Source organism: Rutidosis leptorrhynchoides, chromosome 5 (assembly GCF_046630445.1).
Source record: "Rutidosis leptorrhynchoides isolate AG116_Rl617_1_P2 chromosome 5, CSIRO_AGI_Rlap_v1, whole genome shotgun sequence".
Lineage (NCBI taxonomy): Eukaryota > Viridiplantae > Streptophyta > Magnoliopsida > Asterales > Asteraceae > Rutidosis > Rutidosis leptorrhynchoides.
The window spans coordinates 462535297-462607385 of NC_092337.1; the positions used below are offsets into that span (position 1 = coordinate 462535297).

Consider the following 72089-nt stretch of genomic DNA (forward strand, 5'->3'; position numbering starts at 1 on the left):
GCTCGAAGTTCTTGAAGCAGAATCATGACACGAAAACAAGTTCAAGTAAGATCATCACTTGAAATAAGATTGTTATAGTTATAGAAATTGAACCAAAGTTTGAATATGATTATTACCTTGTATTAGAATGATAACCTACTGTAAGAAACAAAGATTTCTTGAGGTTGGATGATCACCTTACAAGATTGGAAATGAGCTAGCAAACTTGAAAGTATTCTTGATTTTATGAAACTAGAACTTTTGGAATTTATGAAGAACACTTAGAACTTGAAGATAGAACTTGAGAGAGATCAATTAGATGAAGAAAATTGAAGAATGAAAGTGTTTGTAGGTGTTTTTGGTCGTTGGTGTATGGATTAGATATAAAGGATATGTAATTTTGTTTTCATGTAAATAAGTCATGAATGATTACTCATATTTTTGTAATTTTATGAGATATTTCATGCTAGTTGCCAAATGATGGTTCCCACATGTGTTAGGTGACTAACATGGGCTGCTAAGAGCTGATCATTGGAGTGTATATACCAATAGTACATACATCTAAAAGCTGTGTATTGTACGAGTACGAGTACGAATACGAGTGCATACGAGTAGAATTGTTGATGAAACTGAACGAGGATGTAATTGTAAGCATTTTTGTTAAGTAGAAGTATTTTGATAAGTGTATTGAAGTCTTTCAAAAGTGTATAAATACATATTAAAACACTACATGTATATACATTTTAACTGAGTCGTTAAGTCATCGTTAGTCGTTACATGTAAATGTTGTTTTGAAACCTTTAGGTTAACGATCTTGTTAAATGTTGTTAACCCAATGTTTATAATTTCAAATGAGATTTTAAATTATTATATTATCATGATATTATCATGTATGAATATCTCTTAATATGATATATATACAATCGTTACATATATGTCTCGTTTAAAAATCATTAAGTTAGTACTCTTGTTTTTACATATGTAGTTCATTGTTAATATACTTAATGATATGTTTACTTATCATAGTATCATGTTAACTATATATATATATATCCATATATATGTCATCATATAGTTTTTACAAGTTTTAACGTTCGTGAATCACCGGTCAACTTGGGTGGTCAATTGTCTATATGAAACATATTTCAATTAATCAAGTCTTAACAAGTTTGATTGCTTAACATGTTGGAAACATTTAATCATGTAAATATCAATCTCAATTAATATATATAAACATGGAAAAGTTCGGGTCACTACAGTACCTACCCGTTAAATAAATTTCGTCCTGAAATTTTAAGCTGTTGAAGGTGTTGACGAATCTTCTGGAAATAGATGCGGGTATTTCTTCTTCATCTGATCTTCACGCTCCCAGGTGAACTCGGGTCCTCTACGAGCATTCCATCGAACCTTAACAATTGGTATCTTGTTTTGCTTAAGTCTTTTAACCTCACGATCCATTATTTCGACGGGTTCTTCGATGAATTGAAGTTTTTCGTTGATTTGGATTTCATCTAACGGAATAGTGAGATCTTCTTTAGCAAAACATTTCTTCAAATTAGAGACGTGGAAAGTGTTATGTACAGCCGCGAGTTGTTGAGGTAACTCAAGTCGGTAAGCTACTGGTCCGACACGATCAATAATCTTGAATGGTCCAATATACCTTGGATTTAATTTCCCTCGTTTACCAAATCGAACAACGCCTTTCCAAGGTGCAACTTTAAGCATGACCATCTCTCTAATTTCAAATTCTATATCTTTTCTTTTAATGTCAGCGTAGCTCTTTTGTCGACTTTGGGCGGTTTTCAACCGTTGTTGAATTTGGATGATCTTCTCGGTAGTTTCTTGTATAATCTCCGGACCCGTAATCTGTCTATCCCCCACTTCACTCCAACAAATCGGAGACCTGCACTTTCTACCATAAAGTGCTTCAAACGGCGCCATCTCAATGCTTGAATGGTAGCTGTTGTTGTAGGAAAATTCTGCTAATGGTAGATGTCGATCCCAACTATTTCCGAAATCAATAACACATGCTCGTAGCATGTCTTCAAGCGTTTGTATTGTCCTTTCGCTCTGCCCATCAGTTTGTGGATGATAGGCAGTACTCATGTCTAGACGAGTTCCTAATGCTTGCTGTAATGTCTGCCAGAATCTTGAAATAAATCTGCCATCCCTATCAGAGATAATAGAGATTGGTATTCCATGTCTGGAGATGACTTCCTTCAAATACAGTCGTGCTAACTTCTCCATCTTGTCATCTTCTCTTATTGGCAAGAAGTGTGCTGATTTGGTGAGACGATCAACTATTACCCAAATAGTATCAAAACCACTTGCAGTCCTTGGAAATTTAGTGATGAAATCCATGGTAATGTTTTCCCATTTCCATTCCGGGATTTCGGGTTGTTGAAGTAGACATGATGGTTTCTGATGCTCAGCTTTGACCTTAGAACACGTCAAACATTCTCCTACGTATTTAGCAACATCAGCTTTCATACCCGGACACCAAAAATGTTTCTTGAGATCCTTGTACATCTTCCCCGTTCCAGGATGTATTGAGTATCTGGTTTTATGAGCTTCTCTAAGTACCATTTCTCTCATATCTCCAAATTTTGGTACCCAAATCCTTTCAGCCCTATACCGGGTTCCGTCTTCCCGAATATTAAGATGCTTCTCCGATCCTTTGGGTATTTCATCCTTTAAATTTCCCTCTTTTAAAACTCCTTGTTGCGCCTCCTTTATTTGAGTAGTAATGTTATTATGAATCATTATATTCATAGATTTTACTCGAATGGGTTCCCTGTCCTTCCTGCTCAAGGCATCGGCTACCACATTTGCCTTCCCCGGGTGGTAACGAATCTCAAAGTCGTAATCATTCAATAATTCAATCCACCTACGCTGCCTCATATTCAGTTGTTTCTGATTAAATATGTGTTGAAGACTTTTGTGGTCGGTATATATAATACTTTTGACCCCATATAAGTAGTGCCTCCAAGTCTTTAATGCAAAAACAACCGCGCCTAATTCCAAATCATGCGTCGTATAATTTTGTTCGTGAATCTTCAATTGTCTAGACGCATAAGCAATCACCTTCGTTCGTTGCATTAATACACAACCGAGACCTTGCTTTGATGCGTCACAATAAATCACAAAATCATCATTCCCTTCAGGCAATGACAATATAGGTGCCGTAGTTAGCTTTTTCTTCAATAACTGAAACGCTTTCTCTTGTTCATCATTCCATTCAAATTTCTTCCCTTTATGCATTAATGCAGTCAAGGGTTTTGCTATTCTGGAAAAGTCTTGGATGAACCTTTTGTAGTAACCAGCTAGTCCTAAAAACTGGCGTATGTGTTTCGGAGTTTCGGGGTTTCCCACTTTTCAACAGTTTCTATCTTTGCCGGATCCACCTTAATACCTTCTTTGTTCACTATGTGACCGAGGAATTGAAATTCTTCCAACCAAAATGCACACTTTGAAAACTTAGCGTACAATTCTTCCTTCTTCAATACTTCTAACACCTTTCTCAAATGTTCACCGTGTTCTTGGTCATTCTTTGAGTAAATAAGTATGTCATCAATGAAAACAATGACAAACTTGTCAAGGTATGGTCCACACACTCGGTTCATAAGGTCCATGAACACAGCTGGTGCATTAGTTAAACCAAACGGCATGACCATAAACTCCTAATGACCGTAACATGTTCTGAAAGCAGTCTTTGGAATATCTTCTTCTTTCACCCGCATTTGATGATACCCGGAACGTAAGTCAATCTTTGAATAAACAGACGAGCCTTGTAGTTGATCAAATAAGTCATTGATTCTCGGTAGTGGGTAGCGGTTCTTGATGGTAAGTTTGTTCAACTCTCGGTAGTCGATACACAACCTGAATGTACCATCTTTCTTCTTGACAAACAAAACAGGAGCTCCCCACGGTGATGTGCTTGGTCGAATGAAACCACGCTCTAAAAGTTCTTGTAATTGGCTTTGTAGTTCTTTCATCTCGCTGGGTGCGAGTCTGTAAGGAGCACGAGCTATTGGTGCAGCTCCTGGTACAAGATCTATTTGAAATTCAACGGATCGATGTGGGGGTAATCCCGGTAATTCTTTCGAAAATACATCAGGAAATTCTTTTGCGACGGGAACATCATTGATGCTCTTTTCTTCAGTTTGTACTTTCTCGACATGTGCTAGAACAGCATAGCAACCTTTTCTTATTAGTTTTTGTGCCTTCAAATTACTAATAAGATGTAGCTTCGTGTTGCCCTTTTCTCCGTACACCATTAAGGGTTTTCCTTTTTCTCGTATAATGCGAATTGCATTTTTGTAACAAACGATCTCCGCTTTCACTTCTTTCAACCAGTCCATACCGATTATCACATCAAAACTCCCTAACTCTACTGGTATCAAATCAATCTTAAATGTTTCGCTAACCAGTTTAATTTCTCGATTTCGACATATATTATCTGCTGAAATTAATTTACCATTTGCTAATTCGAGTAAAAATTTACTATCCAAAGGCGTCAATGGACAACTTAATTTAGCACAAAAATCTCTACTCATATAGCTTCTATCAGCACCCGAATCAAATAAAACGTAAGCAGATTTATTGTCAATAAGAAACGTACCCGTAACAAGCTCCGGGTCTTCCTGTGCCTCTGCCGCATTAATATTGAAAACTCTTCCATGGCCTTGTCCATTCGTGTTCTCCTGGTTCGGGCAATTTCTAATAATGTGGCCCGGTTTTCCACATTTATAACAAACTACATTGGCATAACTTGCTCCGACACTGCTTGCTCCGCCATTACTCGTTCCGACACCATTTGTTCCTTTCGTTCTATTAACCCCTGGACCGTGGACCTCACACTTCGCCGCGCTATGACCATTTCTTTTACACTTGTTGCAAAATTTGGTGCAGAACCCCGAGTGATTCTTTTCACACCTTTGGCATAGCTGCTTCTGATTGTTGTTGTTGTTACGGTTATTATTGTTGTTGGGATGATTGTTGTAGTTGCTGTTATTGTTGTTGTTGTTGTTGTTGTTGTTGTTGTTGTTGTTGGGCCGTTTGTTGTAGTTGCGATTGATGTTGCGATTGTTGGGATAATTGTTGCGATTATTGTTGTAATTGCTGTTGTTGTTGTATTGGTGATTCTTATCACCGTTTTCCTCCCACTTTCTTTTGACTTGCTTCACATTGGCCTCTTCAGCAGTCTGTTCTTTAATTCTTTCTTCAATCTGGTTCACGAGTTTGTGAGCCATTCTACATGCCTGTTGTATGGATATGGGCTCGTGTGAACTTATATCTTCTTGGATTCTTTCCGGTAATCCTTTCACAAACGCGTCGATCTTCTCTTCCTCATCTTCGAATGCTCCCGGACACAATAGGCACAATTCTGTGAATCGTCTTTCGTACGTGGTAATATCAAATCCTTGGGTTTGTAACCCTCTAAGTTCTGTCTTGAGCTTATTGACCTCGGTTCTGGGACGGTACTTCTCGTTCATCAAGTGCTTGAATGCTGACCACGGTAGTGCGTACGCATCATCTTGTCCCACTTGCTCTAGATAGGTATTCCACCATGTTAACGCAGAACCTGTAAAGGTATGCGTAGCGTACTTTACTTTGTCCTCTTCAGTACACTTACTTATGGCAAACACCGATTCGACCTTCTCGGTCCACCGTTTCAATCCGATCGGTCCTTCGGTTCCATCAAATTCCAAAGGTTTGCAGGCAGTGAATTCTTTGTAGGTGCATCCTACACGATTTCCTGTACTGCTAGATCCAAGGTTATTGTTGGTATGTAGCGCAGCCTGTACTGCGGCTATGTTTGAAGCTAGAAAAGTACGGAATTCCTCTTCATTCATATTCACGGTGTGTCGAGTAGTCGGTGCCATTTCCTTCAAAATAGTCAAATGGAACAAGTTAATCATACAGAATATTAAGAGTAGTTAATAGTATTTCGTAGCATAATATGAACTCATTTATAAAAGCTTTTTCTTCATATTAGCGTTTTATAAGTTTAAATTCGGGTAGTACCTACCCGTTAAGTTCATACTTAGTAGCTAATATACAATTCAACTACTACAATTCTATATGAAAAACTGATTATAATAATATTTCGCGTTCAAACTTTTACACAATATTTTACAAACTTACAATACCGCTTATTTTACATATAGCATGAAATATAGCACACAATAAATTTGATACAAGATGGTTGTGAAGATAATTCTAGCTAGTACACAAGTCGTTCAGCAAAGGCAATAAAGACACGTAATTCATACGTCCAGAAACAAGTCATGCATTCTGGTTTTACTAGGATTACTTCCCATCCTTGGTCTTGTGGAACATAACCGTTATGGCCGTTGATAAGACAGCGTGTTGTAACGTCGTCAAAGGGACGAGGGTTACGTAATGTCCAACAGTCCCGTAACAATCTAAAAACCTCATTTCTTACCCCAATTACCGACTCCGTCACTTGTGGGAACGTTTTGTTTAATAGTTGTAGCCCGATGTTCTTGTTCTCACTTTGGTGAGAAGCGAACATTACTAATCCATAAGCATAACATGCTTCTTTATGTTGCATGTTAGCCGCTTTTTCTAAATCACGAAGTCCAATATTCGGATATATTGAGTCAAAATAATTTCTTAACCCATTGCGTAAAATAGCATTTGGGTTCCCCGCAATATATGCGTCAAAGTTAACACATCGTAACTTATGGATTTCCCAATGTGATATCCCCCATCTTTCGAACGAAAGCCTTTTATAAACCAAGGCATTCTTGGAACGTTCTTCGAATGTCTTACAAACTGATCTCGCCTTAAATAGTTGTGCCGAAGAATTCTGACCGACTCTAGACAAGATTTCATCAATCATGTCTCCGGGTAGGTCTCTTAAAATATTGGGTTGTCTATCCATTTTGTGTTTTTATACTGTAAAATAGACAAGAGTTAGATTAAAAAAAATACTTATTAATACAAGCAATTTTTACATATATCATAAAGCATAAGCACACTATATTACATATATTACACCACACGAATACAACTATCTTATTCCGACTCGCTTGTTTCTTCTTCTTCGGTTTTGGTTCGTTTTGCCAAGTTTCTAGGGATATATGATGTTCCCCTAATATGAGCCGTCGTGATCCACATTGGTTTAGAAAAACCTGGTGGTTTAGAGGTTCCCGGGTCATTGTTACAACTTAAGGACTTCGGGGGTTGACGATACATATAAAGTTCATCGGGGTTGGAATTAGATTTCTCTATTTTTATGCCCTTTCCCTTATTATTTTCTTTTGCCTTTTTAAATTCAGTTGGGGTAATTTCTATAACATCATCGGAATTCTCGTCGGAATCCGATTCATCGGAGAATTGGTAATCCTCCCAATATTTTGCTTCCTTGGCGGAAACACCATTGACCATAATTAACCTTGGTCGGTTGGTTGAGGATTTTCTTTTACTTAACCGTTTTATTATTTCCCCCACCGGTTCTATTTCTTCATCCGGTTCCGATTCTTCTTCCGGTTCCGATTCTTCTTCCGGTTCCGACTCTTCTTCCGGTTCCTCTTTGGGAACTTGTGAATCAGTCCACGAATCATTCCAATTTACATTTGACTCTTCATTATTATTAGGTGAGTCAATGGGACTTGTTCTAGAGGTAGACATCTATCACATAATATCAAACACGTTAAGAGATTAATATATCACATAATATTCACATGTTAAAAATATATAGTTTCCAACAAAAATTTTTTAAGCAATCATTTTTCAAGTAAACACGGTCGAAGTCCAGACTCACTAATGCATCCTAACATATTTGATAAGACACACTAATGCAAAATTCTGGTTCTCTAAGACCAACGCTCGGATACCAACTGAAATGTCCCGTTCTTATTGATTAAAAACGTTCCATATTAATTGATTTCGTTGCGAGGTTTTGACCTCTATATGAGACGTTTTTCAAAGACTGCATTCATTTTTAAAACAAACCATAACCTTTATTTCATAGATAAAGGTTTTAAAAAGCTTTACGTAGATTATCAAATAATGATAATCTAAAATATCCTGTTTACACACGACCATTACATAATTGTTTACAATACAAATATGTTACAACAAAATAAGTTTCTTGAATGCAGTTTTTCCACAATATCATACAAGCATGGACTCCAAATTTCGTCCTTATTTAAGTATGCGACAGCGGAAGCTCTTAATAATCACCTGAGAATAAACATGCTTAAAACGTCAACAAAAATGTTGGTGAGTTATAGGTTTAACCTATATATATCAAATCATAATAATAGACCACAAGATTTCATATTTCAATTCACATCCCATACATAGAGATAAAAATCATTCATATGGTGAACACCTGGTAACCGACATTAACAAGATGCATATATAAGAATATCCCCATCATTCCGGGACACCCTTCGGATATGATATAAATTTCGAAGTACTAAAGCATCCGGTACTTTGGATGGGGTTTGTTAGGCCCAATAGATCTATCTTTAGGATTCGCGTCAATTAGGGTGTCTGTTCCCTAATTCTTAGATTACCAGACTTAATAAAAAGGGGCATATTCGATTTCGATAATTCAACCATAGAATGTAGTTTCACGTACTTGTGTCTATTTTGTAAATCATTTATAAAACCTGCATGTATTCTCATCCCAAAAATATTAGATTTTAAAAGTGGGACTATAACTCACTTTCACAGATTTTTACTTCGTCGGGAAGTAAGACTTGGCCACTGGTTGATTCACGAATCTATAACAATATATACATATATATCAAAGTATGTTCAAAATATATTTACAACACTTTTAATATATTTTGATGTTTTAAGTTTATTAAGTCAGCTGTCCTCGTTAGTAACCTACAACTAGTTGTCCACAGTTAGATGTACAGAAATAAATCGATAAATATTATCTTGAATCAATCCACGACCCAGTGTATACGTATCTCAGTATTGATCACAACTCAAACTATATATATTTTAGAATCAACCTCAACCCTGTATAGCTAACTCCAACATTCACATATAGAGTGTCTATGGTTGTTCCGAAATATATATAGATGTGTCGATATGATAGGTCGAAACATTGTATACGTGTCTATGGTATCTCAAGATTACATAATATACAATACAAGTTGATTAAGTTATGGTTGGAATAGATTTGTTACCAATTTTCACGTAGCTAAAATGAGAAAAATTATCCAATCTTGTTTTACCCATAACTTCTTCATTTTAAATCCGTTTTGAGTGAATCAAATTGCTATGGTTTCATATTGAACTTTATTTTATGAATCTAAACAGAAAAAGTATAGGTTTATAGTCGGAAAAATAAGTTACAAGTCGTTTTTGTAAAGGTAGTCATTTCAGTAGAAAGAACGACGTCTAGATGACCATTTTAGAAAACATACTTTCACTTTGAGTTTAACCATAATTTTTGGATATAGTTTCATGTCCATAATAAAAATCATTTTCTCAGAATAACAACTTTTAAATCAAAGTTTATCATAGTTTTTAATTAACTAACCTAAAACAGCCCGCGGTGTTACTACGACGGCGTAAATCCGGTTTTACGGTGTTTTTCGTGTTTCCAGGTTTTAATTCATTAAGTTAGCATATCATATAGATATAGAACATGTATTTAGTTGATTTTAAAAGTCAAATTAGAAGGATTAACTTTTGTTTGCGAACAAGTTTAGAATTAACTAAACTATGTTCTAGTGATTACAAGTTTAAACCTTCGAATAAGATAGCTTTATATGTATGAATCGAATGATGTTATGAACATCATTACTACCTTAAGTTCCTTGGATAAACCTACTGGAAAAGAGAAAAATGGATCTAGCTTCAATGGATCCTTGGATGGCTCGAAGTTCTTGAAGCAGAATCATGACACGAAAACAAGTTCAAGTAAGATCATCACTTGAAATAAGATTGTTATAGTTATAGAAATTGAACCAAAGTTTGAATATGATTATTACCTTGTATTAGAATGATAACCTACTGTAAGAAACAAAGATTTCTTGAGGTTGGATGATCACCTTACAAGATTGGAAGTGAGCTAGCAAACTTGAAAGTATTCTTGATTTTATGAAACTAGAACTTTTGGAATTTATGAAGAACACTTAGAACTTGAAGATAGAACTTGAGAGAGATCAATTAGATGAAGAAAATTGAAGAATGAAAGTGTTTGTAGGTGTTTTTGGTCGTTGGTGTATGGATTAGATATAAAGGATATGTAATTTTGTTTTCATGTAAATAAGTCATGAATGATTACTCATATTTTTGTAATTTTATGAGATATTTCATGCTAGTTGCCAAATGATGGTTCCCACATGTGTTAGGTGACTCACATGGGCTGCTAAGAGCTGATCATTGGAGTGTATATACCAATAGTACATACATCTAAAAGCTGTGTATTGTACGAGTACGAATACGAGTGCATACGAGTAGAATTGTTGATGAAACTGAACGAGGATGTAATTGTAAGCATTTTTGTTAAGTAGAAGTATTTTGATAAGTGTATTGAAGTCTTTCAAAAGTGTATAAATACATATTAAAACACTACATGTATATACATTTTAACTGAGTCGTTAAGTCATCGTTAGTCGTTACATGTAAATGTTGTTTTGAAACCTTTAGGTTAACGATCTTGTTAAATGTTGTTAACCCAATGTTTATAATATCAAATGAGATTTTAAATTATTATATTATCATGATATTATCATGTATGAATATCTCTTAATATGATATATATACATTAAATGTCTTTACAACGATAATCGTTACATATATGTCTCGTTTAAAAATCATTAAGTTAGTAGTCTTGTTTTTACATATGTAGTTCATTGTTAATATACTTAATGATATGTTTACTTATCATAGTATCATGTTAACTATATATATCCATATATATGTCATCATATAGTTTTTACAAGTTTTAACGTTCGTGAATCACCGGTCAACTTGGGTGGTCAATTGTCTATATGAAACATATTTCAATTAATCAAGTCTTAACAAGTTTGATTGCTTAACATGTTGGAAACATTTAATCATGTAAATATCAATCTCAATTAATATATATAAACATGGAAAAGTTCGGGTCACTACACTTTCACTCTGCCCATCAGTTTATGGATGATAGGCAGTACTCATGTCTAGACGAGTTCCTAATGCTTGCTGTAATGTCTGTCAGAATCTTGAAATAAATCTGCCATCCCTATCAGAGATAATAGAGATTGGTATTCCATGTCTGGAGATGACTTCCTTCAAATACAGTCGTGCTAACTTCTCCATCTTGTCATCTTCTCTTATTGGCAGGAAGTGTGCTGATTTGGTGAGACGATCAACTATTACCCAAATAGTATCAAAACCACTTGCAGTCCTTGGCAATTTTGTGATGAAATTCATGGTAATGTTTTCCTATTTCCATTCCGGGATTTCGGGTTGTTGAAGTAGACCTGATCGTTTCTGATGCTCAGCTTTGACCTTAGAACACGTCAAACATTCTCCTACGTATTTAGCAACATCAGCTTTCATACCCGGCCACCAAAAAAGTTTCTTGATATCCTTGTACATCTTCCCCGTTCCAGGATGTATTGAGTATCTGGTTTTATGAGCTTCTCTAAGTACCATTTCTCTCATATTTCGAAATTTTGGTACCCAAATCCTTTCAGCCCTATACCGGGTTCCGTCTTCCCGAATATTAAGATGCTTCTCTGATCCTTTGGGTATTTCATCCTTTAAATTTCCCTCTTTTAAAACTCCTTGTTGCGCCTCCTTTATTTGAGTAGTAAGGTTATTATGAATCATTATATTCATAGATTTTACTCGAATGGGTTCCCTGTCCTTCCTGCTCAAGGCATCGGCTACCACATTTGCCTTCCCCGGGTGGTAACGAATCTCAAAGTCGTAATCATTCAATAATTCAATCCACCTATGCTGCCTCATATTCAGTTGTTTCTGATTAAATATGTGTTGAAGACTTTTGTGGTCGGTATATATAATACTTTTGACCCCATATAAGTAGTGCCTCCAAGTCTTTAATGCAAAAACAACCGCGCCTAATTCCAAATCATGCGTCGTATAATTTTGTTCGTGAATCTTCAATTGTCTAGACGCATAAGCAATCACCTTCGTTCGTTGCATTAATACACAACCGAGACCTTGCTTTGATGCGTCACAATAAATCACAAAATCATCATTCCCTTCAGGCAATGACAATATAGGTGCCGTAGTTAGCTTTTTCTTCAATAACTGAAACGCTTTCTCTTGTTCATCATTCCATTCAAATTTCTTCCCTTTATGCATTAATGCAGTCAAGGGTTTTGCTATTCTGGAAAAGTCTTGGATGAACCTTCTGTAGTAACCTGCTAGTCCTAAAAACTGGCGTATGTGTTTCGGAGTTTTCGGGGTTTCCCACTTTTCAACAGTTTCTATCTTTGCCGGATCCACCTTAATACCTTCTTTGTTCACTATGTGACCGAGGAATTGAACTTCTTCTAACCAAAATGCACACTTTGAAAACTTAGCGTACAATTCTTCCTTCCTCAATACTTCTAACACCTTTCTCAAATGTTCACCGTGTTCTTGGTCATTCTTTGAGTAAATAAGTATGTCATCAATGAAAACAATGACAAACTTGTCAAGGTATGGTCCACACACTCGGTTCATAAGGTCCATGAACACAGCTGGTGCATTAGTTAAACCAAACGGCATGACCATAAACTCGTAATGACCATAACGTGTTCTGAAAGCAGTCTTTGGAATATCATCTTCTTTTACCCGTATTTGATGATACCCGGAACGTAAGTCAATCTTTGAATAAACAGACGAGCCTTGTAGTTGATCAAATAAGTCGTCGATTCTCGGTAGTGGGTAGCGGTTCTTGATGGTAAGTTTGTTCAACTCTCGGTAGTCGATACACAACCTGAATGTACCATCTTTCTTCTTGACAAACAAAACAGGAGCTCCCCACCGTGATGTGCTTGGTCGAATGAAACCACGCTCTAAAAGTTCTTGTAATTGGCTTTGCAGTTCTTTCATCTCGCTGGGTGCGAGTCTGTAAGGAGCACGAGCTATTGGTGCAGCTCCTGGTACAAGATCTATTTGAAATTCAACGGATCGATGTGGGGGTAATCCCGGTAATTCTTTCGGAAATACATCGGGAAATTCTTTTGCAATGGGAACATCATTGATGCTCTTTTCTTCAGTTTGTACTTTCTCGACGTGTGCTAGAACAGCATAGCAACCTTTTCTTATTAGTTTTTGTGCCTTCAAATTACTAATAAGATGTAGCTTCGTGTTGCCCTTTTCTCCGTACACCATTAAGGGTTTTCCTTTTTCTCGTATAATGCGAATTGCATTTTTGTAACAAACAATCTCTGCTTTCACTTCTTTCAACCAGTCCATACCGATTATCACATCAAAACTCCCTAACTCTACTGGTATCAAATCAATCTTAAATGTTTCGCTAACCAGTTTAATTTCTCGATTCCGACATATATTATCTGCTGAAATTAATTTACCATTTGCTAATTCGAGTAAAAATTTACTATCCAAAGGCGTCAATGGACAACTTAATTTAGCACAAAAATCTCTACTCATATAGCTTCTATCCGCACCCGAATCAAATAAAACGTAAGCAGATTTATTGTCAATAAGAAACGTAGCCGTAACAAGCTCCGGGTCTTCCTGTGCCTCTGCCGCATTAATATTGAAAACTCTTCCGCGGCCTTGTCCATTCGTGTTCTCCTGGTTCGGGCAATTTCTAATAATGTGGCCTGGTTTTCTACATTTATAACAAACTACATTGTCATAACTTGCTCTGACACTACTTGCTCTACCATTACTCGTTCCGACACCATTTGTTCCTTTCGTTCTATTAACCCCTGGTCCGTTGACCTCACACTTCGCCGCGCTATGACCATTTCTTTTACACTTGTTGCAAAATTTGGTGCAGAACCCCGAGTGATACTTTTCACACCTTTGGCATAGCTGCTTCTGATTGTTGTTGTTGTTGCGGTTATTATTGTTGTTGGGATGATTGTTGTAGTTGCTGTTGTTGTTGTTGTTGTTGTTGTTGTTGTTGTTGTTGTTGTTGTTGGGCCGTTTGTTGTAGTTGCGATTGATGTTGCGATTGTTGGGATAATTGTTGCGATTATTGTTGTAATTGCTGTTGTTTTTGTATTGGTGATTCTTATCACCGTTTTCCTCCCACTTTCTTTTGACTTGCTTCACATTAGCCTCTTCAGCAGTCTGTTCTTTAATTCTTTCTTCAATCTGGTTCACTAGTTTGTGAGCCATTCTACATGCCTGTTGTATGGAGGCGGGCTCGTGTGAACTTATATCTTCTTGGATTCTTTTCGGTAATCCTTTCACGAACGCGTCGATCTTCTCTTCCTCATCTTCGAATGCTCCCGGACACAATAGGCACAATTATGTGAATCATCTTTCGTACGTGGTAATATCAAATCCTTGGGTTCGTAACCCTCTAAGTTCTGTCTTGAGCTTATTGACCTCGATTCTGGGACGGTACTTCTCGTTCATCAAGTGCTTGAATGCTGATCATGGTAGTGCGTACGCATCGTCTTGTCCCACTTGCTCTAGATAGGTATTCCACCATGTTAACGCAGAACCTGTGAAGGTATGCATAGCATACTTCACTTTGTCCTCTTCAGTACACTTACTTATGGCAAACACCGATTCAACCTTCTCGGTCCACCGTTTCAATCCCATCGGTCCTTCGGTTCCATCAAATTCCAAAGGTTTGCAGGCAGTGAATTCTTTGTAGGTGCATCCTACACGATTTCCTGTACTGCTAGATCCAAGGTTATTGTTGGTATGTAGCGCAGCCTGTACTGCGGCTATGTTTGAAGCTAGAAAAGTACGGAATTCCTCTTCATTCATATTCACGGTGTGTCGAGTAGTCGGTGCCATTTCCTTCAAAATAGTCAAATGGAACAAGTTAATCATACAGAATATTAAGAGTAGTTAATAGTATTTCGTAGCATAATATGAACTCATTTATAAAAGCTTTTTCTTCATATTAGCGTTTTATAAGTTTAAATTCGGGTAGTACCTACCCGTTAAGTTCATACTTAGTAGCTAATATACAATTCAACTACTACAATTCTATATGAAAAACTGATTATAATAATATTTCGCGTTCAAACTTTTACACAATATTTTACAAACTTACAATACCGCTTATTTTACATATAGCATGAAATATAGCACACAATAAATTTGATACAAGATGGTTGTGAAGATAATTCTAGCTAGTACACAAGTCGTTCAGCAAAGGCAATAAAGACACGTAATTCATACGTCCAGAAACAAGTCATGCATTCTGGTTTTACTAGGATTACTTCCCATCCTTGGTCTTGTGGAACATAACCGTTATGGCCGTTGATAAGACATCGTGTTGTAACGTCGTCAAAGGGACGAGGGTTACGTAATGTCCAACAGTCCCGTAACAATCTAAAAACCTCATTTCTTACCCCAATTACCGACTCCGTCACTTGTGGGAACGTTTTGTTTAATAGTTGTAGCCCGATATTCTTGTTCTCACTTTGGTGAGAAGCGAACATTACTAATCTGTAAGCATAACATGCTTCTTTATGTTGCATGTTAGCCGCTTTTTCTAAATCACGAAGTCCAATATTCGGATATATTGAGTCAAAATAATTTCTTAGCCCATTGCGTAAAATAGCATTTGGGTTCCCCGCAATATATGCGTCAAAGTAAACACATCGTAACTTATGGATTTTCCAATGTGATATCCCCCATCTTTCGAACAAAAGCCTTTTATAAACCAAGGCATTCTTGGAACGTTCTTCGAATGTCTTACAAACTGATCTCGCCTTAAATAGTTGTGCCAAAGAATTCTGACCGACTCTAGACAAGATTTCATCAATCATGTCTCCGGGTAGGTCTCTTAAAATATTGGGTTGTCTATCCATTTTGTTTTTTTATACTGTAAAATAGACAAGAGTTAGATTCATAAAAAAAAATACTTATTAATACAAGCAATTTTTACATATATCATAAAGCATAAGCACACTATATTACATATATTACACCACACGAATACAACTATCTTATTCCGACTCGCTTGTTTCTTCTTCTTCTTCTTCTTCAGTTTTGGTTCGTTTTGCCAAGTTTCTAGGGATATATGATGTTCCCCTAATACGAGCCGTCGTTTTCCACATTGGTTTAGAAAAACCTGGTGGTTTAGAGGTTCCCGGGTCATTGTTACAACTTAAGGACTTCGGGGGTTGACGATACATATAAAGTTCATCGGGGTTGGAATTAGATTTCTTTATTTTTATGCCCTTTCCCTTATTATTTTCTTTTGCCTTTTTAAATTCAGTTGGGGTAATTTCTATAACATCATCGGAATTCTCTTCAGAATCCGATTCATCGGAGAATTGGTAATCCTCCCAATATTTTGCTTCCTTAGCGGAAACACCATTGACCATAATTAACCTTGGTCGGTTGGTTGAGGATTTTCTTTTACTTAACCGTTTTATTATTTCCCCCACCGGTTCTATTTCTTCATCCGGTTCCGATTCTTCTTCCGGTTCCGACTCTTCTTCCGGTTCCTCTTCGGGAACTTGTGAATCAGTCCACGAATCATTCCAATTTACATTTGACTCTTCATTATTATTAGGTGAGTCAATGGGACTTGTTCTAGAGGTAGACATCTATCACATAATATCAAACGCGTTAAGAGATTAATATATCACATAATATTCACATGTTAAAAATATATAGTTTCCAACAAAATTTGTTAAGCAATCATTTTTCAAGTAAACACGGTCGAAGTTCAGACTCACTAATGCATCCTAACAAACTCGATAAGACACACTAATGCAAAATTCTGGTTCTCTAAGACCAACGCTCGGATACCAACTGAAATGTCCCGTTCTTATTGATTAAAAACGTTCCGTATTAATTGATTTCGTTGCGAGGTTTTGACCTCTATATGAGACGTTTTTCAAAGACTGCATTCATTTTAAAACAAACCATAACCTTTATTTCATCAATAAAGGTTTAAAAAGCTTTACGTAGATTATCAAATAATGATAATCTAAAATATCCTGTTTACACACGACCATTACATAATGGTTTACAATACAAATATGTTACAACAAAATAAGTTTCTTGAATGCAGTTTTTACACAATATCATACAAGCATGGACTCCAAATCTCGTCCTTATTTAAGTATGCGACAGCGGAAGCTCTTAATAATCACCTGAGAATAAACATGCTTAAAACGTCAACAAAAATGTTGGTGAGTTATAGGTTTAACCTATATATATCAAATCATAATAATAGACCACAAGATTTCATATTTCAATACACATCCCATACATAGAGATAAAAATCATTCATATGGTGAACACCTGGTAACCGACATTAACAAGATGCATATATAAGAATATCCCCATCATTCCGGGACACCCTTCGGATATGATATAAATTTCGAAGTACTAAAGCATCCGGTACTTTGGATGGGGTTTGTTAGGCCCAATATATCTATCTTTAGGATTCGCGTCAATTAGGGTGTCTGTTCCCTAATTCTTAGATTACCAGACTTAATAAAAAGGGGCATATTCAATTTCAATAATTCAAACATAGAATGTAGTTTCACGTACTTGTGTCTATTTTGTAAATCATTTATAAAACCTGCATGTATTCTCATCCCAAAAATATTAGATTTTAAAAGTGGGACTATAACTCACTTTCACAGATTTTTACTTCGTCGGGAAGTAAGACTTGGTCACTGGTTGATTCACGAACCTATAACAATATATACATATATATCAAAGTATGTTCAAAATATATTTACAACACTTTTAATATATTTTGATGTTTTAAGTTTATTAAGTCAGCTGTCCTCGTTAGTAACCTACAACTAGTTATCCACAGTTAGATTTACAGAAATAAATCGATAAATATTATCTTGAATCAATCCACGACCCAATGTATACGTATCTCAGTATTGATCACAACTCAAACTATATATATTTTGGAATCAACCTCAACCCTGTATAGCTAACTCCAACATTCACATATAGAGTGTCTATGGTTGTTCCGAAATATATATAGATGTGTCGACATGATAGGTCGAAACATTGTATACGTGTCTATGGTATCTCAAGATTACATAATATACAATACAAGTTGATTAAGTTATGGTTGGAATAGATTTGTTACCAATTTTCACGTAGCTAAAATGAGAAAAATTATCCAATCTTGTTTTACCCATAACTTCTTCATTTTAAATCCGTTTTGAGTGAATCAAATTGCTATGGTTTCATATTGAACTCTATTTTATGAATCTAAACAGAAAAAGTATAGGTTTATAGTCAGAAAAATAAGTTACAAGTCATTTTTGTAAAGGTAGTCATTTCAGTCGAAAGAACGACGTCTAGATGACCATTTTAGAAAACATACTTCCACTTTGAGTTTAACCATAATTTTTGGATATAGTTTCATGTTCATAATAAAAATCATTTTCTCAGAATAACAACTTTTAAATCAAAGTTTATCATAGTTTTTAATTAACTAACCCAAAACAGCCCGCGGTGTTACTACGATGGCGTAAATCCGGTTTTACGGTGTTTTTCGTGTTTCCAGGTTTTAAATCATTAAGTTAGCATATCATATAGATATAGAACATGTGTTTAGTTGATTTTAAAAGTCAAGTTATAAGGATTAACTTTTGTTTGTGAACAAGTTTAGAATTAACTAAACTATGTTCTAGTGATTACAAGTTTAAACCTTCGAATAAGATAGCTTTATATGTATGAATCGAATGATGTTATGAACATCATTACTACCTTAAGTTCCTTGGATAAACCTACTGGAAAAGAGAAAAATGGATCTAGCTTCAACGGATCCTTGGATGGCTCGAAGTTCTTGAAGCAGAATCATGACACGAAAACAAGTTCAAGTAAGATCATCACTTGAAATAAGATTGTTATAGTTATAGAAATTTAACCAAAGTTTGAATATGATTATTACCTTGTATTAGAATGATAACCTACTGTAAGAAACAAAGATTTCTTGAGGTTGGATGATCACCTTACAAGATTGGAAGTGAGCTAGCAAACTTGAAAGTATTCTTGATTTTATGTAACTAGAACTTGTAGAATATATGAAGAACACTTAGAACTTGAAGATAGAACTTGAGAGAGATCAATTAGATGAAGAAAATTGAAGAATGAAAGTGTTTGTAGGTGTTTTTGGTCGTTGGTGTATGGATTAGATATAAAGGATATGTAATTTTGTTTTCATGTAAATAAGTCATGAATGATCACTCATATTTTTGTAATTTTATGAGATATTTCATGCTAGTTGCCAAATGATGGTTCCCACATGTGTTAGGTGACTCACATGGGCTGCTAAGAGCTGATCATTGGAGTGTATATACCAATAGTACATACATCTAAAAGCTGTGTATTGTACGAGTACGAATACGGGTGCATACGAGTAGAATTGTTGATGAAACTGAACGAGGATGTAATTGTAAGCATTTTTGTTAAGTAGAAGTATTTTGATATGTGTATTGAAGTCTTTCAAAAGTGTATAAATACATATTAAAACACTACATATATATACATTTTAACTGAGTCGTTAAGTTATCGTTAATCGTTACATGTAAGTGTTGTTTTGAAACCTTTAGGTTAACGATCTTGTTAAATGTTGTTAACCCAATGTTTATAATATAAAATGAGATTTTAAATTATTATATTATCATGATATTATCATGTATGAATATCTCTTAATATGATATATATACATTAAATGTCTTTACAACGATAATCGTTACATATATGTCTCGTTTAAAAATCATTAAGTTAGTAGTCTTGTTTTTACATATGTAGTTCATTGTTAATATACTTAATGATATGTTTACTTATCATAGTATCATGTTAACTATATATATATCCATATATATGTCATCATATAGTTTTTACAAGTTTTAACGTTCGTGAATCACCGGTCAACTTGGGTGGTCAATTGTCTATATGAAACAAATTTCAATTAATCAAGCCTTAACAAGTTTGACTGCTTAACATGTTGGAGACATTTAATCATGTAAATATCAATCTCAATTAATATATATAAACATGTAAAAATTCGGGTCACTACATGGACGCCGTCCCAGATTTCAAAGTTGGACGCCGTCCAGATATTTGGACGCCGTCCCAGCCTTCAAAGCTGGAAACCGTCCAGACAATCTGGACGCTGTCCAGATACACTGGCAGGCTTCTGTCTTCGTTGGTCATTTTACGGAAAATGTTTGCTATGCTATGGACCTCCAATTCACATGTAACTTGTTCTAACATGCTCATATATGATTAAAAACCTCAGAAAAATAGTTCAGGACCCGACCCGAACGTGTTGACTTTTTCATTGACTTTGACCCGACCTAAGTTGACTTTTAATCAAACTTAACCAAATGTTTATGCAATCGTTCTAACATGCTTTTATACTTGTACCTTGCATGAAACATGACAATTTGATTCACATGCTATTATGATCGAGTCTTAACGAGCCATAGGACTAATTAAACACTTTGACCTATCGTGTTTACTGATATTGATATAAACCTATTTGTTTAGGTCAAGATTAGCCTTGTTCTTTGCACACATTACTTGTTGAAGTACTTATTAATCGTGCACACAAGGTGATATCATAGTCCCACTTTTACTCTTTTACACTTACATTTGGGATGAGAAAACATAAACGTTTCTTTTTACTAAGTGAACACAAGTACAGGAAAACAAACATTCTACATACGAGTTTGAACAAAAATCCTCAATTCGATTATCATTAGTTACACTTGCCGGGTGTAAGCGAGAAATTATGTTATATGGCCATATGGGTTTGACAAACCCTCATTCAAACGGTTCGCTACCGTTTACGAATGAAATATATTTTCGAGAAACAGTGTATGTTCTAACACTATTGTGATGGGATATTATGGAAGGAATGTTAAGCATTGATAATTGGGTGCTCGTGAAATAAACTTTTGGAATGTATTACTATTATATCATTGTTGCAAATCTTGTGGTTCACTTGTACTTACTTACTTAAACCTATGATTTCACCAACGTTTTCGTTGACAGATTTCTATGTTTTTCTCAGGTCCTTGAATGTTTTGTGATACATGCTTCCGATCATTACTTTTGATACTTGCTTGGATGTCGAGTAAACATGCATACGTGGAGCGCCTTTTGGCTACTTTCATTTGTGTCGCATATGTTTAAATTGTACTTTAAACTTTGTTATGTAACTAGTTGTCGAACTACCTTGTAAACCTTGAAACATCTTTACTTTTGAAATGAATGCGACATACTTTTGGTCAAATGTTGTTTTAAAGACTTATGACCACGTAACGGGACCTAAGTAGACGGCGCCATCAATGACGATTTTGTCGGGTCGCTACAGATGGTATCAGAGTGTTGGTTGTAGGGATTTAGAGTTCATTGGTGTCAACCCCGAGTCATAGGGTACATTAGTGAGTCTAGACTACAACCGGCATATAGACTTGAAGTAGGAATTACTTGACTACTTGTGCATTATACTCGAACGTTTCTACTCATATCTACTCTTGTTTCATTTTAACCTCACGTTGTTTAATTTGATTGATGCGCCACCTTGACTATATGAAATGATGTCGAATGCACATATGAATCAGGGTAATATAATTTCCGGGATTATATTACGGTGACTCATATGAACGTTCCGATATTGTGGCATAAAGAATTTAAGGCGAGTCAAAGAAAATTTTTTTTTCTCTCTATCCTATTTCCATATCATGATTAGTATTATTGAAAATACTAATCAACGGTATTCTTGTGTTTTGAAGGAACAATGCCTCCTTGTCGTGTGCCACGCCATGAGACTCCCGAACAAGCTCTACAACGAATGATAGCCACCGCCGTGGAAGCAGCCATGGCCGATCACTCCTCTAACAATAACAACAACCACAACAACAACAATCAAGGAGCCGGTAACTCAAGCGAGGGATGCTCCTATAAAGCCTTCATGGGGTGCAAACCTCACACTTTTGATGGAACCGGGGGACCGGTTGTACTCACTCGATGGTTCGAACAAACGGAAGCCGTTTTTAGTATAAGCGGTTGCCGAGACCAAGATAAAGTCAAATATTCCACCCACACCTTTGCTGGTATCGCCCTCACGTAGTGGAACACCTATGTACAATCGGTGGGTACCGATGAAACTCACGCCCTCTCTTGGGCCGACTTGAGGGAAAAGATGATTGTCGAATATTTCCCTCGTGAAGAAACCCGAAGGCTCGAACAAGAGCTTAGAACTTTAATGGCGGTCGGAAATGATCTCAAGGCTTATAATCAACGATTTTCTGAACTAGCCTTGATGTGCCCAAATCTTGTGAACCCCGAAGCTTTAAGGGTTGAACTTTACATGGATGGTCTTCCAAAGAGCATCAAACACATAGTAATGTCATCCAAACCCACTAATCATCAAGAAGCTTTGAACATGGCCAGCAAATTGATAGAAACGATGGACGAAATTGTAGTGCCGGCACCTAAAGCCGAGGATAAGTCGGGTAACAATAAAAGAAAGTGGGAAGCCCCCCAATCAAGCAACAACAACTTTGCTAAGAAGCCTTACACCTCCGACGGCAAGAAGGGTTATGCCGGGAACCTACCTCTTTGCAACAAATGCAACAAACATCACTTTGGTGAATGTGGCAAGTTAATTTGCCACCGGTGCCAAGGAGTTGGTCATAAGGCCAATGAGTGTAAAAGTGTTGCCCCCATCGCTCGAAAGGGGCCCAATGCACCAAAAACGGGCACTTGTTATGAATGTGGCCAAACGGGCCATTATAAAAATGCATGCCCGAAGAGGAAAGATAACCCCAATACGCGCGGCTGAGCTTTCAACATCAACACCGAGGAAGCCCGAGATGACAATGAATTAGTCACGGGTACGTTTCTTCTCAACAACACTTATGTTACTTGTTTATTCGATTCGGGTGCCGATAAATGCTTTGTATCCGAGACTTTGATTCATTCTTTTAGCACTCCACCACTCCCACTAGATACCACTTATAGCATTGAAGTGGCCAACGGGAAACTATTGAGTGCCGACACATATTACCGGGGGTGCACATTAAACATTTTGGGTAATGAATTTGAAATTGACTTGATACCCATGGAACTAGGAAGCTTCGACGTAATAACCGGTATGAATTGGCTAGCTAAAATGAAATCTCACATCCTTTGTGATCTTAACGTAATCCGAATTCCTATCGAGAATGGTGAACCTTTGATTGTTTATGGCGATAAGAGTTGCACCGGACTCAACCTCGTTTCGTGCCTTAAAGTTAGAAAACTACTCCGTAAGGGTTGTTTTGCGATCCTTGCTCACGTTAAGAAAGTCGAGTCCGATGAGAAGCACATCGATGATGTGCCAATTGTTAGTGACTATTCCGATGTATTTCCCGACGAATTGCCGGGTCTTCCACCTCATCGACTGGTAGAATTCCAAATCGATCTTATTCCGGGAGCCGCACCCGTAGCTCGTGCACCATATAGACTCGCTCCATCCGAAATGCAAGAATTGCAAAGTCAAATCCAAGAACTACTCGATCGTGGTTTTATCCAACCTAGCCATTCACCGTGGGGCGCTCCGATTTTATTCGTTAAGAAGAAAGATGGTTCCCTACGAATGTGCATTGATTATCATGAACTAAATAAATTGACGGTTAAGAACCGATATCCCCTTCCTCGCATCGATGACCTCTTTGATCAATTACAAGGGTCTTGTGTATATTCAAAAATCGATCTCCGTTCGGGTTATCATCAACTAAGAGTTAAGGAGGAGGACGTCTCCAAAACCGCTTTCCGGACTCGTTATGGTAGTTATGAATTCCTTGTCATGCCATTTGGTCTCACTAATGCACCGGCAGTGTTCATGGATCTTATGAACCGCATGTACAAACCGTACCTTGACAAATTCGTTATTGTGTTCATCGATGACATCTTGGTCTATTCTAAAAGTGAAGAAGAACACGAGGAACACCTCCAACTTGTGCTTGAACTTTTAAGACAAGAACGACTCTATGCAAAATTCTCCAAGTGTGAATTTTGGTTAAAGGAAGTTTAATTTCTTGGTCATGTTGTAAGTGACCAAGGTATTAAAGTCGATCCAACTAAAATCGAAGCCATTAGTAAATGGGAGACTCCTACTACTCCTACTCACATTCGTCAATTCTTGGGTCTCGCCGGATACTACCGTAGATTCATCAAGGATTTCTCTTTGGTTGCTCGTCCTCTAACCGCTTTAACTCACAAGGGAAAGAAATTCAATTGGGCGACCGAACAAGAATCCGCATTTCAAATCTTGAAACCAAAGCTAACCACCGCTCCTATCTTGTCACTTCCCGAAGGCAATGACGATTTTGTTGTGTATTGCGACGCCTCGAAACATGGTTTTGGGTGTGTGTTGATGCAACGAACTAAAGTCATTTCTTTTGCTTCTCGACAACTCAAAATTCATGAACGAAACTACACGACACATGATCTCGAACTCGGAGCCGTTGTCTTTGCACTTAAAATTTGGAGACACTATCTTTATGGAACCAAGAGTACTATCTTTACCGATCACAAAAGTCTCCAACACATCTTCGACCAAAAGCAACTAAACATGAGACAACGAAGGTGGATTGAAACCTTAAACGATTACGATTGCAAGCTTCGTTACCATCCCGGGAAGGCAAATGTAGTAGCCGATGCCTTAAGTAGAAAAGAAAGAGCGGTGCCTCTTCGTGTCCGAGCTTTAAACATCACCATTCACACCAACCTTAATAGCCAAATTCGGGTTTCCCAAGATGAGGCTCTCAAGGATGAAAACATTTCACACGAGCTCTTGAATATTCTCGTCTCTCGATTCGAAACCAAGGAAACCGGACTCCGATATTTCGCCGGGAGGATTTGGGTGCCTAGTTATGGGGACCTATGAAGCCTTATTTTAGATGAAGCCCGTAAGTCACGATACTCGATTCACCCCGGTGCCAATAAGATGTACCACGACTTTAAACAACAATATTGGTGGCCGAACATCAAAAGGGACGTAGCTACTTATGTTTCCAAGTGTTTGACATGTTCCAAGGTCAAAGCCGAACACCAAAGACCGTCCGGACTACTTCAACAACCCGAGATCCCGCAATGGAAGTGGGAAAGGATAACGATGGATTTTATCACCAAACTACCAAAAACGACGGGCGGTTATGATACCATTTGGGTTATTGTTGACCGTCTCACCAAATCCGCACATTTTCTTGCCATGAAAGAAATGGACAAAATGGAGAAACTTGCACAACTTTACATCAAGGAGATCGTAGCCCGACACAGTGTACCTTTATCGATTATATCCGACCGAGATGGCCGCTTTGTTTCTAGATTTTGGCGTACCTTGCAAGAAGCGTTGGGAACGCGTTTAAACATGAGCACCGCATATCATCCTCAAACTGATGGACAAAGCGAACGCACAATTCAAACCTTGGAGGACATGTTACGAGCTTGCGTGGTTGATTTTGGAAAAGCTTGGGACAAGCACTTGCCTCTCGCCGAATTCTCCTACAACAATAGTTATCACGCGAGTATTAACGCTGCACCATTCGAAGCTTTATATGGCCGAAAATGTCGTTCACCTCTTTGTTGGGCCGAAGTAGGTGACACACAAATCACCAGACCCGAACTCATTCATGAAACAACCGAGAAGATCGTTCAAATTCGAGATAGGCTTAGGACAGCCCGAAGTCGTCAAAAGAGCTATACCGACAAACGACGCAACGACCTCGAATTTCAAGTCGGTGACTGGGTAATGTTAAAAGTCGCACCTTGGAAAGCTGTAATCCGTTTTGGGAAAGGCGGGAAGCTAAATCTGCGGTATATTGGTCCTTTCGAAATCTTGGAGCGTATTGGAACCGTTGCTTACCGTTTAGATCTTCTGCCTCAATTGAACTCCGTTCATCCTACCTTCCATGTATCTAACTTGAAAAAGTGTCTTGCCGAACCTGATATCGTCATCCCTCTCGAGGAACTTACTATTGATGACAAACTTCATTTTGTAGAGGAACCGGTTGAAATTGTGGACACCTCCGTCAAGACATTGAAACAAAGCCGAATTCCGATTGTTAAAGTCTGTTGGAACGCCAAAAGGGGACCCGAGTTTACTTGGGAAAGGCAAGATCAAATGCAAAGGAAATACCCTCACTTATTCCCGGTTCCGGAAACGCAAGATTTCGAGGACTACTACGCCTACTTAAATTTCGGGACGAAATTTCTTTTAAGGAGTAGGTAATGTAACATCCCGCCTTTTTCCGTTTACTTTTCCGTTTAATTATTTAAAGTCCGTTATATGACTATAACATCTCCCGTTAATACGCGTTTTAAATTATCTCGTTTAGGTAATTCACGCACCCGAACGAAAGTTGAGGGACTAAACTTGACAAGGGATCAAACCCTTGACTAGGTCAAAGGGTCAAACCCCTTTCATCCATTCATTTTCATCCTCATCTTTTACTACTTCATTTTTTCTCTCAAAGAACACCAACAAGAATCATCATCCAAATCCGAGCTAGCGGGTGTTTTGCAAAACAAATTACATTTTTGGAATCCTTGCAACTTCCTCTTCGATTCCATACCAATATCATTACATTTGGGTAACTTTCTAAAATCACTAGATTTTGTGTTCTTGATGTTTTTAACTTATAAAGTTGTTAGTTAGTGTCTATGGCTCAAGTCTAACATGAATATATGATTTATATGCTCGATCTCGTTGTTTTAGTGTAACTAGCATGAACATGAATAGTATGTGCTTGATTTTGAGTTTTGGATGATTTAATATTGTTGTTATGATAAAGTGCAAGTATTAAATGTGTTCCTAGTATCAGTAGCTTCAATTTGATGTGTAGGTTGCTTTAGAAAACTTCATGAACTTGATTAGTGATTTTGGTGAATTGGGTTAGGGTTTGATGAACGTGAAATGGACTTTTGATTCTTGGAATGACATGAAATGTTATTAGTAAGTATTAGGTTGTATTGTATGCTTGATTACCTTCAAGACGGCATATCATTCATGTAAATTGGTTGCCGAATCATTGATTTGCATTTATGAACTTGAATGTATTAAAGGATTGAGCATTCAATGTGATTTTGGTTGTTGTAAAGGTAAATGTGATTGATGAAATGTGTTTAGATGTTTTCCTCATCAAAATACCTTTCCGATGATATAAGATACATGTTTTGATTGTTTGCGGATCATAAAATGTGTTAGTTTGGTTTTTGGTTCGTGCACTTAGAAGTTTTCTGCATCAGACTTGAATACCAATCTGGATGCCGTCTAGACCCTTAGATGCCGACCCAGATTTCAAAGCTGGACGTCGTCCAGATATTTGGACGCCGTCCCAGCCTTCAAAGCTGGACGCCGTCCAGACAATCTGGACGCCATCCAGATACACTGGCAGGCTTCTGTCTTCGTTGGTCATTTTACGGAAAATGTTTGCTATGCTATGGACCTCCGATTCACAAGTAACTTGTTCTAACATGCTCATATATGATTAAAAACCTCAGAAAAATAGTTCGGGACCCGACCCGAACGTGTTGGCTTTTTCGTTGACTTTGACCCGACCTAAGTTGACTTTTAATCAAACTTAACCAAATGATTGTGCAATCGTTCTAACATGCTTTTATACTTGTACCTTGCATGAAACATGACAATTTGATTCACATGCTATTATGATCGAGTCTTAACGAGCCATAGGACTAATTGAATACTTTGACCTATCGTGTTTACTGATATTGATATAAACCTATTTGTTTAGGTCAAGACTAGCCTTGTTCTTTGCACACATTACTTGTTGAAGTACTTATTACTCGTGCACACAAGGTGAGATCATAGTCCCACTTTTACTCTTTTACACTTACATTTGGGATGAGAAAACATAAACGTTTCTTTTTACTAAGTGAACACAAGTACAGGAAAACAAACATTCTACATACGAGTTTGAACAAAAATCCTCAATTCGATTATCATTAGTTACACTTGCCGGGTGTAAGCGAGAACTTATGTTATATGGCCATATGGGTTTGACAAACCCTCATTCAAACAGTTCGCTACCTTTTACGAATGAAATATATTTTCGAGAAACAGTGTATGTTCTAACACTATTGTGATGGGGTTCTATGGAAGGAATATTAAGCATTGATAATTGGGTGCTCGTGAAACAAACTTTTGGAATGCATTACTATTATATCATTGTTGCAAATCTTGTGGTTCACTTGTACTTACTTACTTAAACCTATGATTTCACCAACGTTTTCGTTGACAGATTTCTATGTTTTTCTCAGGTCGTTGAATGTTTTGTGATACATGCTTCCGCTCATTACTTTTGATACTTGCTTGGATGTCGAGTAAACATGCATACGTGGAGTGCCTTTTGGCTACTTTCATTTGTGTCGCATATGTTTAAATTGTACTTTAAACTTTGTTATGTAACTAGTTGTCGAACTACCTTGTAAACCTTGAAACATCTTTACTTTTGAAATGAATGCGACATACTTTTGGTCAAACGTTGTTTTAAAGACTTATGGCCACGTAACGGGACCTAAGTAGACGGCGCCGTCAATGACGATTTTGTCGGGTCGCTACAGAGAAGTTAGCTCGACTGTATTTAAAGGAAGTCGTCTCCAGACATGGAATACCAATCTCTATTATCTATGATAGGGATGGCAGATTTATTTCAAGATTCTGGCAGACATTACAGCAAGCATTAGGAACTCGTCTAGACATGAGTACTGCCTATCATCCACAAACTAATTGGCAGAGCAAAAGGACGATAAAAAAGCTTGAATACATGCTACGTGCATGTGTTATTGATTTCGGAAATAGTTGGGATCGACATCTACCGTTAGCAGAATTTTCCAACAATAACAGCTACCATTCAAGCATTGAGATGGTGCCGTTTGAAGCACTTTATGGTAGAAAGTGCAGGTCTCCGATTTGTTGGAGTGAAGTGGGGGATAAACAGATTACGGGTCCGGAGATAATACAAGAAACTACCGAGAAGATCATCCAAATTCAACAACGGTTGAAAACCGCCTAAAGTCGACAAAAGAGCTACGCTGACATTAAAAGAAAAGATATAGAATTTGAAATTGGAGAGATGGTCATGCTTAAAGTTGCACCTTGGAAAGGTGTTCTTTGATTTGGTAAACGAGGGAAATTAAATCCAAGGTATATTGGACCATTCAAGATTATTGATCGTGTCGGACCAGTAGCTTACCGACTTGAGTTACCTCAATAACTCACGGCTGTACATAATACTTTCCACGTCTCGAATTTGAAGAAATGTTTTGCTAAAGAAGATCTCACTATTCCGTTAGATGAAATCCAAATCAACGAAAAACTTCAATTCATCGAAGAACCCGTCGTAATAATGGATCGTGAGGTTAAAAGACTTAAGCAAAATAAGATATCAATTGTTAAGGTTCGGTGGAATGCTCTTAGAGGACCGAGTTCACCTGGGAACGAGAAGATCAGATGAAGAAGAAATACCCGCATTTATTTCCAGAAGATACGTCAACACCTCCAACTACTTAAAATTTCGGGACGAAATTTATTTAACGGGTAGGTACTGTAGTGACCCGAACTTTTCCATGTTTATATATATATATATATATATATATATATATATATATATATATATATATATATATATATATATATATATATATATATATATATATATATATATATATATATATATATATATATTAAATTAAATTGTTATTTACATGATTAAGTGTTTCCAACATGTTAAGCAATCAAACTTGTTAAGACTTGATTAATTGAAATAGGTTTCATATAGACATTTGACCACCGAAGTGACCGGTGATTCACGAACGTTAAAACTTGTAAAAACTATATGATGACATATATATGATTATATATATAGTTAACATGATATTATGATAAGTAAGTATCTCATTAGGTATTTTAACAATGAGTTATATACATAAAATTGAGTTTAATGAATTAAGAAACTCGAAACGATACATATAACGATTATCGTTATAACAACTTCTTACTAAATACATATGAATCATATTAAGATATTGATACACTATATTTAATCATGATAAATTATAAGTAAACATGTCATTAAGTGTATTAACAATGAAATACATATGTAAAAACAAGACTACTAACTTAATGATTTCGAAACGAGACATATATGTAACGATTATCATTGTATTGACATTTAAATGTATATATATCATATTAAGATATATTAATATATCATAATATCATGATAATATAATAATTTAACATCTCATTAGATATAATAAACACTGGGTTAACAACATTTAACAAGATCGTTAACTTAAAGGTTTCGAATCAACATTTACATGTAACGACTAACGATGACTTAACGACTCAGTTAAAATTTATATACATGTAGTGTTTTAATATGTATTCATACACTTTTGAAAGACTTCAAGACACTTATCAAAATACTTCTACTTAACAAAAATGCTTACAATTACATCCTCGTTCAGTTTCATCAACAATTCTACTCGTATGCACCCGTATTCGTACTCGTACAATACACAACTTTTAGATGTATGTACTATTGGTATATACACTCCAATGATTAGATCTTAGCAGCCCATGTGAGTCACCTAAAACATGTGGGAACCATCATTTGGCAACTATCATGAAATATCTCATAAAATTATAAAAATATGAGTAATCATTCATGACTTATTTACATGTAAACAAAATTACACATCCTTTATATCTAATCCATATACCAACGAACAAAAACACCTACAAACACTTTCATTCTTCAATTTTATTCATCTAATTAATCTCTCTCAAGTTCTATCTTCAAGTTCTAAGTGTTCTTCATAAATTCTACAAGTTCTAGTTTCATAAAATCAAGAATACTTCCAAGTTTGCTAGCTTACTTCCAATCTTGTAGAGTGATCATCCAACCTTAAGAAATCTTTCTTATTTACAGTAAGATATCTTTCTAATACAAGGTAATACTCATATTCAAACTTTGATTCAATTTCTATAACTATAACAATCTTATTTCGAGTGGAAATCTTACTTGAACTTGTTTTCGTGTCATGATTCTACTTCAAGAACTTTCAAGCCATCCAAGATCCTTTGAAGCTAGATCCATTTGTATCTTTTCCAGTAGATTTATCCACAAAACTTGAGGTATTAATTATGTTCATAACATCATTCGATTCATACATATAAAGCTATCTTATTCGAAGATTTAAACTTGAAATCACTAGAACATAGTTTAGTTAATTCTAAACTTGTTCGCAAACAAAAGTTAATCCTTCTAACTTGACTTTTAAAATCAACTAAACACATGTTATATATCTATATGATATGCTAACTTAATGATTTAAAACCTGGAAACACTAAAAACACCGTAAAACCGGACATATGCCGTCGTAGTAACACCGCGGGCTGTGTTGGGTTTGATAATTAAAAACTATGATAAACTTTGATTTAAAAGTTGTTCTTCTGAGAAATGATTTTTCTTATGAACATGAAACTATATCCAAAAATCATCGTTAAACTCAAAGTGGAAGTATGTTTTTCAAAATGGTCATCAAGACGTCGTTCTTTCGACTTAAATGACTACCTCTTACAAAAATGACTTGTAACTTATATTTCTGACTATAAACCTATACTTATTCTGTTTAGATTCATAAAATAGAGTTCAATATGAACCCCATCCAAAGTACCTATTGGTCCTAAAGATAGATCTATTGGGCCTAACGAACCCCATCCAAAGTACCGGATGCTTTAGTACTTCGAATTCGTTTTTATCATGTCCGAAGGATTTACCGGAATGATAGGGGATATTCTTATATGCATCTTGTTAATGTCGGTTACCAGGTGTTCACCATATGAATGAATTTTATCTCTATGTATGGGATGTATATTGAAATATAAAATCTTGTGGTCTATTATTATGATTTGATAATATATAGGATAAACCTATAACTCACCAACATTTTTGTTGATATTTTAAGCATGTTTATTCTCAGGTGATTATTAAGAGCTTCCGCTGTTGCATACTAAAATAAGGACAAGATTTGGAGTCCATGCTTGTATGATATTATGTAAAAACTGCATTCAAGAAACTTATTTTTGATGTAATATGTTCTTATTGTAAACCATTATATAATGGTCGTGTGTAAATGGTATATTTTAGATTATCATTATTTGATAATCTACGTAATGCTTTTTAAACCTTTATCGATAAAATAAAGGTTATGATTGTTTTAAAAATGAATGCAGTCTTTGAAAAACATCTCATATAGAGGTCAAAACCTCGCGACGAAATCAATTAATATGGAACGTTTATAATCAATATGAACGGAACATTTCAGCTTCAGCATCCACTCAAACATAGTTAGAGTCACATCCGATTATTCCACCAAACTCTCCTAAATCAGATTCCGATACTGAAGAGGAAGTTTTTGATCAACGAGACGAGATGGTCGAACAACCAAGAGGAGTAGACACCTACTACCAATCGGGTGATTTTGAGGATCATTCACCCATTCTTTATCCTGCACCGCCAGGAGGAAACAACCGACGATTTGAGGTCCGACCTCAACTCATTTCGATCTTGCCAACCTACCGAGGTATGGCTAACGAGGAACCATATGAACACATTACTGAATTTAACGAGATATGTGCTACTAATCTGGTAAACGGTTTCACTGATGATGAGGTACGTCTTCGATTATTCCCTTATTTACTTAAGGATAAGGCAAAAAGATGGTTTCTCTCCTTGCCCGCCCGGAGTATTAATACTTGGGCGGAGATGAAAAAATGATTTTTAGAGGAATTTTACCCCATAAGTAAAACTTCAGACATGCGTACGCAAATAAAATCTTTTAAACAATTACCGGGTGAATTATTTCATGAAGCGTATGAACGTTTGAAGGAGTTACTTAGGGCATGCCCGCATCATGAAATACCCAAGTGGGAATTGGTTAAAGTTTTTTATGATAGTTTAGATTCCCAAAACAGGCAGTTTCTTTTAGCAGCTAGTGGTGGGGCGTTTTTAACTCGGTCTAGTGATGACGAGTAGACATTCTTTGAACAGTTAAGCAAGGGTTCAAAAACCTAAGCTTCGGTTAATCGTAAACAACCTAGTACCTCCCGAGTAAATCATGTTTCTGACTCGGGAAGCTCATCTAGGAACTTAGAGCAAGAATTAAATGATTTGAAAATGCTTATATTTAACAACCCAAACCAAGGTCTTGCTTGTAATGTTTCCAGGTTCAGGAAGTGTGTGAGATTTGTGGAGATCCTTCTCACTTTGCATACAGATGCAGAAATGGGATTCCATCGGTAAATCAGCAAATGGTGGAATAACAAGTTAACGAGGTTCAGGGATGAAGATTTGATCCATACTCCAACACATATAATCCTGGTTGGAGAAATCATCCTAATTTCAGTTGGAGCAACAACAACGCTCTGAATGCTAACCAAGGGAACCAAGTTAGACCACAAAACAACTTCCAAAACCAGGGTAATTTTCAGAATCAAGGCAACTATCAAAGGAACTATCAAAACCCTTATCCCAACAACCGCAACCAAAACCAAAACAATTACCAAAATCAAGGCCAAAACCAAAACCAAAACTAAAACAGTACTTCATCCAATCAACCATCTAGCTCGGATGCTAAGATGGATGCGTTCATCTCCGAAATGCGAAAAATGATATAAGTGCAAAATAAGTCGATTGGTGCATTGGCTAAGGAGATCGATAATGTAGCGGAAAGTAAGGGAAATAGGGAACCAGGTACAATCCCAAACTACACGGTTCTAAATCCGAATCATAAGGAGCAAGGAAAAGGGCATAGTGTTAACATGGTAGGTACCTTGAGAAGTGGAAAGAAGTATGACAATAAGGTTGGTGAAAAAGAGGTAGTGTAACAAGAGTCAAGTAAGTCTCCTATTGTTCTTGGCGAGGAAGAGGTAAGTGAAAATGATAACCATGGGGAGGGGGTGAAAAAGACCGAACCAATCGTTAATGAGACCGGGGAAGCGGAGACGGAATCAAAAACCGTCCCATTTCCCAAGGCCTTAGAGTCCCCAAACCAATTCCCTTATGGGAAAAAGGGACCACAACCAGAGGACATGTGGGAAACATTTAAACAGGTTAAGATAAATTTGCCCCTTCTCGATGCTATTAGGCAAGTCCCGTCTTATGCTAAATTTTTAACGGACATTTGCACTGAAAAGAGGAAGCAAAGGGCGACTTTACCTAAAAAGGTGGAACTAACCGAGCACCTAAGTGATGTTGTTTCAGGTACACTTCCACCTAAGTTTAAGGACCCAGGGACCCCATTGATAGCTGTGACTGTAGGAAATGTGAATGTGAAAAAGGCGTTGTTGGACCTAGGAGCTAGCATCAATATTTTACTTTTTTGTCTAGTTGACCGATTTGAATTGGGCCTAATGAAAAGAACCGTCATAATTATTCAACTAGCGGACCAATCAATTAAAACGCCTAGGGGGATATTAGAAGATGTAATAGTAAAAGTGGAGGATTTCTATTACCCAGTTGACTTTGTTGTTATGGATATTGAACCTAGGAATAGGGATGCCCAACCCACTATAATCTTGGGACGCCTGTTCTTGGCCACCATTAATGCTTACATTAATTGTCGAACGGGTGCTATGGACATATCTTTCGGTAATCGCAAGATGAGGATTAATATCTTTAATTCTCTTCATACACCGAATGTCCATGAATGCTATTGGATAGATGTGATTGATGAATTAGTGGAAAAACATACTTCGCACCTAATAACCAACGACCCAGTAGAAATATTATGCTTAGGTGATGAAGAGGATGTTGAGTGTGAAGAGATCAAGGCAGTAGAATTAGCAGTAGCAAGTACAATGGATGCTAGGTTGCCACCGTGGACTCATAAATATGAGCCACTACCTAAATCCATTGATACTAATACGAGACCTTCACTAGAGTCACCACCGACTCTTGAGTTAAAAAACTTACCTTCTCATTTGAAGTATGCATTTTTGGGTACTAACGGCACTTTGCCAGTTATTATTGCTTCAGATTTGACAGGTGTGCAGGAAAAAGCTTTAATAGAAGTACTTCATAAGTACAAGGTAGCAATAGGATGGACTATAGCTGATTTGAAAGGGATAAGTCCCTCAGTGTGTATGCATAGGATAGTTACAGATCCGGAGGTTAAACCTGCTCGTGATACACAATGCAGGTTAAACCCGAACATGCAGGAGGTTGTAAAGAAGGAAGTTCTCAAGTGGTTAGATGCGGGGATTATTTTCCTTATTTCACACAGTCAGTGGGTAAGCCCCACGCAAACAGTGCCAAAGAAAGCTGGGATAACGGTTATGGAAACTGAGGAAGGTGAAAAGATCACAACCGGTCCCGTGACGGGTTGGTGGGTATGTATTGATTACAGGAAGCTAAACGCTGCAACTTCAAAGGATCACTTTCCCTTGCCTTTTATTGATCAAATCATCGAAAAGTTGTCAGGTCAGAAATTTTATTGTTTCTTAGATGGGTATTCGGGATACAACCAAATACCTATTCACCCTAATGACCAAGAAAAAATGACTTTTACTTGTCCTTATGGAACTTATGCTTTTAGACGAATGCCTTTTAGTTTATGTAATGCACATGCTACCTTTCAAAGGTGTATGATGAGTATTTTCTCAGAGTTTATAGGCGAGTCTTTAGAAATTTTCATGGATGATTTTTCAATATTTGGCAAGTCTTTTGAGTAGTGTTTGAATATGTTGGAAAAAGTTTTAAAAAGATGTACCGAGACCAACCTTGTCCTTAGTTGGGAAAAGAGCCACTTTATGGTAAGGGAAGGGGTGGTTTTTGGGACACATTGTGTCCGAATGGGGATTTGAAGTAGATAGGGTAAAAGTTCAACTTATTGCTACGTTACCTCCACCGACCAATGTTAAGGGGGTAAGATCGTTTTTGGGGTATGCGGGTTTCTATCGTAGGTTTATCAAGGATTTTAGCGTTATTTCTAAACTATTGTGTAATTTGTTAGTAAAAGACGCACCTTTTGACTTTGATGACCAATGTAAGGAAGCATTCAATACCCTTAAGCGTAAGTTGACCGAAGCACCCATTTTGCAATCACCCGATTGGACCAAACCATTTGAAATTATGTGCGATGCTAGTGTTTTTGCGGCTGGGGCTGTTTTGGGTCAAAGAGTTGATAGGAAACCGGTTGTTATCTATTATGCTAGTAAGACGTTCTCGGATGCCCAAGTGAACTATACCACAACCGAGAAGGAATTATTAGCGGTAGTGTTTGCCTTAGACAAATTTAGATCATACTTGTGGGGGTCTAAGGTAGTTGTCTTTTCGGACCATAGTGCCTTAAGGCACTTGCTTGAGAAGAAAGAGTCTAAGCCTAGATTTATTAGGTGGATTTTATTGCTACAAGAGTTTGATTTGAAAATAAGAGATAAAAAGGGTATAGAAAATGTGGTAGCTGACCATTTATCTAGGATACCCCCGCCACCGTTTGACCCTGCTAAACCAATCCAGGAAAATTTCCCGGACGAGTGTTTGTTTAGTGTTGTGCAGGTACCTTAGTTCGCACATATTGTTAATTATTTGGTGACTAACAAGATACCGGAGCATTGGAACAAGCACAAGAGGGATTACTTTTTATCGCAGGTTAAGCATTATATTTGGGAGGACCCGGTTCTTTACCGAATTGGACCCGAGCAAATCATAAGAAGATGTGTGGCGGAAGATGAGCATAAGGACATTCTAGTTCATTGTCATACTTTCGCATGTGGAGGACACTACGGAGTCAAGAAAACCGGGTACAAAGTACTCGACTCAGGTTTCTTTTGGCCTACTATTTTTAAAGATGCATGTGAGTATGTTAAAAATTGTGCTAGGTGTCAAAGAATGGGGGGAATCTATAAACGTAATGAAATGCCCATGAACCCTATTTTGGTTTGCGAAATTTTTGACGTTTGGGGCATAGACTTTATGGGACCCTTTCTGTGACGCCCCGTCCTAATCCATCCGGACGAAGTCCATATTGATTATAAACGATTCATAATAGTTGATTACATCGCGAGGTACTTGACCTCTAAATGATACATTTTACAAACATTGCATTCGTTTTTAAAAGACAAACTTTCATTTCATCGAAAGTTGACAGGTATGCATACCATTTCATAATATCCAACTATAAATGACCTAATCCGTCATTTACTTAATAATAATCTCTAATGAACTTCAACGACTCGAATGCAATGTCTTTTGAAAAATGTCATGAATGACTCCAAGTAATATCCTTAAAATGAGCTAATGCACAGCGGAAGATTTCTTTCAAACCTGAGAATAAACATGCTTTCAAGTGTCAACCAAAAGGTTGGTGAGTTCATTAGTTTATAGTTATCATTTCATTTTCATCATTTTAATAGACCACAAGATTTTAAATATTATAAAACGTGCAGAAGTCCCATTCCAACTGCACAAAAAAAATATCTTTCATATGAAGAACACCTGGTGAGGATTCAAAATATAATAGTAACCATCTGTACCGGTCTTTACACCCCACGGCTGAACACATGTTTATAAAATATAGGACAACCGGAGCTAAAATGTCATAAATAATAAACCATCCACCCGGCTCGGGAGCTCATACGCTCTAACGGAAACCGGGGGCTAATGTGTGTCATAATAATCAACCCCAATCTCAGATAATTTTATCATAGAATGCAGTTAAGGTACTTGTGTCTATTGCGTCAAACATTTATAAAAGCACATGTATTCTTAGTCCCAAAAATGTAAAGAGTAAAAAGGGAATCAAATGAAACTCACGCATATAATTATTGTAAAACAGTTAATAAAACATTTGCATGTATTCTCAGCCCCAAAAATGTAAAGAGTAAAAGGGGAGTAAATGAAACTCACCATACTGTATTTTGTAGTAAAAATACATATAACGACATTGAACAAGTGTAAGGTTGGCCTCGGATTCACGAACCTATATTATTCATATATTTATTAATACATATATTTGTAATTGAGCAATTTCATATAGTATAACCTTATATAGTATATATTTAATTTGTATATATGTTTAAAAATGGTTATTATTTATATATATATATATATATATATATATATATATATATATTCTGAAAGTGCTTAATTTGTTATGTGTGAATATTTATAATAAAATTGTTAATATAAATTATTTCTTGCTTTTATGGAATATTACTTATAAGTAATAATATTAATAATAGTTGTATTTGGTAGTAATGATAATATATATAAAAAAAATAACATTACATATAATAATTATAATAAGAATCATAGTAATAATAATAATAATAATAATAATAATAATAATAATAATAATAATAATAATAATAATAATAATAATAATAATAATAATAATAATAATAATAATAATAATAATAATAATAATGTTATTAGCAGTAACAATGATAATAATAATAATAATTATATAGTTGTAATGATAACAAAATAACAATTTTTATAAAAGTGATAATAAGTTTAAATAATAACAATACTAATAATGATAATAATACTTGAGTTAATAATAATAGTAATAATAGTACTAAAAATGGTACAAATACTAATATTTACAAAAATACTAATAAGTTGTATTATTTTGTTAATAATAATAATAATAATAATAATAATAATAATAATAGTTATATAACTTATAATCATGGTAATAATAATAATAATTATAATACTAATAATAATTAATAATATTAGCATTTAACATTAATGAATAATAATAATAATAATAATAATAATAATAATAATAATAATAATAATAATAATAATAATAATAATAATAATAATAATAATTACTAATAATAATGATCATAGGAATGAAATTAAGAGTGTATACCCCTATTGAAGCCTTTTCAAAAAAAACTTTGCTCCATACGAGACTCGAACCCATGACCTCTCGGACACCAGACAACACCCACGACCACTCCACCAAATCAGTTTTTCTGATTAAACTGCTACCCGTTTTTATCTAACTAGTTTGTTACGTTTCCAGCTTCATCTTCCTCCTTAATTTCGGTCCAACAGATAAACAACACTTGGCCCAACTTAAACTCGGCCCAACAACAAAACACTTACACGACCCAATACCCAAAATAGATCAATTAGTCTCAAGTTGTTTTGTTAATAAAAATGATTTATATTTTCTTCCGGCATTTTGATCTTCGACAGCCGCCACCATCAAGAAGGAAAAAAAATAGTCGCAGGTCATCATTGCTCAATCCTCATCATCAATCTTCTTCTATTCATCATTTTTTTTTATCGTAATAGCAACATAACGATTCAAATAGTAGCGGGTATCACAATAATGGTGGTGGGTTTAGGTGGCTTCGTGGGAATGAAACATATAGAAGCAAACGGATGGTGTTCTAAACCAAAAAAGAAATATGGAATAATGGTTGCAGCTGAAAAGGTTCTACTATGGTGGTGATTCGGTTATTAAGAAAGACAGAAAAAATATAATAAGAGAGAGAGATGGACGTGATGGTGGCCGGTGGTTCACTGTGGTAACCGGTGGACTGTGGTGGTTGTGATTATGGTGGTCGATGATGAGGAGATGGTGGCGAGTTGGTGTTGGGTTGTTTGAGGTTGTGGGTGGCGGCTCTAAAGTTGTGAAGTGGGTTTGTAACGGGTGATCGACCACAAGGGTGTTCGGTTATGTTCAATGATAATCAATGATGATGGTTGTGTTATTATTAGTAATCGAAGGTATTTTGAGTTTTCGTTGAATAATTTAGAACAAGTGGATTATTGGGTTATGAGTTGCAACTTAACCGAATCATGTGTGTTATAACATGATTTGATGAAAGTGTTGTCATTTGGATGTAGTAAGGATATGGTAATAATAATAGATGGAACGTAGCAAGTGGCTCAAATGGTTGATGTTTTAACAAGAATGTGATGATGGTTTGGTGTTAATCAAACTCAAAAATAATAGTAAAAGCATATTGTTGTAGTAGTAACAAATTCGCAAGGTGATGTGGGTTATTGTATTAGATGAGGAAGAGAAAACAAGTGGTGGTTGTCATTGCGGTTAAAGATGGTGGGTTTAGATGGTGGTCATCGGTTTTGAAGTGGGTGCTCGTTTAGGTGAAGATGGTGATCAAGGTGGGTTTGTGTAATGGTCAATTTAGTTTCAAATGAATGTTGTTCAATTATATCTTGGTCCTACGTTTGTACTACTATACTACTAAATCACATGTTAATGCTCTTAAAATTAGAATTGCAGAAAATAGAAATTAAGAGAGAGTAATATAAAGAATGGAAGAAAGTTAAATAGAAAGAAACAAAGAAACTAGTGGTGGGTGTGTGTGGTGATCGATGGTTGAACTATGGATTGGTTCATGGAATGCAATATGTGCATAAATAATGTATATCTTATAATACCCTGTAAGGAATCAATTGCAAAACAAAAACAGTGTTTTAATCATTCAACTCATGGTACCATAAATATATATAATAATATAAATAATATAATAATAAATGTTAATGAATCACAATGTGCATATTGATAACAGTTCAGCATCCGTAACATTTGTTCCTTTCTACCGACAGTTTTTCACGGACTGTGTATCGTGCACTATTTAAAATCAGTGTTGGATAAAAGTCTCCAGAAAAATCCCAAATTTTTACAGTAATTATCTTTATTTATTTTAGTAATTATGGTATAAAATTTGGCCATTAATTATTAAATAAAAATTACATCAATTGCCCCTCTTAATTTTGGGTAAAATATAAAAAGTGCTAAAATTAAATAACTAGATCCTAAATACATTTTTAGTAAGCCTAAAATTTATAAAACTCATTTTTGGATCACCATTTATTTTAAAATCATATAAGTTCGAATTAAACTTCTCTAAATAATATGAAAGTTAACTAGTTAATCGCCTATATAGGAAAACGAACAGGAACTCCACTAACCATTGCCTAGTTCCCGCTAATTGTCACTTTTGTTCCGAATACCGTTAAAAAGAAATGATTGCTCAAATCAACGCGGACCTTATAATAGAGACTCATAATCATACAATGTATCTGATAAATCAATATCTTGATATTATCTTTTAATCTCGTCGATAAATATATTAAACAAATATGTTCATGTAAAGTACTATTCATTTAAATACTTTGTTAACATTTCAAGTTATAATCTACACACACACACACACACACACACACACACATATATATATATATATATATATATATATATATATATATATATATATATATATATATATATATATATAATCATATTCATTTACTTAATGGTTCGTGAATCGTCGTAATTTGGTCAAGGTTAAATGAATGTATGAACATATTTTAAGATTTTTGAGGTTCAACTTAACAACTTTGCTTATCATTTCGGAATAATATAAAGATTAAAGTTTAAATTTGATCAGAAATTTCCGGGTCATCACAGTACCTATCCGTTAAAGAAATTTCATCCCGAAAATTGATCGAGGTCGTCATGGCTAACTATAAAAATGTTTTCATGACGAATATGAGTTGATAAATAGAGTTTTATCATCATTGAATAATATAGATAAAACAATTTGATTACGCGAAGAGTATAAGTGAAGTTATCGCAAGAGTGTAAAATGAATAAATGTATATTCGTTTTAACTGGTGACGTAGTTATGGTTGATTTGCTGGAATTCAAGGGATTTAAAGAAAATCTCCATAATAAGATTTGGTTCTTCGATGATTTAGGAAATTAGAATCTTCTTTAATTAAATGCAATAATCTGTTTCGATTTCTCTGTCGGACTTTTATTATAAATCCACCTCCTTTGTTTCCTTATTCTCCAAATCTCACACCTTCTATTCTCTCTCCTTAATTCATACTTTAAAACATTCGTCAATATGCTCCATCCCATTCTGATCCTTGATATACTCTTAACTTTTATATCTGTTATTCTTCTCTTTCATCTACCACCAGAGGATTTTATTTACTTCTACTATTACCTTGGGGTTATAGTGCTTTTAATTTTCCCGTGCCTTTACGTGGCAATACGTATTGATATGCACGGTTTGTAATTTATGTGTTTATATTTTCTTTTATATTCAAGAGTTCCATACTTTTGTCTCCTCTTCCCGACTTCAAGTCAAGCGAATAATGGTCCGGAATTCGTAGGTATGGATTTTGAAATGAACTTAGTTAATGTTCTAAGAAAGAAATTGTAATAATACGATCTTGATTTGGCAAATTACCAGAATATCCGGAAAGATAGAACTATCAAGAAGATATGTTCTTAATATATTTGGAGATTGAGTAGAATGCAAGAGTCGTGCAAATGGCACATGATGATGGTATGTTCTGTGAATCATCACGTTCAATTAGAAACTCAACATGAATTACTGTAATATAATCACGTTGATCAAGTGTCATTATATTATACTAACTCATTCATCAGTTCCCAACACTACTTCAAACCATTCATATTTTAAATTCGAAGGTTCACAGAATATAGAAACTAAAACAGTTTCCTTTTATGATAAAATACAGATAGCGCAGAGAGATAATTAATATCGAACGAGAATATTTATAAAGATATCTTCAGAAATATTGAGGATATTAATAAAGAAAGGTACGATGATATCTTAGGATATCAGAATCAAATTGGGATGAAGAAATTCATTCACGATGATTTAGAGCGATTAAAGAGCAAGGTATTTGCTAAAGATTTCATCAGAAATAGAATCATCAGGATTCTTTATGTACAAGTTTAGTCCTTGTGATTTGTTCAGAGTCTCCTTCCTGGTTTGTTCAATTCGTTTTCCAGTACAAAATTTTCCATTGAGTTTCCATCACTCCATTCTTTATCATCAAACTTTTGACTGTTAAGGCAGTCTTCAGTTTTCACTGCTTCATCAGCTTTTTCAAAACTCAGAGATCTGATTCGTAAGCTAGATGACTTTTCAGGAATTTCAGAATTGAAAGATCATAATTCTAAGAGATAAATGTTATATGTGTACATATAACTGTTGATGTAGAAACGCTGAGAGATTTCATAATACTGATTGCTAATTCTCAGTAATTGATATGACAACTCTCGTTATAAGATGCGAATAAGTATATGATAGGGTTTTAATGAACAAATATAATGATTCCTCGGAGAGACTTAAGTCAATGAGTAATGAAGTTGCTGATAATTTTACTACTAATGTGGCGAGATATAAAAGATTCCCCAGTAATAATGGCGAAAGGGCAACGTATCTATCGAGGTTATAATAAGACTAGTCCGACTGAAAAGTCAAAGTGGACTTGCTGGAGCTGTGACAAAACTGGCTACTTTGAAAAGAAATTGCGTTGTTATTTTCGGAAATAACAATGACAAAGGAGCTAGCACAGATACGTGTTAAACGTTTCCTCAGGTTTCGAGTGTTTTCAGGTGTATAACTATATGCATCAATCTTTCCTTCCGTAGATGAAGTGCGGTGGGTTCATCTTCTCTATTGAGGTATTTTCAAGAATCATGAAAGATTTGAATGAAGATTGTAATCGTCAAGATACAAATGAGGTTTAAGATGAAATCAAGTGGCAAACTTAAAAATGTGTTTAGTTTCATCTGTTATAATCAATATTTTAATTCATTTTAATTGTCCACTGTTGGTAGTCCTCAGTTGATTATCACAGTTAGCTAAGAACAGTTAGCTAGGATTTTTTTAGCGTGGATTCTTAACAAAATTTCTCATAGTTAATTTGTTTGTTTCTAACAAATTTTATCCCGTCAAATGTTTCCTTCATTATGCCACTTGTTGGATTCTGATAGGTCAAAATTCAAATATAAAATTTGAATGGAAATGGTTATTCTGTGGTGAACGGATTCATACATCTGTGGATGTAAGTAGGATATGGAATGACTGTTGAATCAGATTTGAAGAATGTACAGTGTACTTATTAATGTGAAAACTAAATATTCCTCGGGTATTACCTACCCGTTAAAATATTTTAATCATTAACAGTTTGTACAAAAAAGTTTTTAATCACAATCTTTATGAAAATATATATACATATATATTTTCTTCAGATGTAATTATGGAGTTAATGAGTCAACATAATATTAGACTCATTTGATTTTTGATGTGAGCTAGAATAAGTAATCTCTAAAACTATTAGGATCCACATATTCTTCACAGAATATTAATGAAGTTATGGATCAATACTTCATCGTTAATTATTAGGATCCACATATTCTTAGCAGAATATTAATAAAGTTATGGTTGAATACTTCATTGTTAATTGTTGTTAGTACTCCTTGGTATCCATGGTTCGTATGATGTTGATGTTTGTGGAACAGATTGTGATGTTGAGGCTTGAGATGCGGATGTTATTGTTGGTGATGGTGGTACTGTTGATGTTACTGAAGCTGGTAAGTTTTGCACCATATTCTCCACATTGATTACTCGAGCGCGAAGTTCGTTGACTTATTACTCCGGGATGATTGTCGATAGGAACGGGCGAGAGAATAAGGTTTTGAATTTGAGATAGTATATAATCATAGCAAGATATTCAGAGAATGAGGGTGAAAATGGTGTTTCGAACAGGTTCATCAGTAAGTGATTCAGGTTCTTCGCCAAAAGGTGAATTCGGTTGGTGAAAGGAATCGCCTTCTTCGCGTCTCCGTTGATTGAGTCAACTACGAACTCATCAGATGAATTGGGGATGGCTGATTGATTGAGTCATTCTGGTGACGCTGCTTTCGGAGCTGGAGTGGGACTCCATATCGGAATCCGAGAGACTTGAACTAGTTGTGAGTTCTATTGCGTACGATTGAATAAAGGATTTTTCGATATGAAATGATTTTCGGATATCGGATAATATTCTAATTACATAGAATACCTATACATAGGACAGAAGATCCCATAGATTACGAAGGGAATTAAGGAAACGTGTCAGATAAATTCTTCAGTAACAGATACGCTAAGATATGAATTAGCAGATACGCTGAGATATGAATTTTAGCTATACACTATTCATGCAATCAATGCAGTAAGATGTGTGTAGACTAAGAATGATAAGCAGATAATTTTTGACAAGAATGATAAGCAAAACTTTTGACATGCAAACCAGGTTGAAGTCCAAACTCATTAATATAACCTAACAACTACTAGGTCGAAGTCCAGACTTAACTAATGCATCCTAACAACTCCTAGTTAGACACACTAATGTCGACCTGGTTCGCTACGACCACCGCTCTGATACCAACTGTGACGCCCCGTCCTAATCCATCCAGACGAAGTCCATATTGATTATAAATGATTCATAATAGTTGATTACATCGCGAGGTACTTGACCTCTAAATGATACATTTTACAAACATTGCATTCGTTTTTAAAAGACAAACTTTCATTTCATTGAAAGTTGACAGGTATGCATACCATTTCATAATATCCAACTATAAATGACCTAATCCGTCATTTATTTAATAATAATCTCTAATGAACTTCAACGACTCGAATGCAACGTCTTTTGAAAAATGTCATGAATGACTCCAAGTAATATCCTTAAAATGAGCTAATGCACAGCAGAAGATTTCTTTCAAACCTGAGAATAAACATGCTTTCAAGTGTCAACCAAAAGGTTGGTGAGTTCATTAGTTTATAGTAATCATTTCATTTTCATCATTTTAATAGACCACAAGATTTTAAATATTATAAAACGTGCAGAAGTCCCATTCCAACTACACAAAAAAAAATATCTTTCATATGAAGAACACCTGGTGAGGATTCAAAATATAATAGTAACCATCTGTGCCGGTCTTTCACCCCACGGCTGAATACATGTGCCTTCAAAATATAGAACCTCTGTGCCGGTGTTTACACCCCACGGCTGAACACATGTTTATAAAATATAGGACAACCGGTGCCAAAATGTCATAAATTATAAACCATCCACCTGGCTCGGGAGCTCATACGCTCTAACGGAAACTGGGGGCTAATGCGTGTCATAATAATCAACCCCAATCCCAGATAATTCTATCATAGAATGCAGTTAAGGTACTTGTGTCTATTGCGTCAAACATTTATAAAAGCGCATGTATTCTCAGTCCCAAAAATGTAAAGAGTAAAAAGGGAATCAAATGAAACTCACGCATATAATTATTGTAAAACAGTTAATAAAACATTTGCATGTATTCTCAGCCCCAAAAATGTAAAGAGTAAAAGGGGAGTAAATAAAACTCACCGTACTGTATTTTGTAGTAAAAATACATATAACGACATTGAACAAGTGTAAGATTGGTCTCGGATTCACGAACCTATATTATTCATATATTTATTAATACATATATTTGTAATTGAGCAATTTCATATAGTATAACCTTATATAGTATATATTTAATTTGTATATATGTTTAAAATTGGTTATTATATATATATATATATATATATATATATATATATATATATATATATATATATATATATATATATATATATATATATATATATATATATATATATATATATATATATATATATATATATATATATATATATATATATATATATATATATATATATATATATTGTAAAAGTGCTTAATTTGTTATGTGTGAATATTTATAATAAAATTGTTAATATAAATAATTTCTTGCTTTTATGGAATATTACTTATAAGTAATAATATTAATAATAGTTGTATTTGGTAGTAATGATAATATATATATATATAAAAATAACATTACATATAATAATTATAATAAGAATCATAGTAATAATAATAATAATAATAATAATAATAATAATAATAATAATAATAATAATAATAATAATAATGTTATTAGCAGTAACAATGATAATAATAATAATAATTATATAGTTGTAATGATAACAAAATAACAATTTTTATAAAAGTGATAACAAGTTTTAATAATAACAATACTAATAATGATAATAATACTTGAGTTAATAATAATAGTAATAATAGTACTAAAAATGGTACAAATACTAATATTTACGAAAATACTAATAAGTTGTATTATTTTGTTAATAATTATAATAATAATAGTTATATTACTTATAATCATGGTAATAATAATAATAATTATAATACTAATAATAATTAATAATATTAGCATTTAATATTAATGAATAATAATAATAATAATAATAATAATAATAATAATAATAATAATAATAATAATAATAATAATAATAATAATAATAATAATAATAATAATAATTACTAATAATAATGATCATAGGAATGAAATTAAGAGTGTATACCCCTATTGAAGCCTTTTCAAAAAAAAACTTTGCTCCATACGAGACTCGAACCCATGACCTCTCGGACACTCGACAACACCCACAACCACTCCACCAAATCAGTTTTTCTGATTAAACTGCAACCCGTTTTTATCTAACTAGTTTGTTACGTTTCCAGCTTCATCTTCCTCCTTAATTTCGGTCCAACAGATAAACTACACTTGGCCCAACTTAAACTCGGCCCAACAACAAAACACTTACACGACCCAATACCCAAAATAGATCAATTAGTCTCAAGTTGTTTTATTAATTAAAATGATTTATATTTTCTTCCGGCAATTTTGATCTTCGACAGCCGCCACCATCAAGAAGGAAAAAAAAATAGTCGTAGGTCATCATTGCTCAATCCTCATCATCAATTTTCTTCTATTCATCATTTTTTTTATTGTAATAGCAACATAACAATTCAAATAGTAGCGGGTATCACAATAATGGTGGTGGGTTTAGGTGGCTTCGTGGGAATGAAACAGATAGAAGCAAACGGATGGTGTTCTCGACCAAAACAGAAATATGGAATAATGGTTGCAGCTGAAAAGGTTCTACTGTGGTGGTGATTCGGTTATTAAGAAAGACAGAAAAAAATATAATAAGAGAGAGAGATGGACGTGATGGTGGCCGGTGGTTCACTGTGGTAACCGGTGGACTGTGGTGGTTGTGATTATGGTGGTCGGTGATGAGGAGATGGTGGTGAGTGGGTGTTGGGTTGTTTGAGGTTGTGGGTGGCGGCTCTAAAGTTGTGAAGTGGGTTTGTAACGGGTGATCGACCACAAGGGTGTTCGGTTATGTTCAATGATAATCAATGATGATGGTTGTGTTATTATTAGTAATCGAAGGTATTTTGAGGTTTCGTTGAATAATTTAGAACAAGTGGATTATTGGGTTATGAGTTACAACTTAACAGAATCATGTGTATTATAACATGATTTGATGAAAGTGGTGTCATTTGGATGTAGTAAGGATATGGTAATAATAATAGATGGAACGTAGCAAGTGGCTCAAATGGTTGTTATTTTAACAAGAATGTGATGATGGTTTGGTGTTAATCAAACTCAAAAATAAAAGTAAAAAGCATATTGTTGTAGTAGTAACAAATTAGCAAGGTGATGTGGGTTATTGTACTAGATGAGGAAGAGAAAACAAGTGGTGGTTATCGTTGTGGTTAAAGGTGGTGGGTTTAGATGGTGGTCATCAGTTTTAAAGTGGGTGCTCGTTTAGGTGAAGATGGTGATCAAGGTGGGTTTGTGTAATGGTCAATTTAGTTTCAAACGAATGTTGTTCGATTATATCTTGGTCCTTCGTTTGTACTACTATACTACTAAATCACATGTTAATGCTCTTAAAATTAGAATTGCAGAAAATGGAAATTAAGAGAGAGTAATATAAAGAATGGAAGAAAGTTAAATAGAAATAAACAAAGAAACTAGTGATGGGTGTGTGTGGTGATCGATGGTTGAACTATGGATTGGTTCATGGAATGCAATATGTGCATAAATAATGTATATCTTATAATACCCTGTAAGGAATCAATTGCAAAACAAAAACAGTGTTTTAATCATTCAACTCATGGTACCATAAATATATATAATAATATAAATAATATAATAATAATTGTTAATGAATCACAATGTGCATATTGATAACAGTTCAGCATCCGTAATATTTGTTCCTTTCTACCGACAGTTTTTCACGGACTGTGTATCGTGCACTATTTAAAATCAGTGGCGGATAAAAGTCTCCAGAAAAATTCCAAATTATTACAGTAATTATCTTTATTTATTTTAGTAATTATGGTATAAAATTTGGTCATTAATTATTAGATAAAAATTACATCAATTGCCCCTCTCAATTTTGGGTAAAATATAATAAGTGCTAAAATTAAATAAATAGATCCTAAATACATTTTTAGTAAGCCTAAAATTTATAAAACTCATTTTCGGATCACCATTTATTTTAAAATCATATAAGTTCGAATTAAATTTCTCTAAATAATATGAAAGTTAACTAGTTAATCGCTTATATAGGAAAACGAACAGGAACTCCACTAACCATTGTCTAGTTCCCGCTAATTGTCACTTTTGTTCCAAATACCGTTAAAAAGAAATGATTGCTTAAATCAACGCGGACCTCATAATAGAGACTCGTAATCATACAATGTATCTGATAAATCAATCTTTTGATATTATCTTTTAATATCGTCGATAAATATATTAAACAAATATGTTCATGTAAAGTACTATTCATTTAAATACTTTGTTAACATTTCAAGTTATAATCTATACACACACACATATATATATATACATACATACATACATATATATATATATATATATATATATATATATATATATATATATATATATATATATATATATATATATATATATATATATATATATATATATATATATATATATATATCATATTCATTTACTTAATGGTTCGTGAATCGTCGTAATTTGGTCAAGGTTAAATGAATGTATGAACACATTTTAAGATTTTTGAGGTTCAACTTAACAATTATGCTTATCGTGTCCGAATAATATAAAGATTAAAGTTTAAATTTGATCGGAAATTTCCGGGTCATCACACTTTCCCCCCGTCTTTTGGGTTTGAGTATATATTAGTAGCCATTGATTATGTCTCCAAGTGGGTGGAGGCTGAGGCTACTCGGACCAATGACCACAAAGTTGTCCTAAAGTTTGTTAAGAAAAATATTTTCTGTCGTCATGGTGTACCTAAGGCCATAATTAGTGATAGGGGTTCACACTTTAAGAACTCCCATTTTGCTAAACTTTTAAGGGATTATGGGGTAAATCACTGAATTGCTACGCCTTACCATCCTCAAAAAATTGGGCAAGTGGAAGTATCTAATAGGGAATTAAAAAGGATTTTGGAAAAAACCGTAAATCCTAATCGTAAAGATTGGTCTTTAAGACTAGACGATGCGCTTTTGGCTTATCGAACAGCTTATAAAACTCCTATTGGTACTTCACCTTACTGACTTGTTTATGGGAAGGCATGTCACTTACCTGTTGAAATTGAGCATCGTGCAGAGTGGGCCATAAAATAGGTAAACATGAATATAGATGAAGCAGGAAATGCGCGAAAGTTAGAATTGACAGCATTAGAAGAACTGAGATGCGATGCATATGAAAGCTCAAAGATATACAAAGAGAAAACAGAAGCATTTCATGATAAGCAAATTAGTAGGAGGACGTTTGAATTGGGACAAAGTGTGTGGTTGTTTAATTCAAGGCTAAAGTTATTTGCGGGTAAGTTGAGAAGTAAGTGGAACGGTCCCTACGTGGTTACCAAGGTTACTCCGTATGGGGCAATTGAAATAAAAGATCTAAAAGGTGGGGAACCGTTCTTAGTTAATGGGCAACGATTGAAAATTACTTCCGGTTTGTCGCTTGATAATGCTAGAGTAGTTGAAACAATTCGGTTTGAACCTATGCAAAGGCAACAACTTAGGACAATTAGAGTGAATGAATCAAGGAAATGGGATAGTAAAGAGAGTGTTGACTTATGGCTTGATCAAAATATCTGTAGTAGTTATGTGCCCGATTATGTTATGTGGGAAGATGATGGGCGATTTGATGATGCGCCCGAAGATGCGGTGTCTGAAGTTATTTCGGATGAATGTTTTGACAAACTTCATGAGGAGTTGCCTTTAGATGAGAGTGCACGAGGTATATCGGTGATTCTTTACCAAGATGAAGATCCGGGGGAGATATTGTTCGAGTTAAGTATCATTGGGGTATTACCTCATTTTGTTAGTAGTCATCGAGAGTTTAAAGTGATTGCCAATTCGGGATCCTCCATCAACATAATGTCATATGATATGTACAAGCAACTTTTTCATGGTGCATGTTCGTTATGTGAATTGAAGAAATCCGATGCAGAGATCACGCTTGGAAACAATACTAAATGTAGGGCACTTGGAATAGTTCGCAATGTGATGATTAGTGTGAAAGGTGTTTTTCTTGAGGTACCGTTCACCATCTTTGATATGCCAACAGATCATGATGTTCCATTGTTAGTAGGAAGGGGGTTCATTGCAACTGCGGGTGGTAAATTAGACCCGGGGGCGGGAGTTATTACCTTTGAAGGAGGGAATGGAGTTTTTAGGTTTTGTAATTCGAAAAACATGCGATTCCCTTCGGCCTACATAGTTGAAAGAGAGTTCGATGAAGACTATTGCATTAAACTTAAGGTAGAAGAGAGTGGAGCAAGTAAGGAGGTCGTTGAGGATGTGGTTGATGACCCGATAGATATGTATACAAACTGTCAAAGTGTTGAGTGTGGGGGCATTCGCCTTGATCAACACTTGGATTCCGAGAAGAGTGAAGAGAATTCAAGCAAAGTGGAAAATATTTGTGTCAACACGGTTAAGGAAACACCGGAGCTAGATAAAGGATCGGATATAGATGTAGAAGAGATTCGTAAGACGCTTGAGAGTATGTGGGGTAAAAAGAATACGGATAAGTTCATGAACAATACCAAAACGTCTTTCATTGATGACGAGGGTTGGACAATTGAAGTTGAGTATGTTAAGTCTAAACCGCAATGTGAATTTAAGCCTCGTATAAAATATAGAGATCCATGTGAGTTTGCGGTTATGTGTCAATTTAAAAAGAAGACTTACAGGGCGTTGCTAGATTCGGGTGCATGTGTTAATATGATGCCAACTAAAATTGCAAAATCAATAGGCATCCGGGAGTTGGTTTGAACTAATACGAGTATTCGATTTGGAAATCAAACGGTTGATGACCCGATCGGGGTTGCAGAAGATGTTCTTTTCATTATCTACGGTATCGGTTATAAGGAAGATTTCTTCATTATGGATTGTGAACCGGATGCAAATACTCTAATTGTATTGGGACGAGGATTTCTAGCAACCGCAAAGATGTCACTAGATTTTGATACGGGGACTTTGACAATTAAAGATGAAGATAACATGATCACGCTCCGTATGGAAGATGGATTCGGCTCTAGCAACAACGGGGCCAATGATCCGGACGAATGCTAATCCGGAAGAGGAGTCGAGTGCGCGACTCCATCAAAAATTCGCACACCTTTGTAAAGTCTGTAAGTTTTTATTTTGTTTTGTACATACTGGCGGGGCAACATACCATTTTTGAGGCTTAAAATGGGATTGGTTTAAAGGACTATCTCGAACTTTGTGCATTGAGGATAATGTAATGCTCAAAGTGTGGGAGGGGGTCAAGGTTTTTAGTCCCAAAAACGTTTTGTGCGAAAAGAATGTGTTTTGTGCGAAAAGAATGTGAAAAATGGAAAATTAAAAAAAAAATTTATAGCTGAGTGATGGCGTAATTTACGCCAGTTTTGGCGTAATTTACGCCTGTGTAACTCGTGGCTCAGAATTTTTTTGCATCTTTGGCGTAAAAATACGCCTAATTTTTACGCCTGAAATTGTATTGGCGTATTTTACACCAAAACTGGCGTATTTTACGCCAGTGTGATTTCGCTGGTGCCGGTTTTAGGGGTTTAAAATGGAAAAAAATTATTTATATATATATATATATATATATATATATATATATATATATATATATATATATATATATATATATATATATATATATATATATATATATATATATATATATATATATATATATATATATCTCATGTGCAGCCATTAACCATGACCACCATCACTCTAAACCCTAATTTTCATCATCTAAACACCAAATCGAAGCTTAAAACATCATCAATTCATCATAACACTTCACAAAAATATCCAAATCCTTACAAAATCATTCAAATTGGGTGTTGATTTGTGTTCTTGGCTAAAACCTAAGTTTGGGGGTTTTGATTTGTGGGTTTAATTCTTCAAGTATTCTTTCAATTCAAGTGTTTTAACATCAAGGTAATCATCATTCTTGTGTTTTTCATTGTTTTTGATTATCAATTTAGGGTTTTTGCTATTTTCATGTTTATGTGCTAGGGTTAATCCGAATTAATTATGTTTAAGCATTATTTTTGTTCTAGCTATTGTTAATTGTGCTTAGATATGTTAGTAGGATATGTATGCATGATCAATTTGAAAGTTTAGGTTAAAACTTGTTAATTGCTTCCAAGTAGTTGACTAGGGTTGACTTTGACTGAAAAATTGGTAATGTATTTGACTTGAATGTGTGTTTTCAGTGTTTAGTGTTTAAATTGGTGTTTATTAAGTGTCAATGCAATAATGTTAGGTAATAAAGTTTATAGTTTTCGTTGGAATGATGGTTACAATGTTATATGAGGTTTACTTGAACAAAGGGTTGATTAGTAGTGATGATAATGTATAACATGTCAAATTAAGTGTCTTGTGGTTAAATGAAGTATACAAAATTGTGGTGTTGATTTAGTGCATGAGGTTAGGATTTGCATGTATTGCTAAAAGTATATAACATGATATATTGAGCAGTGACATGTAAAGTGTTTTGTTTAAGTCCTAACAATTTTGTTAAGTTGTGTGATTGCAGAAAATGTTGAACAGGGCTAAAAGAAGCCGTGGCAATCAAGGAGGAACTCCAAATTGGCAGGATAAGAAGTGGTTAAGTGAATTACCCTATGAATGGCGAGTTCGATTGTATACGGAGAAGAAAGACCAACTTTTGAGAAACGCTTTTTGTGAAAGGTATATAACTGCAAGCATGTGGAGAAAGTATGGGGTTTTTCAGGTGTTTATAGACTGTGGTTGGGAAGCTGTACTTCAACCAGTTCAAATGGGGTTTGAAAGTGCACAGTTGGATTGCTCTTGGGAGATGACTTATCCCACGCAGGTGTTTAATTGGTTGTCAACTTTGAGATGGATTCCAGGAGATAATTTTCCACAAACGTTAATCCTGGAGGGTAAAGTGGGGAATTCTGTGATTCCAATGCGGATGGAAACTTTTAACCGGTTAGCACACCCCGACCTTCCATATGATGCGGGGATAAGAATTGCAGGAAAGGATGGGTACGATTATCCGTCTGCCAAAGAGTTGTTTGAGGTTTCGGCTGATAGATATATTCATGTGGTGAGGACGCTATTTCATGTTGACCGACCCGATGTTGAAAACTTTGATCTAGAGAGGAGTAAGCTAAAAATTATTCCGAGGATATTGTCAATAGTGATGAATTACAACATCTATCAAAGAAAAAGTGATCTTACGCTAGTTAGGACGTACGAGTTACCTTTGTTGTATGCCATGGTAACTAATTCAATGGTACCTTCGTTGCGATTGGTTATGATGACATGGATTTGGGAGTGTCGGGAGAAATTGAAGCAAAGGGCGGTGATCCCTTATATGCAGTTCTTGTCATTCTTTTTGTGGAGGAATGGAGGGATTTCAAATAATCCCAAGGGAAAAAAGGAATGAATGAAAAAGGTAAAGGAAAAGGTGCCCGGGTTTGAATTTATGAGGCAAGGGGCTGGTTTTGTAATTGAAAACCCAACCTATTTAGAGCGGTATACCTTTGGAGTAGATGATGATAATCTTCCTGAGGAGGAAGAAGATTATAATTCTGCGGATTCGTTTGAGCGAGTTGAATGAGGATTGGAGAATATCTATGATAGGGTTGATCCGGACTATAACCCTCAAGGTGAGGGATCGAGTAGAGGTAGGAGGTATATTCATGTGGATGAACAAAGGTGGGCTAGAATGAAGGAGCAACAGAGTTCCCTTCTTGATGCAGCTAGGGCTCAGATTTACTTGACTGAGCGATATCAACAAGATGTTTTTGAAAGGGATAACCGAAGACATCAGTATGAGGATATGTTGCAAAATCGGCCAGTTACACCGTATTATGAGCCGATTGATTATACGACTTATGCTTCGGGGTTTGTACCAGGGGTGGAGTATGTGAATCCACCCGCACCATCTGTAGCACCACCATTGTTTTATCAGCAACCCACACCATTACCGAATGGGATGAGCCTCTCTGATTTTAATCAGGTCCTGTGCTCCATCTGTAATAACATGTACACTTTTCTTTTCTTTTCTTTTTCTTATTTTATTTTTCTTATTTTATTTTTCTTATTTTATTTTAAGTAGTTAAATGAACTTTGTGGGTATGTTCACTGCAAGCCCTCACGAGACAAAACTCGTCCACCCGAGGGAATCGGGTGGTTTAAAGCGGGATCCCTCCGAAAATGGGCTAGTTAGTTTTTATGTTTTCTTTTGTTTTTGTTTTGTAAGAATAAAGTTGGATGGAAGGAACATGTTGTGTGATGAAATGAGAGTTGGTGTACTTGTCACAATGATATTGGGAAGTTGCTTTTAATCCCGGGTAATATTGTTCTTTTTCTTCTTTCTCCTTGTTTAAATTCCTCACTTTGGTCTAACATAACTTTTAAACATGCATACGAGGACGTAGCATGACTTAAGTGGGGTGTGGGGGGGGGGGGGAAGGAAATTTGCACATTTGGCTTAGCTTGAAAATGCTTGTTGTTTAAAGGTTTTATGACATAAATGGTTTTAATGGCCTAGGTGGTAAAAAGTTTTTAATTTTTATAAGCTATAATCGAGATGTTGACCCATGAGAGTGTAGTGACCCGAACTTTTCCATGTTTATATATATATTAAATGAAATTGTTATTTACATGATTAAGTGTTTCCAACATGTTAAGCAATCAAACTTGTTAAGACTTGATTAATTGAAATAGGTTTCATATAGACAATTGACCACTCAAGTTGACCGGCGATTCACGAACGTTAAAACTTGTAAAAACTATATGATGACATATATATGGATATATATATATAGTTAACATGATATTATGATAAGTAAACATATCATTAAGTATATTAACAATGAACTACATATGTAAAAACAAGACTACTAAATGATTTTGAAACGAGACATATATGTAACGATTATTGTTGTAACAACATTTAATGTATATATAATCATATTAAGATATATTAATACATCATGATATCATGATAATGTAATAATTTAACATCTCATTTGATTTAATAAACAATGGGTTAACAACATTTAACAAGATCGTTAACCTAAAGGTTTCAAAACAACACTTACATGTAACGACTAACGATGACTTAGCGACTCAGTTAAAATGTATATACATGTAGTGTTTTAATATGTATTCATAAACTTTTGAAAGACTTCAAGACACTTATCAAAATACTTCTACTTAACAAAAATGCTTACAATTACATCCTCGTTCAGTTTCATCAACAATTCTACTCGTATGCACTCGTATTCGTACTCGTACAATACACAGCTTTTAGATGTATGTACTATTGGTATATACACTCCAATGATCAGCTCTTAGCAGCCCATGTGAGTCACCTAACACATGTAGGAACCATCATTTGGCAACTAACATGAAATATCTCATAAACTTACAAAAATATGAGTAATCATTCATGACTTATTTACATGTAAACAAAATTACACATCCTTTATATCTAATCCATATACCAACGACCAAAAACACCTACAAACATTTTTATTATTCAATTTTCTTCATCTAATTAATCTCTCTCAAGTTCTATCTTCAAATTCTAAGTGTTCTTCATAAATTCTACAAGTTCTAGTTTCATAAAATCAAGAATACTTCCAAGTTTGCTAGCTTACTTCCAATCTTGTAGAGTGATCATCCAACCTCAAGAAATCTTTATTATTTACAGTAAGATATCTTTCTAATACAAGGTAATACTCATATTCAAACTTTGATTCAATTTCTATAACTATAACAATCTTATTTCTAGTGGAAATCTTACTTGAACTTGTTTTCGTGTCATGATTCTGCTTCAAGAACTTTCAAGCCATCCAAGGATCCTTTGAAGCTAGATCCATTTTTCTCATTTCCAGTAGCTTTATCCAGAAAACTTGAGGTAGTAATGATGTTCATAACATCATTCGATTCATACATATAAAGCTATCTTATTCGAAGGTTTAAACTTGTAATCACTAGAACATAGTTTAGTTAATTCTAAACTTGTTCGCAAACAAAAGTTAATCCTTCTAACTTGACTTTTAAAATCAACTAAACACATGTTCTATATCTATATGATATGCTAACTTAATGATTTAAAACCTAGAAACACGAAGAACACTGTAAAATCGGACATACGCCGTCGTAGTAACACCGCAGGCTGTTTTGGGTTAGTTAATTAAAAACTATGATAAACTTTGATTTAAAATTTTTTATTCTGGGAAAATTATTTTTCTTATGAACATGAAACCATATCCAAAAATCATGGTTAAACTCAAAGTGGAAGTATGTTTTCTAAAATGGTCTTCTAGACGTCGTTCTTTCGACTGAAATGACTACCTTTACAAAAATGACTTGTAACTTATATTTTCGACTATTAACCTATACTTTTTCTGTTTAGATTCATAAAATAGAGTTCAATATGAAACTATAGCAATTTGATTCACTCAAAACGGATTTAAAATGAAGAAGTTATGGGTAAAACAAGATTGGATAATTTTTCTTGTTGTAGCAACGTGAAAATTGGTAACAAATCTATATTAATCATATCCTAGCTAACTTATATTGTATTATATATGTATTCTAATATATTATGTAATCTTGGGATACCATAGACACGTATGCAAATGTTTTGACATATCATATCGACCCATGTGTATATATTATTTGGAACAATCATAGACACTCTATATGCAGTAATGTGGGAGTTAGCTATACAGGGTTGAGGTTGATTCCAAAAATATATATACTTTGAGTTGTGATCTAGCATGAGACGTGTATACACTGGGTTGTGGATTGATTCAAGATAATATATATCAATTTTTTTCTGTACACCTAACGTTGGACAACTAGTTGTAGGTTACTAACGAGGACAGCTGACTTAATAAACTTAAAACATCAAAATGTATTAAAAGTGTTGTAAATATATTTTGAATATACTTTGATATATATGTACATATTTGTTATAGGTTCGTGAATCGACCAGTGGCCAAGTCTTGAGGAAGTAAAAATCTGTGAAAGTGAGTTATAGTCCCACTTTTAAAATCTAATATTTTTGGGATGAGAATACATGCAGGTTTTATAAATGATTTACGAAATAGACACAAGTAATCAAAACTACATTATATGGTTGAATGATCGAAATCGAATATGCCCCTTTTTATTAAGTCTGGTAATCTAAGAATTAGGGAACAGACACCCTAATTGACGCGAATCCTAAAGATAGATCTATTGGGCCTAACAAACCCCATCCAAAGTACCGGATGCTTTAGTACTTCGAAATTTATATCATATCCGAAGGGTGTCCCGGAATGATGGGGATATTCTTATATATGCATCTTGTTAATGTCGGTTACCAGGTGTTCACCATATGAATAATTTTTATCTGTATGTATGAGATGTATATTGAAATATGAAATCTTGTGGTCTATTGTTACGATTTGATATATATAGGTTAAACCTATAACTCACCAACATTTTTTTTGACGTTTAAAGCATGTTTATTCTCAGGTGAATACTAAGAGCTTCCGCTGTTGCATACTAAAATAAGGACAAGATTTGGAGTCCATGTTTGTATGATATTGTGTAAAAACTGCATTCAAGAAACATATTTCGATGTAATATATTTCTATTGTAAACCATTATGTAATGGTCGTGTGTAAACAGTATACTTTAGATTATCATTATTTGATAATCTACGTAATGCTTTTGAAACCTTTATTGATAAAATAAAGGTTATGGTTGTTTTAAAAATGAATGCAGTCTTTGAAAAATGTCTCATATAGAGGTCAAAACCTCGCAACGAAATCAATTAATATGGAACGTTTATAATCAATATGAACGGGACATTTCAGTTGGTATCCGAGCATTGGTCTTAGAGAACCAGAAAATTTGTATTAGTGTGTCTTATCGAGTTTGTTAGGATGCATTAGTGAGTCTGGACTTCGATCGTGTTTTCTTTAAAAATGATTACTTAACATTTTTGTTGGAAACTATATATTTTTAACATGTGAATATTATGTGTTATATTAATCTCTTAACGTGTTTGATATTATGTGATAGATGTCTACCTCTAGAACAAGTCCCATTAACTCACCTAATAATAATGAAGAGTCAAATGTAAATTGGAATGATTCATGGACTGATTCACAAGTTTCCGAAGAGGAACCGGAAGAAGAGTCGGAACCGAAAGAAGAATCGGAACCTGAAGAAGAATCGGAATCGGAAGAAGAAATAGAACCAGTGGGGGAAATAATAAAACGGTTAAGTAGAAGAAAATCCTCAACCAACCGACCAAAGTTAATTATGGTCAATGGTGTTTCCGCCAAGGAAGCAAAGTATTGGGAGGATTACCAATTCTCCGATGAATCAGATCCCGACAAGGATTCCGATGATGTTATAGAAATTACCCCAACACAATTTAATAAGGCAAAAGAGAACAATAAGGGAAAGGTGTGATGACCCGGAAATTTTTGATTAAATTTAAACTTAATCTTTGTATGATCAACATTTCTGACGCGATAAGCAAAGTCTGTAAAACTGAATCTCAAAATTTTAGAACTGTTTCATGTATTAAATTACATTTGACTGCTCTCGACGATTCACGAACAATTATATGTATGTATATATATATATATATATGAATAAGTAAAAACGACTTTCCTACCGTAAAACACTATTTGCTACAGTAAAACACTATTTGCTACAGTGAAACCGTATTTTGCTACAGTGCTTTGCTACAGTAAATACTATTTACTACAGTAAAACACTATTTGCTACAGTAAAACACTATTTGATGTCGGCGAACTAGCAAACAAAAACAGGATAAGGCGGCCATGCGATCGCATGGCAAAACCACTGAAAACTCATGCGATCGCATGAGGTACTGTAGCAGGCCACATACTATAAAAGCTCGATCTGGTCTCGAGTTTCTTTTCTAATTTATTCCTCCTCCTTATTATTATTATTATTATTATTATTATTATTATTATTATTATTATTATTATTATTATTATTATTATTATTATTATTATTACTAAGATTAATATTATTATTATTAATCTTATTATAATATTATTATTAGTATTATATATACATAAAATACTACAACGAGGTTATGAGCGTGTCACCTTCAAAATGGGTTTTTGAGCGGGATAGAGCTAAGGAAATTATGGGTTATTGCCAAAGAGGTTATGGGTAATGTTCGAGGGTATATTTATGAATCAAATCTAGTGTTTATCATCTCTGTTGCGTCTACGTACTTTTCTACAATATTGAATCTCAATATTAATACGTAAGCATTTATATTTTATATTTTATAAATTAATAGTGTATACATACTAGTGCTCGAGTGTATATATTTATACATGATTGTACGCTAAATTTTGTCGTTAAACAATTATGATGAATCACGAAGTAAATACATATATTACTGATAAAAGGTATATGATATGCAAGTTTTTGGAAAGCTGGCAAAAAATCAATAACTTTTCATTTAGAAATCGCGTAATTTTGGTGAACGAATTAAAAGATATGATCAACTGAATTATGATTGACATTGATTGAAATTGCTTTTGAAACTTGTTTGTAAGAATGATAAATTGGATTTTTGAATATTACCAGCCAAGTAAATGAATCCATATATAAGGCACGTCTCATTTTGTTGAATTATTGTCAAAATTGACTTTTTGAAACGACTTTGGATAACTTTTGTATGTCGATCTCGAGCATTAGGATTGTTATACACTATGACCTGACCTAGCTTGATAGACATTTATTGACCAACATATGTTCTCTAGGTTGAGATCTACGGTTATTTGGTAATCCGAGTTTCGATCACATTTTGGTGAACGACTTTATATGCTGCTAAGGTGAGTTTCATTTGCTCCCTTTTTAAATCCTTTTGCAATATATATTTTTGGGCTGAGAATACATGCAATTTATTTTAAACAATGAAATCAAGTACATACTAAATTCTATACTGAGTTTGAACCGAAAATCCCTTAGCTTTGGTAACTAGTAACTGCCGGTTATAAGAACTGGTGGGCGCGAGTAGTAGTATATGGATCCATAGGGCTTGATATCCCCGTCCGAGCTAGAGCACTAGCCTTTTAATGGACGTATGTTATTTGAGAAGCGTACACGTTAGTTTGCGTGTATTATTAAGATGATTATACAAAGGGTACAAATTATATATACGTTAAGTTTAGTTACCAGGGTGCTCAATTTCGTAGAATATTTTGATAAACGTTTCTGGATTGAACAACTGAAATCTTGTGAGCCACCTTTATATACAGATTATGCGCAACATTAAAACTATGAACTCACCAACCTTTGTGTTGACACTTGTTAGCATGTTTATTCTCAGGTTTCCTAGAAGTCTTCCGCTGTTTACTTAGATGTTAAACAAGCTATGTGCATGGAGTCTTACATGACATATTTTTCAAGGAGACATTGCATTCACCAAATCATCACCATGTATCTTATTTTGACTGCATTGTCAACGGAAATACTGTTGTAAACTATTATTTATGGTGATTGTCTATATGTAGAAATCATCAGATGTCGAAAACTTTTGATTTAAATATTCATTTATGGTGTGCCTTTTCAAAAGAATGCAATGTTTACAAAATGTATCATATAGAGGTCAAATTGAAAGGACCCGTCCTTATCCAGCTGGACGAAGTCATCCACATTTGGTCCCATTGCGATTATCGACTCCAAGTAATGTCCTTAAATTGAGCAAATGCACAGCAGAAGACTTAATTCGTACCTGAGAATAAACATGCTTTAAAGTGTCAACTAAAAGGTTGGTGAGTTCATAGGTTTATCATAACAATCATTTCTATATGTTAATAGACCACAAGATTTCATAATCATAAACATAATACACTCGCAAGTGTATGTAAAGCATTCTAAGTGGTTGAGCACTTGGTAACCATACTTAACATTTAATCAACGTCGCATATTCCCTTTATTATGAAATCTCACTACACCGTACCAAGTGTAGTTACGAAACGAAGTACTGTGCAACCGTTGAATACTGGCCGTCCAGTCCGGTTGGGGTTGTCAGGCCCGATAGATCTATCAACAGGATTCGCATTTACAATACCCATGTAAATAGTAGTTACCAAGCTACAGGGAAGTATGCCAGGGTGGTACAACTCAACGTAGAATATATTTTTAAGTAATTGTGTCTATTTTGTAAACATTTATAAAAGCAGCGCATGTTTTCTCAGCCCAAAAATATATATTGCAAAAGCAATTAAAAAGGGAGCAAATGAAACTCATCATATTGTATTTTGTAGTAAAAATACATATGACAACATTGAACAAGTATAGGGTTGGCCTCGGATTCACGAACCTATATCATTTATATATATTAACACATATATTTGTAATCGAACAAATTTATTATAACTTAAATTATATATTATATATATTTAATTTGTATGTATCTTTAAAATTGACTAATATTTATATAGTTATATTAATATTTATATATGATTATTATTATATTAAAAATACATCATTTGTTATATATGAATGTTTATAAAAATATATGTTTATTATAAGTATAACTTTATATGCATAATATTTATTTGTTGTAAAAATAATAATAATGATAATAATAATAATAATACTTATTTTTCCTAATTATGATAATAATAATATTAATAATGATAAAATTGATAAATTTAGTAATAATGTTACTAAGAATGATAATTTTTCTAATAATAATAATAATAATAATTAATAATAATACTACCTTAAGTGTATAACTCTCTTGGTTAATGAAAATAATATCGATGTCCCGATTCAAACCCGCAACCTCTTGTTTAACTATTTTCTTTAACCCACCAAACCATTAGTTTGACTTTGTTTTAAATCATTTGATTTATTATTTAACATATGAAACTGTTTCCTTCATCATATATCTAACCTTAACTTAAACTATCATCATCATCTTTTCAATCATCTTTATCAATTCATCATCATTATATTCATATATATCATAAAATCATACCATATTTGAATTTAATCATATTTTAAATCATAATTTAGTTTTATCTTCATATCTTAATCCTCATCTTAACACTTTTAATAACATTTAATCATAAAAATGATAAGAATAAAACTGTTAATATTTATACCTCAGATAATTCGTGTGTTTTACTGTTGATATCGAATTAGGAACATAATATGTTGGATTTGCATGACATGACCCAAGTTCTTAGGCCCAAAACAGAATTCAGTTCATATAGTCCATGGGTTATCAATTTATGTTGGGTCAAACTGAATTTCAACCCGTAATCAATTCCATAGCATCCTTAAAATAACCCGGTTCCAGTACGCTTCCCCTGCTCCATTCCTTTTCTCTAATTACTCGATCCCGAATTTCCTTTCCAATATCAATTTCTCTAAAACCCTGTCATAAGATCGACTGGATCCGTTTCCTAATCCTACACTTAAGAAGTTATGTGAAAGAAATCGAGACCAAGAACAACAACAATCTCGAATTTTGTTATGATCAAAGGCGACGGTGAATGATGAAATTGAAATTAAGAATCTGCAATCCAAGCGTATCAGGTATAGTTACTTCATGTAAAGTGTTTTGAAACTCTCATAGAACACTCGAAATTAATCGATTGCTCAAGAAACACTTTAGAGTTTATGATTTTTAAAAAGTTGACCGAAAAGCTTTTATTCATTGACTTTGAAATCTGAAAATCTATGATAAATCTCAGATCAATTTAAAGTATCAAACAGCTTAAATGAACGAGAAGGAAACATAATCTATATATAATTTCTTCTGAAAGTCACTCTTTTACTTCGGCGACCAAAACAGCTTGAATGTTCAAACGAAGAGGGTCTTGAATCAATTTATTATGACTCTGTAGTTTGTTTATAATATCTGATGATTTGTGACTGTTATGTTGTTGTTATTGTTCAAGAATTCGATTTTCTAGAATATAGATGCTAAACCGTCGAGTAATATGAGTTGGGATAGAACACTCGAATAGAAGTTGTTGAATGGTTTTACTATTTGTTTCTTATTCTTTTCTGTTGTGTAATTCGTATAATAGCTGCAAATACTTTATATTGTGCCAGTGAACGATTAATGCAGTGACAAGATTTGATTGGAGATTGTTTTGTAGTGGTGAATATGATCGATACTAATGGAAAGAAGATCAGAAGGAAAATAAAGTGAAAGGGATATGTAACAGAAAATCACGCGTTTATAAATCTGATTTTGTAATCTGTTTTGTTTGTTTCTTCTTGTAGAATTGCATACTGATGGAATATAAGGATTCTGTAACTAATAAGTAGATTTCCTAGAGATAGTGATGGGGTTAGTAATTAATTTATATAAGAGTTTAATAGCAATAATTTAGCCTAATAAAGGATTGGAGCAGTTTATTAGGATATAAATTAGATGGTTAATTGAAAGGTATACATGGTTTTTACATGTTTAGAGAAATAACGGAGGCTGATTGAAAAGTAGGGGGTTTGTTTCATGTCCCCTGAATGGGAAATGTATATGTATATTTAATTGTCTAATTGAAGAAAGAAAACAGTATGCATATCCATGATTCTTGATTTCAATCTAATAAATAATAAATGTATTAATAATAATATTGATAATATTATTAATAATAATAAATACTAATAATAATAATAAAATTTTAATAATATTGATCCTTAATGATAATGGTAATAATAATATCTAATAATACTAGTAATAATAAGGATATAACAATTTACATGTTTTTAAATTCTTATATCTATTTATTATATATTTTAATAATATTAATAATACAGTTTTAAATAACAAGTTTAAGTAATCTTTCTAAATCACATAATGGTTTATTAACTTATTTATAATATATAAATTATTTACAAGTATAGTTATTTATATATATATTTCTATTTACGATTAATTGGTTCATGAATCGTTGTAAATGGTCGAGGTTAAATGAACACAATTCAAAGTTTTTAAGACTTCAACATTACAGACTTAGCTTATCATGTCGAAAATATATAAAAATCAAGTTTAAATTTGGTCGGAAATTTCCGGGTCGTCACAGTACCTACCCGTTAAAGAAATTTCGTCCCGAAATTTGAGTGAGGTGGTCTTGGCTAACTATAAAAATATTTTCATGACGATTATAAGTTGATAAACTAGAATTTTATCACCATTGCGTAATATAGGTAAGATAATTCAATTATTCGAAGAGTACGAATGAAGCTATCACAAAATAGTGAAATGAGAAAAATAATTTTTCGTCATACTTTTGACGTTGTCTTGATTGAATTCTGGAATTCAAGAGATATAAAAGAAATTCTTTGAAATCTAAAAGATTTGATTCTTCGGGATTTATGGAAATTAAGATCTCTTTAATTTAATGCGATCATCTGTCTCGATTGCTTTGTCTGGTGTTTTTACTATAAATTTACCTTTTTCGTTCCATTAACTTTCACCACTTCAATAATTTCTTTCGTAATTCACATTTCCAAAGAGTTTGAAAATGCTTTATCCAGTTCTGATCCTTATACTTTTCCTGACTACCGTATCTGTCATTCTTCTTTTCCATCTTCTACCAGAGGAATCTGCTTTCTTCTACTTCGCCCTTGGGGTTATAGTGTTTTTAATTCTCCCGTGTCTTTATGTTGCGATAAACATTGATATACACGGTTTGTAATTTATGTGTTGTTATCGGGCTTTATATTCTCCCTTATATTTCAAAGCTATATGCTTTTATTTTCTCTTCCTGACTTCAAGTCAAGCGAATAATGGTCCAGAATTCGTAGATATAGAATTTCGAATGATTATAATGTTCTAAGCAGGAAGGAACGTGATAGCACAATTTGATTTTCAAATTTATCAAAATCACTGCGGATAGAACTATCAAGAATATATTCTTCTTGATATGTTCGGAGGTTATGTAGAATGAAAGAGTTATGTAACATGACACATGATGATGATATAATCTACTGTGAACCATCATCACATATCATTAGAAACTCAGCATGACTTACTGTAATATAATCAGTTGGCCAAGTGTCATTATATTATACTAACTCATGCTTCAATTCCCTACACTTCTCTAGAAACCATTCATACTTTAAATTCGAAGGTTCGCAGAATATAGAAACTAATAGTTTCTCATATGATGTAACACTGATAGCTCAAAGAGATATATAATTTCAGACAAGATTATTTATGAAAATATATTCAGAAATATCGAGGATATTTATAATGAAAGATACGATAATATCTTTGAATATCTAAGATCAGAGGATGATGGAGACTATTGCCCGCAAGGGTTTAGAGTAAGGAGCAAGATATTCGCTAAAGACTTCAGCAGGGATTGAATTATTTGGATTCTTTGAAGTCAAACTTAATCTTTGTGATTTGTTCACGACTTCCTTCATAGTTTCGCATAATCCTCTTTTCGGTACTAAATTTTCTATTGAGTGTTTCCAATACTCCATTCTTTATCATCAACTTTTGGCTATTAAGACCATCTACAACATGCTGCTTCGTCAGCATTTTCAAAGTTAACGGATCTGGGTCATCGGTTATCAAACCAAGGGTTTTCAAGAATATTGAAGGTTTTTAGATGATTAAACGCTGATTGTGACCGTCAAGATATAAAGGATGTTTAGGATAAAGTCAAGTGGCAAACTTGAAGAATTGTTTAGTTTCATATGTTATAATCAATATTTTAATCCATTTTAATTATCCAATATTATTAGTCCATAGTTAACAGTCCAATAATTCATATATAGTTTAATATATAATATTCGAATTAATTTATACGTATCGTGACCCGTGTACCGGTCTCAGTATTGATCACAACTCAAACTATATATATATTTTAGAATCAACCTCAACCCTGTATAGTTAACTCCGTCATTTGCATATAGAGTGTCTATAGTTGTTCTAAGATATATATATATATATATATATATATATATATATATATATATATATATATATATATATATATATATATATATATATATATATATATATATATATATATATATATATATATATATATATATATATATATATATATATAGATGGGTCAATATGATATGTCGAAACCTTGTATACGTGTCCCGTTATTTAAAGTGCGTAAAAGTAAATAACAGAAATTAAATGAAGATAAATAAAATTGCGAGAATATAAATTGCTATAAATAAAATATAACCAGTTAGCTAGGAACAGTTAGCGTGGATTCTTAAAAATATTTCAATTAGTTAATTCGTTTGTTTCTAACAAATTTTATTTTTGTCCAATATTTTCTTTATTATGCCACTTGTTGGATTCTGATATGTCAAAATCCAAATATGAAATTGAATTTGAATGAAAATAGTGGTTCTTTGGTGAACGGATACGTACATCTGTGGATGTAAACATAATAGTAAATAATCGTTGAATCAGATTCGAAGGATGTACAGTGTAACTTATTAATGTGAAATCTAAATATTCCTCGGGTATTACCTACCCGTTAAAATATTTTCACCATTAACAGTTTGTACGAAAGAATTTTTAATTACAATCTTTATGAAAATATACTTACATATATTTTTTTCAGATGTAATATAGATTTAATGAGTTGATATGATATTAATCTCATTTAATTTACCTTTAGAACGAGAATATATAATCTCTAAAACATTAAAGATTACATAATCGTCATGTCGAACGAAGGTAATTGATGTAGAACGATTCGTAGAACGATGATTATACTCGAGGTACAGAATGCGATGGTGAGGCATGGATTGTTGAAACTTGGGTTATTGGTGGTACTGGTACCATTGGTGCTGAAGCTGGTGATGTTACTGGTTTTGGTGATACTGCTGGTGCTTGCAAATTGTGTACCGTGCTCTCTAAAGTTAATACTCGAGCTCGGAGTTCTCTAACTTCTTCTACTAACCCTGGTTGGTTATCAGTGTGAGGTAAAGGTCGGATATCTTCTCTAGCTCTGTTAATGGTAGTCTCAAGACGAAAAATTCTTGCAAAAAGTGTATAAACGGTGTTGCGAACGGGTTCGCTGGTTAGCGGGTCAAGTACTCCAAGGTTAGGTGGTAGATTTGGTTCATGATATGGAGTACCTTCTTCCCTTCTCCATAGGGTGAGTATGTCGTGAACCCACCCCCATCTTCTCCAGTAATCACGGTAGTTGATTGGTTGGTGTGCTCCCGTCACACTGTCTTTGGAGTCAGAGGAACTTGGACGATTCGTAGAGGCCATCTTTCGAGATCACAGATAAATATTTTTGGTATGAAACGTTTAGTGACAGCAAATGATAGTTGGATGGTATTCTCAATGCATAATATGCATAGATATATATGGTACCAGGATTCCTTAAATTACGGAGAAATTTACGGGAGATATCAGGCAAGGTTTATCGTAATAGATACGCTAAGATATGAATTAGCAGATACGCTAAGATATGGATTTGTCGGTACACTATCTATGTAATAAAGGCAGTAGGACGTGTCTAGACTTAGAATGATAAGCAGGTAATTTTCGACACGAAATGATAAGCAAAACTTTTGACATGCAGACACGGTCGAAGTCCAGACCCGCTAATGCATCTAAACAACTATCAGTTAGACACACTAATGCAAGACCTGGTTCGCGAAGACCACCGCTCTGATACCAACTGAAAGGACCCGTCCTTATCCACCTGGACGAAGTCATCCACATTTGGTCCCATTGTGATGATCGACTCCATGTAATGTCCTTAAATTGAGCAAATGCACAGCGGAAGACTTAATTCGTACCTGAGAATAAACATGCTTTAAAGTGTCAACCAAAAGGTTGGTGAGTTCATAGGTTTATCATAACAATCATTTCTATATTTTAATAGACCACAAGATTTCATAATCATAAACATAATACACTCGCAAGTGTATGTAAAGCATTCTAAGTGGTTGAGCACTTGGTAACTATACTTAACATTTAATCAACGTCGCATATTCCCTTTATTATGAAATCTCACTACACCGTACCAAGTGTAGTTACGAAACGAAGTACTGTGCAACCGTTGAATACTGGTCGTCCAGTCCGGTTGGGGTTGTCAGGCCCGATAGATCTATCAACAGGATTCGCGTTTACAATACCCATGTAAATAGTAGTTACCAAGCTACAGGGAAGTATGCCAGGGTGGTACAACTCAACGTAGAATATATTTTTAAGTACTTGTGTCTATTTTGTAAACATTTATAAAAGCAGTGCATGTTTTCTCAGCCCAAAAATATATATTGCAAAAGCAATTAAAAAGGGAGCAAATGAAACTCACCATATTGTATTTTGTAGTAAAAATACATATAACAACATTGAACAAGTATAGGGTTGGCCTCGGATTCACGAACCTATATCATTTATATATATTAACACATATATTTGTAATCAAACAAATTTATTATAACTTTATTTATATATTATATATATTTAATTTGTATGTATCTTTAAAAATGACTAATATTTATATAGTTATATTAAGATTTATATATGATTATTATTATATTAAAAATACATCATTTGTTATATATGAATGTTTATAAAAATATATGTTTATTATAAGTATAACTTTATATGCATAATATTTATTTGTTGTAAAAATAATAATAATGATAATAATAATAATAATAATAATACTTATTTTTCCTAATTATGATAATAATAATATTAATAATGATAACATTGATAAATTTAGTAAAATGTTACTAAGAATGATAATTTTTCTAATAATAATAATAATAATAATAATAATAATAATAATAATAATAATAATAATAATAATAATAATAATAATTAATAATAATACTACCTTAAGTGTATAACTCTCTTGGTTAATGAAAATAATATCGATGTCCAGATTTAAACCCGCAACCTCTTGTTTAACTATTTTCTTTAACCCACCAAACCATTAGTTTGACTTTGTTTTAAATCATTTGATTTATTATTTAACATATGAAACTGTTTCCTTCATCATATATCTAACCTTAACTTAAACTATCATCATCATCATCTTTTCAATCATCTTTATCAATTCATCATCATTATATTCATATATATCATAAAATTATACCATATTTGAATTTAATCATATTTTAAATCATAATTTAGTTTTATCTTCAAATCTTAATCCTCATCTTAACACTTTTAATAACATTTAATCATAAAAATGATAAGAACAAAACTGTTAATATTTATACCTCAGATAATTCGTGTGTTTTAGTGTTGATATCGAATTAGGAACATAATCCGTTGGATTTGCATGACATGACCCAAGTTCTTAGGCCCAAAACAGAATTCAGTTCATATAGTCCATGGGTTATCAATTTATGTTGGGTCAAACTGAATTTCAACCCGTAACCAATTCCATAGCATCCTTAAAATAACCCGGTTCCAGTACGCTTCCCCTGCTCCATTCCTTTTCTCTAATTACTCGATCCCTAATTTCCTTTCCAATATCAATTTCTCTAAAACCCTGTCATAAGATCAACTGGATCCATTTCCTAATCCTACACTTAAGAAGTTATGTGAAAGAAATCGAGACCAAGAACAACAACAATCTCGAATTTTGTTATGATCAAAGGGGACGGTGAATGATGAAATTGAAATTCGGAATCTGCAATCCAAGCGTATCAGGTATAGTTACTTCATGTAAAGTGTTTTGAAACTCTCATAGAACACTCGAAATTAATCGATTGCTCAAGAAACACTTTAGAGTTTATGATTTTTAAAAAGTTGACCGAAAAGCTTTTATTCATTGACTTTGAAATCTGAAAATCTATGATAAATCTCAGATCAATTTAAAGTATCAAACAGCTTAAATGAACGAGAATGAAACATAATCTATATATAATTTCTTCTGAAAGTCACTCTTTTACTTCGGAGACCAAAACAGCTTGAATGTTCAAACGAAGAGGGTCTTGAATCAATTTATTATGACCCTGTAGTTTGTTTATAATATCTGATGATTTGTGACTGTTATGTTGTTGTTATTGTTCAAGAATTCAATTTTCTAGAATATAGATGCTAAACCGTCGAGTAATATGAGTTGGGATAGAACACTCGAATAGAAGTTGTTGAATGGTTTTACTATTTGTTTCTTATTCTTTTCTGTTGTGTAATTCGTATAATAGCTGCAAATACTTTATATTTTGCCAGTGAACGATTAATGCAGTGACAAGATTTGATTGGAGATTGTTTTGTAGTGGTGAATATGATCGATACTAATGGAAAGAAGATCAGAAGGAAAATAAAGTGAAAGGGATATGTAACAGAAAATCACGCGTTTATAAATCTGATTTTGTAATATGTTTTGTTTGTTTCTTCTTGTAGAATTGCATACTGATGGAATATAAGGATTCTGTAACTAATAAGTGGATTTCCTAGGGATAGTGATGGGGTTAGTAATTAATTTATATAAGAGTTTAATAGCAATAATTTAGCCTACTAAAGGATTGGAGCAGTTTATTAGGATATAAATTAGATGGTTAATTGAAAGGTATACATGGTTTTTACACGTTTAGAGAAATAATGGAGGCTGATTGAAAAGTAGGGGGTTTGTTTCATGTCCCCTGAATGGGAAATGTATATGTATATTTAATTGTCTAACTGAAGAAAGA

The 72089-nt window shown here is 34.1% G+C and overlaps 1 protein-coding gene and 1 pseudogene across 1 annotated transcript; one reads left to right on the forward strand and one right to left on the reverse strand.

Moving 5' to 3' along the window:
- The first annotated feature begins 32588 nt into the window (after window positions 1-32588).
- On the forward strand, window positions 32589-47999 carry LOC139850230 (uncharacterized). Its single transcript, XM_071839815.1, has 8 exons — window positions 32589-32828; window positions 33383-33454; window positions 33866-33979; window positions 34079-35636; window positions 36169-36713; window positions 36759-36958; window positions 39471-39612; window positions 47862-47999. The coding sequence occupies exons 1-8, from the start codon at window positions 32589-32591 to the stop codon at window positions 47997-47999; spliced, it is 3009 nt and encodes a 1002-aa protein (XP_071695916.1).
- On the reverse strand, window positions 32963-33076 carry LOC139851158 (small nucleolar RNA R71; annotated as a pseudogene).
- Window positions 48000-72089: the final 24090 nt, after the last annotated feature.

Excerpts from the sequence above, each read along its gene's own strand:
- LOC139850230 (XM_071839815.1), top strand. The coding sequence starts at position 32,589 with ATGGTCGAACAACCAAGAGGAGTAGACACCTACTACCAATCGGGTGAT. Across the intron at positions 32,829-33,382 it reads ACGGTTTCACTGATGATGAG|GTTCAGGAAGTGTGTGAGAT; the intron begins GTACGTCTTCGA and ends TAATGTTTCCAG. Across the intron at positions 36,714-36,758 it reads GTTTGTTTAGTGTTGTGCAG|ATACCGGAGCATTGGAACAA; the intron begins GTACCTTAGTTC and ends GTGACTAACAAG.